At 38.0% G+C, this 72089-nt stretch overlaps 3 protein-coding genes across 4 annotated transcripts; 1 reads left to right on the top strand and 2 right to left on the bottom strand.

Annotated features, from left to right (window-relative positions):
- Positions 1–16053: 16053 nt before the first annotated feature.
- Positions 16054–46431, bottom strand: LOC128051455 (hyaluronan mediated motility receptor-like). The gene is made up of 18 exons (XM_052644045.1): positions 46386–46431; positions 43270–43368; positions 42703–42785; positions 40281–40328; positions 34824–35012; positions 33697–33783; positions 33512–33612; positions 31202–31276; positions 30893–31071; positions 30110–30258; positions 28472–28686; positions 26147–26263; positions 20924–21070; positions 20510–20662; positions 20323–20422; positions 19326–19502; positions 17040–17202; positions 16054–16073 (listed from the first exon to the last, which is right to left on the bottom strand). Exons 1-18 carry the CDS (start codon positions 46429–46431, stop codon positions 16054–16056), a joined length of 2148 nt encoding a protein of 715 aa, XP_052500005.1.
- Positions 46432–47048: 617 nt separating this feature from the next.
- Positions 47049–53056, top strand: NUDCD2 (NudC domain containing 2). 2 transcript variants are annotated; one of them, XR_008199713.1, is made up of 5 exons: positions 47049–47242; positions 49144–49192; positions 49411–49562; positions 50544–50646; positions 52600–53056. XR_008199713.1 is itself a non-coding variant. In XM_052643984.1 (4 exons), exons 1-4 carry the CDS (start codon positions 47054–47056, stop codon positions 52681–52683), a joined length of 474 nt encoding a protein of 157 aa, XP_052499944.1. In that variant the 5' UTR covers positions 47049–47053; the 3' UTR covers positions 52684–53056. The 2 variants fall into 2 exon arrangements, 1 of the variants encoding a protein (XP_052499944.1); XM_052643984.1 differs by lacking the exon at positions 50544–50646.
- Positions 53057–62598: 9542 nt separating this feature from the next.
- Positions 62599–69843, bottom strand: CCNG1 (cyclin G1). Its single transcript, XM_052642872.1, has 7 exons — positions 69645–69843; positions 68187–68450; positions 66034–66287; positions 65399–65474; positions 65220–65318; positions 64807–65001; positions 62599–63833 (listed from the first exon to the last, which is right to left on the bottom strand). The coding sequence occupies exons 2-6, from the start codon at positions 68448–68450 to the stop codon at positions 64810–64812; spliced, it is 885 nt and encodes a 294-aa protein (XP_052498832.1). The 5' UTR covers positions 69645–69843; the 3' UTR covers positions 62599–63833; positions 64807–64809.
- Between the last annotated feature and the right edge of the window lie 2246 nt (positions 69844–72089).

Raw genomic sequence — 72089 nt, 5'->3', positions numbered from 1 at the left:
AAGTTCGTGTGGTGGCTAAGTCTATAAATTTAAATAGAGCAATCTAGAGATAAAAGTTAGGTTAGCAGGTTCATTTCTTGCCAAGACAAAGCCTGGAGCACCCAACTATAGATAAAAGCGTTATTTCTATAGAACCTTCACATATATGAATGCATTTTAATTTGGTTAAGTGAAACTGCTGTTTTGGGTTATTTTTGTCGATCTAGACTTAGCTGAGCTCTCCATACAGGGTCAATAATTAAAGCTGTTTAATTATTCCAAGTCCCAAAGTTATAAGTCTTAAAGAAATGAATGACTTTTTTTTTTTAACACACCCTTTTCGGCTTTTACGTTCCCAGACGTTCACTGGGATTCTTGTACAGAAACTCTATACAACTCCAGACTGCTTTTCTTAAATAGCTCACTCTTACCTGTTCCATGTTCTCCGGCATTTCAGGCATGATTCCAAAATTATCTGAGGAAAAAGATTTGAGATGGGTTTCAGCTTCTGCCTTCTCGGACCGGGTCTTTGTTCTGCCTGCAGAGAGCGTAGGCACGCGAAAACGTGAGCCACAGCTTCACTCGACCTTTGAAATTAGCATTTTGAGTCGGATCCCAGAATCTCGTGCAGCATTCCACATTGCAGTAAACTGGCAGCTGATTCCCCGTGGCAGTCTTGAAAATACCCAATGAGAAGTTTCATGTTGTACTGCCAGCCAAATAAGGTCCATTATCAAAACCATTAGGAGAACCAACTTAGAAATATAGATACAACCGCAAAAAGCTTCCTGTGAAGACTTGCAATTTTCTCTTGCGAAAGAGAAGCAAGAGCCAGCAGTTGGAAAGCACGCAGGCCATGCAATTGATTCCTATTCTGAAATAGTTTATTGAGTTATGCCTGATTATAACAATTCGTTTGGTAAAGTTCTCCAGTGGTTTCTAATTAATTATTTCAAAGGACCGGTAAAAGGCACTTGTGGTAACAATACGCACATGTTAAAAACCAACAGGTTATTTCCATTAATATGTCCTGTACCCTTTGAGGAAATGGTGGGTGGAGTAGCTTTAAATTTGGCTTAGCTTTAAGGACTGCTATTTCTGTGATTTCCAGACCTACCAGCACCATACATCTATGAAACAAAATCAAGTGAAGCCTGGCAATCTTATTTTTAAAGTTTAAAGGGTATTGAATACACTCAGTTAAATTTTGAACCACTGTTCTGGATTAAGGCTTTTTAACAGTTTAACAACAACCAACAAAAAAATTGCCATTCAGGTACTTCCTGGGTGGTCCAGTGATTAAGACCTCAGATTTCCAATGGAGGGGTTAAGAGTTCTTAGCTACAGTTTAGCATGTAGCTAAGATCCTACACGCCTCACTGGTCAAAGGACCAAAACATAAAAACCAGAAGCAATATTGTAACAAATTCAATAAATGCTTTTTAAAAAATTGCCATTCATGTAGAGCTTTAGAAAAAGACAACTTTTTATATTCTGCTCCTATGAAGCACCTGGTAAACTGTCTGAGGCATGTAGAGGGTCTGTAAGTGAGGAAGAATATACAATTTTTAAACACTGATGAATTAAAGTTCATCCAATACTTCGGCCACCTGATGCAAAGAGCTGACTCATTTGAAAAGATCCTGATGCTGGAAAAGATTGAGGGCAGGAGGAGAAGGGGACCACAGAGGATGAGATGGTTGGCTGTCATCACCTACTCAATGGACATGAGTTTGGGCAGGCTCCGGGAGTTGGTGATGGACAAGGAGGCCTGGTGTGCTGCAGTTCATGGGGTTGCAAAGAGTCGGACACGACTGAGCGACTGAACTGAACTGAAAGTTCATCAAAATTTAAAACTTCTGTTAATCAGAAGACAATATTTAGAAAATAAGTACAACACAGACTGGGGAAAATGGTCTTGATACATTTATCTAAAAGTACTTACATTCAGAATACTTAAACTCCAACTGAAAGTTTTTAAAAAATCATTTTTTAAATGGACATAAGTTTTGAACAGATGGTTTACAAAGTAAAGATAACATTTGTTTTGCAGAAAGTTTTACTTTCCTTTTAGGTTCCAAGGATTCACTAATAAAAGAAACCACTCGTTACACACACAATAAATAATGTTAATATTTAATAGATTATCTGACTTAATTTCAATGAGAAGTGAAAGAAGTGTTCAGTCATATCTGACTCTTTGGACTGTAGCCCACCAAACTTCTCTGTCCATGGAATTTTCCAGGTAAGAATACTGCAATTAGTAGCCATTCCTTTCTCCCAGGGGATCATCCCAACCCAGAGATCGAACCTGGGTCTCCTTCATCGCAGGCAGAATCTTTACCTTCTGAACCACCAGGGAAGCACAGTATTCAGCTATAATACAGTCAGTATACAATCCAATATATATAATTTCAATAAATAGTTAATAAAAGAAGAGAAATAGAAACAATAGAAGTAACAGCTTACATATCACCAAATTGGGAAGACAACCTATATTCAGACTTGAACAGCACCAGGAAGTCCCCAAATAACAGCAATCCGGAGTCCCAGTTGGAAAAAGGGTCCTGGGTGGTGTGTGCACCCTGTGGGTGAGACTTCAAATTGCAGCTTCTGGGAGCTCTTGCTTATAATCCCAGGCTGCAAACTATCATCAGTTTATATGTAAAAATGCAGCTCTGTGTGTTTTTTAACTTTTACAATGGTATTTGTTTCACCTTGTGAGTCATAAGACTTCTTTGTGGGGGGGCGGGGGGAAGGGGGAGGGCCATTTCGCCAAGCCCTCAGGGGCGTAAGAAATTTAAATATCTACTCCCTTTCTTATCTAAAGTGCCCCTAGACTAGCTGGTAACAATTGATGTGCTGGAATCCAGACAGAGTCCAGGCAAGGTCAGAAATTGGTCAGAGGCCTGCTCCCTGACTTCTGAAGCCTGAACAAAACTAATTCCATTTTAATTTCCCTAACATTATACTGTAACAAGCATTTTGAGCAATTAGAACGTTCATTCATTCCTGGTGGGATACAGCATTACACAAACACTTCAGAAAACAGGCAGTTTACTATAAACTAAAATAAACACCTACCGCATGACCCCAAATTCCACATCTAGGTGCTTACCCAAGAGAAATGAAAGCACCATATTCATAAAGAACATTCATAGCAAGAACTTCCCTCGTGATCCGACAGTTAAGACTCCATTCTTCAAGACTTCCCTGGTGGTCCAGCAGTTGGCACTTCACACCTGCATTTCAGGGGGCATGGGTTCCATCCCTAGTCAGGGAACTAAAATCCCCCATCCCTTGCTACACAGCCGAAAAAAAAGAATATTCATAGCAGCTTAATTCAAAATAACCCAAAACTGGAAACAACCGAAAAAGCCATCAGTGATGACTGGTTAAACAAATTATGGTATATCCATACTGTGGAATATTACTCAATTATTCAAAGAAATGAACTATATGAATGCAATGAAATAAAATTTTATATTTTAAGGCAAAACAAGAAAAATTAAACATAAAATTCTGTGTCCACTTGGCCTCCTCCCCCCACCTTAATGTGCAGTGCGTGTCTGTCTGTATTACATAGTAACAAGAGCTTGTCAAAGATGGGAGTATCTGATCACTGTAAAGATCAATTTTTTTCCCCCTGTCCTCTGTCAGTAGCAATACAGTTCTTTCCCAGTTCTGTAAAGGGTCTAGTAACTTATTGTTTGCTTTCTATGCGCAAACCTGGACTAGATACCTTTGGTGAACTTTATGAAACCATCAGTATGTCATTTAGTTGTATGAGCCTTTTTCTCAATTCTGACTGGCAGAACAGAGTTCTCAAAGCTTTATGAGAATCTGTTTTCCAGGTTATAATCCTCAGTTTGGCTCAAATAAAATTCCCCTTTTTTCCTTAGCTTGTTAAATGAATTACTGAGAAATAAATCTCAACATCATTATACTAAGTGAAAGAAACTAGACACAATATAGTACAATTTCATTTATATGAAATTCTAAAATAGATGAAACTAATCTATGGTGAAAAAAATTATCTTGCCTTAGAGGCTTCTCAGGTGGCATTAGTGGTAAAGAATCTGCCTGCCTGTGCAGGAAACAAAAGAAACTGGTGACTTCTCTTGTTGCGGACCACGGGCTCTAGGGAACACGGGCTTCAGTAGTTGTTGCCCATGGGCCCTGTTGCCCCATGGCATGTGGAATCTTCCCAGACCAACGTGTGGAACCCATGTCCCTGCACTGGCAGGCAGATTCTTAATCTCTGGACTGCTAGAGAAGTACAACAATCCTCTCTTGTCAGTAGTGCGGGACACAGACAGCTTACACACTATTCAAGGTTCAGTTCAGTCGCTCAGTCGTCTCCGACTCTTTGCAACCCCATGAATCACAGCATGTCAGGTTTCCCTGTCCATCACCAACTCCCGGAGTTCACTCAAACTCATGTCCATCCAGTTGGTGATGCCATCCACTCATCTCATCCTCTGTGTTCCCCTTGTCCTCCTGGCCCCAATCCCTCCCACCGTCAGGGTCTTTTCCAATGAGTCAACTCTTTGCAGGAGGTGGCCAAAGTATTGGGTTTCAGCTTCAGCATCAGTCCTTCCAAGGAACACCCAAGACTGATCTTTAGGATGGACTCGTTGAATCTCCCTGCAGTCCAAGGGACTCTCAAGAGTCTTCTCCAACACCACAGTTCAAAAGCATCAATTCTCCAGCGCTCAGCTTTCTTCACAGTCCAATTCTCCCATCCATACATAACCACTGGAAAAACCATAGCCTTGACTAGACAGACCTTTGTTGGAAAAGTAATATCTTTGCTTTTCAATATGCTATCTAGGTTGGTCATAACTTTCCTTCCAAGGAGTAAGCGTCTTTTACTTTCACGGCTGCAATCACCATCTGCAATGATTTTGGAGCCCCCCAAAATGAAGTCTGACACTGTTTCCACTGTTTCCCCATCTATCTGACATGAAGTGATGGGACCAGATGCCATGATCTTCGTTTTCTGAATGTTGAGCTTTAAGCCAACTTTTTAACTCTCCTCTTCCACTTCCATCAAGAGGCTTTTTAGTTCCTCTTCACTTTCTGCCATAAGGCTGGTGTCATCTGCATATCTGAGGTTATTGATATTTCTCCCCGGCAATCTTGATTCCAGCTTGTGCTTCTTCCAGACCAGCGTTTCTCATAATGTACTCTGCATAGAAGTTAATAAGCAGGGTGACAATATATAGCCTTGACGTACCCCTTTTCCTATTTGGAACCGTGTCCAGTTCTAACTGTTGCTGCCTGATCTGCATATAGCTTTCTCAAGAGGCAGGTCAGGTGGTCTGGTATTCCCAGCTCTTTCAGAATTTTCTACGGTTTATTGTGATTCACACAGTCCAAGGCTTTGGCATAGTCAATAAAGCAGAAATAGATGTTTTTCTGGAACGCTCTTGCTTTTTCGATGATCCAGCGGATGTTGGCAAGTTGATCTCTGATTCCTCTGTGTTTTCTAAAACCAGCTTGAACATCTGAAAGTTCATGGTTCCTGTACTGCTGAAGCCTGGCTTGGAGAATTTTGAGCATTACTTTACTAGCATGTGAGATGAGTACAACTGTGCAGTAGTTTGAGCATTTATTGGCATTGCCTTTCTTTGGGATTGGAATGAAACCTGACCTTTTCCAGTCCTGTGGCCACTGCTGAGTTTTCCAAATTTGCTGGCATATGGAGTGCAGCACTTTCACAGCATCATCTTTCAGGATTTGAAATAGCTCGACTGGAATTCCATCACCTCCACTAGCTTTGTTCGTAGTGATGCTTTCTAAGGCCCACTTGACTTCACATTCCAGGATGTCTGGCTCTAGGTGAGTGATCACACCATCATGATTATCTGGGTCGTGAAGCTCTTTTTTGTACAGTTCTTCTGTGTATTCTCGCCACCTCTTCTTAATGTCTTCTGCTTAGTCCATACCATTTCTGTCCTTTACCGAGCCCATCTTTGCATGAAATGTTCCCTTGGTATCTCTAATTTTCTTGAAGAGATCTCTAGTCTTTCCCATTCTGTTGTTTGCCTCTATTTCTTTGCATTGATCGCTAAGGAAGGCTTTCTTATGTCTTCTTGCTATTCTTTGGAACTCTGCATTCAGATGCTTATATCTTTCCTTTTCTCCTTTGCTTTTCGCTTTTCTTTTCACAGCTATTTGTAAGGCCTACTCAGACAGCCATTTTGCTTTTTTGCATTTCTTTTCCATGCTGATGGTCTTGATGTCTGTCTCCTGCAAAACTCTATTAGCCTTTGCCCTGCTTCATTCTGTATACCAAGGCCAAATTTCCCTGTTACTCCAGGTGTTTCTTCCTACTTTTGCATTTCAGTCCCCTATAATGATAAGGAAATCTTTTTGGGGTGTTGGTTCTAAAAGGTCTTGTAGATCTTCATAGAACTGTTCGACTTCAGCTTCTTCAGTGTTACTGGTTGGGGCATAGGCTTGGATTACCATGATATTGAATGGTAAATTGCCTTGGAAATGAACAGAAATCATTCTGTCGTTTTTGAGATTGCATCCAAGTACCGCATTTCGGACTCTTTTATTGATCATGATGACTACTCTATTTCTTCTAAGGGATTCCTGCCCGCAGTAGTAGATATAATGGTCCTCTGAGTTAAATTCACCCCTTCCAGTCCATTTTAGTTCGCTGATTCCTAGAATGTTGACATTCACTCTTGCCATCTCCTGTTTGACCACTTCCAATTTGCCTCGATTCACGGACCTGACATTCCAGGTTCCTATGCAATATTCTGCTTTACAGCATTGGACCTTGCTTCTATCACCAGTCACATCCACAGCTGTGTATTGTTTTTGCTTTGGCTCCATCCCTTCATTCTTTCTGGAGTTATTTCTCCACTCATCTCCAGTAGCATATTGGGCACCTACTGACCTGGGGAGTACCTCTTTCAGTATCCTCTCATTTTGCCTTTTCATACTGTTCATGGGGTTCTCAAGGCAAGAACACTGAAGTGGTTTGCCATTCCCTTCTCCAGTGGACCACATTCTGTCAGACCTCTCCACCATGACCCTCCCGTCTTGGGTGGCCCCACATGGCATGGCTTAGTTTCATTGAGTTAGACAAGGCTGTGGTCTGTGTGATCAGATTGGCTAGTTTTCTGTGATTATGGTGGGCTATTAAAGGAAAAGTGAAGTCGCTCAGTCGTGTCTGACTCTGTGACCCCATGGACTGCAGCCTTCCAGGCTCCTCCGTCCATGGGATTTTACAGGTAAGAGTACTAGAGTGGGTTACCATTTCCTTCTCCAGGGGATCTTCCCGACTCAGGGATCGAACCCAAGTCTCCCACATTGCAGGCAGAAGCTTTATCCTCTAAGCCACCAGGGAAGCCCTAAGGGCTATTATGGAGATAAAAGGCCTGAGTGGAGGAGATAAGGCCCAAGCTTCTCAGCACTTGGATTTTTACCTGTAGTCCTCAGCACTCACAGACTCAGTCCTATAAGTTCCAGAGGCTAAAGCTTGGTAAAACCTTGGTTAAAACCTTGAGGCAAAAACTTAGAGGCTTAAGGAATAGGCCAAAGTATAGTCCATTCTAAAGGAGATCAGTCCTGGGTGTTCACTGGAAGTAGTGATGCTAAAGCTGAAACTCCAATACTTTGGCCACCTCACGCGAAGAGTTGACTCATTGGAAAAGACTCTGATGCTGGGGGGGATTGGGGGCAGGAGGAGAAGGGGACAACAGAGGGTGAGATGGCTGGATGGCATCACTGACTCGATGGACATGAGTTTGGGTGAACTCCAGGAGTTGGTGATGGACAGGGAGGCCTGGCGTGCTGCAATTCATGGGGTCACAAAGCGTCAGACACAACTGAGCGACTGAACTGAAGTGATAGGCCATTCCTTCTAAAGAGACCTTATGCACACCTCCAATACACCCTAGCCTGGTACTCCCTGGATATGCAAACCAATCATACCACAGCTGAATTCTAAAAGGTCTAAAAATTTCCCCGTAGACAGTCTTTCCTTTGCAGAAAGCCAGGACTACTACTACAGCTGCTGCTGCTAAGTCGCTTCAGTCGTGTCCAACTCTGTACGACCCCATAGATGGCAGCCCACTAGGCTCCTCTGTCCCTGGGATTCTCCAGGCAAGAACACTGGAGTGGGTTGCCATTTCCTTTTCCAATGCATGAAAGTGAAAAGTGAAAGTGAAGTTGCTCAGTCATGCCCGACTCTTCGCGACCCCATGGACTGCAGCCGACCAGGCTCCTCCGCCCATGGGATTTTCCAGGCAAGAGTACTGGAGTGGGTTCTCCACTGCTACGGCTACTACTGTTATTATTATTGTTATTATTATTAGTGACTCTATGAAACACTAACCTCAATGGCCACTCACCCATGTAGTTGGTGTAAACCCCTGCTGGTCTTTATACTATATTCTGTACCTGTTTATCCTTATACTATTTAAACAGTGTTCCTTTTTCTTCAGAGTAGTTAAATCAGTTTGTAATTTTACATTTATGATTGATTGTCTTTCTTGCTATACTGTAACTTTGAAGTTAGGCGTTGTCTTGGTTCTTTCTACAGCCTCTAGCAGATTTAAAAAACCTTGATAGGACTTCCCTGGTGGTCCAGTGGTTAAGAATTAGCCTGGAAATGTGGGGACACAGGTTTGATGCCTGGTCCGGGAAGATTCCACATGCCTCGGGGCAGCTGGGCCCAGGCACCTCAACTACTGAGCCTGTGTGCCACAACTACTGAAGCTCTCTCGCCTGAGAGACCATGTTTCACAAGAGAAGCCACAGCAATCAGAAGCCTGTACACCACAACTGGAGAAAATCCCACTGAGCAACAAAGATCCAGCACAGCCAAAAGAAAAAAGAAAAAAGTTACCTCTTAGAAATTACAGGCACTCTGGAGTGGTGTTAGCAATACCCTGGGAATATACTTTGAAGCTCTTCTAAGTATCTATTAAAACTGCTAATAAATGGAATTTGATATTTTATACAGTGAGATAAAGGTGATGTTAATTATTCCATCCTTGAAGGATTTTATAATGCTGGAGTTGGAGGGGGTTAGGTGTTGGGACTTGATATTCTCAGTCTAAAACCATCATACAAGTGGTAGCATAGATTCCTCCTAATAACTGTCCCATTGTCTTCATATTTTTGAAAGGGAAGAAATCATTAGCATTTACAAAATGTTTAATGGACGTATTTTTTTCCCTTAAGGGATTTTCTTCCATTAATGATTAAAAAACAAACACATTCTGAACCCCCCAACCTTCCCCCCCAATAAAGTTCCAGATCTTCAAAGGTTGAAAACTAGTTTTTTTTTGAACAAATCTAAACTAAAAATAATGCATGTAAAAATAAATAGGTCTTATACCAATAAAACTAAAAAAAATCCCCAAAGACCCTCCAAAAAAGGTCTCCAGGTAAATAAATAAAGCCACTTAAAATCAATAGCCCAATTTGAAAAAGGAAAAAACAAACAAACCAGTAACCCAATATTGAGAAAATAATCTCAATATAAAAACTTTAGTTTCAAAATGAATTACTTCTTTCAAAAACTAATTTTATTTATTGACTTTTGGCTGTGCTGGGTCTTTGTTACTGCAAGAGCAACAAAGATATATACAATATATACCGATAAAATCATCACCATAATCAAGAGGGTGAATGTATCCATCAGCCACAAAAGTAATATTGTCACCTCTCTTACTCCTGATATTGGTGGTTTCAGTTCAGTTCAGTTCAGTTCAGTCAGTCGTGTCCGACTCTTTGCAACCCCATGAATCGCAGCACGCCAGGCCTCCCTGTCCATCACCATCTCCCCGAGTTCACTCAGACTCACGTCCATCGAGTCTGTGATGCCATCCAGCCATCTCATCCTCTGTCGTCCCCTTCTCCTCCTGCTCCCAATCTCTCCCAGCATCAGAGTCTTTTCCAATGAATCAACTCTTCGCATGAGGTGGCCAAAGTACTGGAGCTTCAGCTTTAGCATCATTCCTTCCAAAGAAATCCCAGGGTTGATCTCCTTCAGAATGGACTGGTTGGATCTCCTTGCAGTCCAAGGGACTCTCAAGAGTCTTCTCCAACACCACAGTTCAAACGCGTCAATTCTTCGGCGCTCAGCCTTCTTCCCAGTCCAACTCTCACATCCATACATGACTACAGGAAAAACCATAGCCTTGACTAGACGGACCTTAGTCGGCAAAGTAATGTCTCTGCTTTTGAGTATACTATCTAGGTTGGTCATAACTTTTCTTCCAAGGAATAAGTGTCTTTTAATTTCATGGCTGCAGTCACCATCTGCAGTGATTTTGGAGCCCCAAAAAATAGTCTGACAGTGTTTCTACAATGTGTTTTTATATTCTTGATTAGCAAGAGGTTTATCAGTTTTATTGGTTTTCTCAATGAAATATTTTTCATTGAGCTTTATTTTTGTTTTGTAGCTTACTGATTTCTGCTCTGACTTTTATTATTCTTTTCCCCCTACTTACTTTGGTTTTAAATTGCTCTTTTACTTATTTCTACAGTAAGAGTTCATTGATTTGAAACCTTTCTTTTTTGGAAATAAAGGCCACCAGTGAGGTAATTTTGCTCTAAATCTGCTTTAGAGCATTCTACAAGCTTTGATATATTGTGTCTTCATTTTCAATCTATTCAAAATAGTTTTTATTTTCCTTTCAGATTTATTCTTTGACCAGTATCTCATTTAGTAGTGTGATAATTGATTTCCAACTATTTATAGATTTTCCAGAGACTTATGTTATTGACTTCTAATTCAATTCCATTGTCAATGGACCACACCCTTGGTATGACTGGAATCCATTTAAATTTATAGAGACTGTTTTCATGATCCAGTGTATAAATAGTCAATCTTGGCAAATTCTTGTGCTCACTTAAAAAATATTCTGCTCGTGTTAGGGGATATCTGTAAACATCAATTTGATCAAGTTGGTTCAGAATAGTTTTTAAATCTTCTATATTCTTTCCAGTTTTCTATTTGTTCTACAATTTATTGAGGGAGGGTATTGATATAGCTATGTAATTAGATTTTTCTATTTCTCCTTGTAAATCTATCAATTTTTTTATTCATATATTTTGAGACTATCGTTGGCTACATAAATGTTTATTTTGGCCTCCTGATGAACTGACTCATTTATCATTATCATATGAAACGTATTCTTGGTAATATTCTTTGCTCGGAAATCTATTATGTCTGATATTAATACAGCCACTCTAGTTTCTGTTTTCAATCTGTTAGCATAATCTTGGCACATCGTCTTGTGTGTGTGTGTGTGTGTGTGTGTGTGTGGTAAGAACATTTAACAGGAGATTTACCCTCTAGCAAATTTTAAAGTGTAAAATACAGTATTTTAACTATAGGTATGATGTTGTAGAGCAGGTCTCTAGAACTTACCTTACACAACTGAGACTTTATGCCTGTTAACTAGCAACTCATTTCCTCATTCCCATGATGGATGCTTGGATGGCATCATTGACTCAATGGACACGAGTCTGAGCAAGCTCGGGGAGATGGTGAAGGACAGGGAAGCCTGGCATGCTGCAGTCCTTTGGGTTGCAAAGAGTCGGACATGACTGAGTGACCGAACAGCAACATTTCCTCTGCCACCCAGTCCCTGGCAACCACCACTGTACTCTTTGCTTCAGTGATTCTGAATATTTTAGATACCTCATGTTAAGTGGAATCATGCAGTTTCTGTCCTCTGGTGTTTGGTTAAGTTTATTTGGCATAATGTTCTCAAGGTTCATCCATTGTTTGCATGTGGCAGGATTTCCTTCTTGCTAAAGGCTTAGTAATATTCCACTGCAGGTATATTGCCACATTTTGTTTCATCCATTCCCACATCTTAAGGTGAGGTAAGGTAAGGTGAAGTCGCTCAGTTTTGTCCGACTCTTTGCGACCCCGTGGACTGTAACCTACTAGGCTTCTCTGTCCATGGGATTCTCCAGGCAAGAATACTGGAGTGGATTGCCATTTCCTTCTCCAGGGGATCTTCCCAACCCAGGGATCAAACCCGGGTCTCCCGCATTGGAGGCAGACGCTTTAACGTCTGAGCCACCAGGGAAGCCTGCTATTGTGAATAACAATGCAATAAACATGGAGGTGTAGGTATCTCTTTGAGATTCCAATTTCAATTATTTGGGATAAATACATACAAGTGAGATTGCTGGACAATGGCTTCCCTGGTGGCTCAGTCGGAAAAGTCTGCCTATAATGCAGGAGACCTGGGTTTGAGCCCTCGGTCGGGAAGATACAACCCACTCCAGTATCCAGCTCCAGAGGAGCCTGGTGGGCTACAGTCCATTGGGTCATAAAGAGTTGGACACAACTGAGTGACTTTCATGGTAGTTCCATTTTCAATTTTTTTTTGAGAAAGTTCCATCATACTTTCTACAGTGTTGCACCATTTAAAATTTCCACCAACAGTGTGTAAGGGTTCTAATTTTTCCACATCCTTGCCAACACTTGTTTGTTAGGCAGAAACGTTTTTAGTTGGATGCAGTCCTATTTGTCCATTTTTGTTTTTCTTGACTGACCTTTGGTATTATAACCAAGAAATCATGGCTAAGGCCAATGTCATAGAAGTTTTTTCCATGGTTTGTTACAGTAGTTTTAGTTTACGGTTTTACATTTAAGCCTTTAATCCTTTTTGAGTTGATTTTTGTGTATAGTGTAAGGTAAGGTTCCAATTTCATTCTTTTGCATTTGGATATACAATTTTCCCAACGCTATTTGTTGGAGAGACTATTGTTTCCCCATTTCCAAAGGGAATCTGTCTCTGTATTGTTGTTAAATTAGTGTGTTTGTCAGGGGAAGGAGGGACTAGGTCTTCCTATCCCTTTAGCTTGGTGTATCTTTTAACATCCTTGTATTTTTCACCCTGTCATTATACATGAAGTGTATTTTTGTAGGCAGCATATGTAATCTTGCTTTGTAATCTAATTTGATCATTTCTGCATTTTAATTGAAGTAAACAGACCATTTACATTAATATGATTGTCAATGATTAAATTTAATAATACTATTAATTTCTTTTTGACTCATCTGTTGTTTTCCTTTTCCTCTTTTTCTGCCTTTTGAATTGACTATTTCTTTATAATTTCATCTTTGTTGACTTATTGACAAGTGTTTTATTTTAGTGATTGTATTAGGGTTTATAGTATGTATTATTAAGTTACCACAGTCTGTCTTCAAGTAAAATTATTCCACTTTACATATAGTATAAAGAACTTGCAATCATATTCTTCCATTTTTCCCCTTCTAGGCTTTGAGCTGTTGCTGTCATTATGTAATTTTAAAGATGTTTAAACTACAGATCATGCTCTTGCTGTTCTTTTTAACAGTTAATTATATTTTAAAGAGACTAGTAAGTTTTTTTTACGTCTGAAAATAATTTTTCATCCTTGCTTCTGAAAACCATTTTTGTTGAGATAGTTTTAGGTTGACAGTTTTTATCACTGCTTTTCAGCAATTGTGATGTTTCATATTTATTGTTCCTAGGGTTCTAGTTTTCCTATTTGGAAACATTTCCATCATTACTTCTTCAAGTGATTTTTCTGTCCCCTCCTTCCATCCTCTGGGAACTCTGATTACATATATTTTAGGCTGCTTGAAGTTGTCCCAGAGTACACTGGTGTTCTGCTCGTTTTTTGAACCTCATTTCTGTTTCATTTTGGATAGTTCCTATTGCTATGTTTTCAAGTTCACTAGTCTTTCCTTTTGCAATGTCTTCTCTCTGTACTCCCATTGAGTTTTTTTTTTTTTTCTTACATACTGTAATTCTCATCTCTACAAGTTCAACTTGGATTTTTTTAAAATGTTAAACATCTTCACTAAGTTTTGGTATACGTGGCATATACAAAATAGCCATTGTGATGTTCTCTGATAATTCTAACCTCTATGTCAATTCTGGATTGACTGAATATTCTCTTCAGGAGATGATGTTCCTGCCTCTCTGCATGTTTAGTGATCTTTTGATTGGATGGTAAAACTTACATTCTTGGGTGCTTGACATTTTTATAAACCTATGCAGTTTCTTGAGCTTTGTTCCAAAATTGTAATAATTTTCCTAGAAAGGATCGATCCTCTTGGGTTTTCCTTTTTTAAGATTTGTTAGGTGAGACCAGAGTGCTCACTTTAGGACTAATTATTCCCCAGTACTGAACCCTTCTGCAAATCCTAGTCAGTCTCCTATAAATCATGAGGTTTTCAAGTTAGGCTGGTGGGAACAGGCAGTGTTTCTAGCCTGTGTGAGCTTTGAGCACTGTTACTTTTAATTTCAGGGGATGGTTCTTCCCCAGGCTTCAGGCAGTTTCCTCATATGCATAACTAATCAGTATGGAGGTGATTCCTTGAGGGACCCTTTGTATATCTCCACAATTCTCTCCTGCAATTTTGTCCTTTCAGTACTCTGTCCTGCAGTCTCCAGTACCTTTGGTCTCCCCAGATCTCACTTCAGGCTTTTCAACTCGGTTAGTTGGATGGGCTTTGCCTGGGTTCCCCTTGCATGTATGTTTGCAAACTCTCTCAAGGCTGTAAACATGGATGAATTGTACGATTCACCTTGATTTTCCCCAAAAAAAGTCTTAGGGATTTTTTTTTTTACGTTTAACATCATGAAAATCATTCTTTTGTACATTTTGTCATTCTTGGATAGTTTTAGGGTGCATGTGCGTGCGTGCGTGCGTGCGTGTGTGTGCACGTGTGCGTGTGTGTGTGTGTGTGTGTGTGTGTGTAGGGTAGGAGGAGAAGCAATAAATCTGATTCATGTTACTTCATCTTGTTTAAAATCAGAAATCTTGAATGATTCCATTTTATTGGGCAGTTTTTCTAATTTCTACATTTCCTTTGAACTTAACTATGTATTAAGATCTAATAAAATAATTTATTAAGAAAAGTTATCCTGATTAAAATAGTCTCTGTTGGTCCATCAATGGGGAAACATGACAAAAAGGTGGCTTATAATATACCAACTGTGTAGATCAGGTATTTTAGGTGGAGAATGACCACTTTCTAAGTAGTATACTATTAATACCATTAGTGATTCTGGAGACAATATGGGGAGAGGAGGGCAGAGACAATAAATGCACCTTAAATAGAAGAATTAATATGATTTCATAAAATACAAGCTGTATAATTAGGTCAGTGATTTAATGTGTAATTTTATTTCATGATATATAAATATTAATCAAACACCCAGGAATCAGGCAGATGTCAAGCAGCTAGACAAATTCTCTAAGGAGGTTATGAGCAGGGACTTCCCCAGCAGTCCTGTGGCTATGACCCCATGCTTCCAATGCAGGCAGCATGGGTGTGATTCTCAATCAGGAACTAAGATTCCACACTTGGTGCGTGGTGTGGCAAAAAAGAGGTTACAAGCAGAGTTTCTAAGAAAATATAAACTGCTGTTTATGAGGAAACAAAAAAAGGCAGATTTCCAGACCAAACCGCAGTATAATTTAAGAGGACTGGGATGGGATCTAGAAACCTGCAAATTATTAACCAACTTAGTGGCTTTGGTAAGGGATAACTATGGAAAAAAGCTTGCCTCTATTTCTTATTTGAATTGGATAAACGGATGATGGGTGGGACAGAATGAACATTATTAGGAGAATTAAAGTAGTAGCAAGAACAAGCCAAGATATTTTAGCCTAGCATAAGAGGTTCAGACTAGAAAAGGTATTCCACATCAAACTAAAAAAAACCTAAGGTTTCAGAATAGGGAAATGATAGTATGAGAATGATTTTTAAGACTACTGATTTGATGGGATGAGCGAGCAAAGCTGGAAAGCATCAGAACATTTAGAATGAGGTAATAAGGGTGAGCATCAAGGAGGAAGTACTGACAATTGTAACTAGAATGTCAGAGAACACTGGTAAAAACGGTCTAACTTCCTCTCACATATGTAAGGACAGGAAGTTAGTATTAAATAAGAGATTTTAAAAATATTATAAACACAATAGCAAGCAAAATAATAATAATAAAAATAGTAAGAACAAAATAATCTTCAACAGGTTTTTCAGATGTTTACTTGCATGATTCTTGAAACTCCACTAAGAGCTCAGGAGCAGTTTGTATTGCCTGGAAGGAGTATTAAAACAGCAGTGTTAGTTTTCTAAATTAAAACTAATGCATCGGTCATTATGAACAAAAAGCAGTTTACCTTCTCTAAGAAAGATGAAGCAATACTTGCATTTTATTTATATTTCTTCATTTGCTGTTTCAGCCAATTTCAGTTTATTGTCAAAGATACAGAGATTGTAGTCAAGAAAGTGAGAAAAATGGACTTCTCCAGTAGTATAGTGGATAGGTATCCACTTGCCAGTGCAGGGGACATGGGTTCAATCCCTGGTCTAGGAAGATTCCATATGCCAAGGAGCAACTAAGCCTGTGTGCCACAACTACTGAGCCTGTGCCCTAGAGCCTGTGTTCCGCAACAAAAGAAGCCACCACAATGAGAAACCCTCACACCGCAGTGAAGAGTAGCCTCCACTCGCCACAACTAGGGAAAGTCCAAGAGCGGCAACAAAGACCCAGTGCAGCCAAAAATAAAGTGAATAAGTAAAATAAAAGAAAAAAGGAAAAATCTACTTCTCCAAAATTACAAATTGGATGTTTAGGTTACAAAATGTCAAGGGTGTAATAGAGGGATTAATTCTGGTAGGGAGTGGGTATGAGCAAAAAAGGCAGACAAGGGGACTTCCCTAGTGGTCTAGTGGCTAAGACTCCACACTCCCTATGCAGGGGCCCTGGGTTCAATCCCTGGTCAGGGAACTAGATTCTACATGCTGCAACTTAAGAGTTTGCATGCCACAACTAAAGATCCTGCGTGTTGCGACTAAGACTCCACATGGCCAAACAAACAAATAAGTAAATAAATATAAAAAAATAAAGAGAGAAAGAAGTACGATAAGTTTTCAAGAAAGATATAAGATATCAGAAACTGTTAACAGATTTTCACAGTTCATAAAGATAGATAACTTGCTCAGTGCTGTGAAAGCAAATCCAAAGGAAAATAACACTTCTGTATATTTATTCATTTCTTACCTTCTTTTAATGGAGTTTTGGGAACAAAATTTTCTTTACTTTCATGAAGAAAAGCCTTTGAAGGATCAAAGTGTTTGATACCCAGAACTTTATTCAATTCCTCCTGAAGTTTTGCTTCACTTTGTTTTCTTTTAGTAAGCTGAGCACGGAGTTTTAACACCTCCTATTGTAAGAAAAAATACAATCAGTAAATAATTACTGAAGATCATGTCAGTGAAATGTGCTACGAATATTACTGACAATTCCACAGTTGCTCTTTTTTCAAACCTTAATGGCAAAAGCCTACTGCATACAGGCTTTCAGACTATAAATTACAAAATGAACAGCTATGACAAAGAAGATAACAAGTCATTTAAATCTTCCTGTCCCTCTATAGGTACAAAGTCGTATTTCTGATAAAAGTAAATGGCCTTAAGGTAAAATAGCAAGTGAAGAAACAATTATTCAAGCAGATCCATAAAAGCGCTTTTTGTTTTTTAAAAAAGGCAATGTCCTGTTGTGTTTGAACTAATCCTGTTCCCTCTCACCCTAGTACTTGCTTAGCAAAGCAGAGACTCCACACCAGACCTCTGCAGACTGGAGCAGAGGGTTCCCCACAACCCCCATCCCCCACCCCCCCACCCCCACCCCCCCACCCCACGCTCCCAGTCAGAGGCTTCTCCTGAGGAGCAGGATGTCAGCATCTCTCATCTTGCCCCCAGCTCTTCCTTGATCTGAACAACAGCAAATGTGGCTGAGAGGTATGTGTATGGGGGTCTTTTCTTTCAAGAAACCAAGGTGCAGAGTGCTGAAAATGCCCAGACCCTGATCACCCTTTACCTAGCTCATGAGACAATGGTTCCAAGCCAACAGACGCAAAGTGAGAGACCCTCAGATTGCTCATCTCCCTCTCCCCCAAGTCTACTAAACATCCAGCTACAGGGACAGAGGTGTTCATTCAGAGGAAAGCTTGCCATCATCCCCAAATCCAGATCTGAAGCCTTGTCTCAGAAATTCTGCCTAGGAGGAGAACACAGAGCTCCTAATTTATTCCCAGAGCAAGTGACTTCACTTACAACAGAGCTTAGAGAAGTTCAAGCTGATGCCCTTAAGAACAGTAGAGGCTGTGTGGTGCAAGGGAATGGGAAGTGATTAAAAACTGGGCTAAATTGTAAGCTGCCTAGTTTGTAGAAGAGAAGTGCTGAATAAGACAGGCGGGAGGAGCCCTCCTGGAGCCAGAACAAAGTCAATCACTGACCTAAAACACAGTTCCAACAAAGGAACCAGAATTAGATTGTAGTAGATTGTAGATTGATTGTACACATTAATCTGTTGAGGAATTTAAGACCTGGGGCAATGTTGAAAATAACAGAGGGATAATCCAGCAACTATGTGTGATCAGGGAGAGAGGGAGGCAGCCTTACCCAAACCAGTATCATCTCAGGGTGACTGTGTACACACCCCAAACTGAACCTCCCTCAGCAGCAACATCAGAGGCACAAACCAGTGGGGAGTGGGGAGGAGGAATAGACTGCACTAAACAAGGAAATAACAACATACCTGCAAAGGGATGGCAGTACCCAGAGGTGCTACAATATATTGCCTAAAACATCCATTTTCTAACAGAAAAATTACAAAGTACGCAAACAGGAAAGCATGATTTATATACTGGGGAAAAGCAGGCGACAACAACTGCCCAGAGAGTAACTCAATATCAGATTTATCCAAAAAAGGGTTTAAAGCCATTATAAACATTTGAAGAAGTAAAAGAACTTAAAAAAAAGGGAGTAGACTTAAATTCCTACAATCAGAAATGAAAGAGGGGCCATTGCTACTGATATTATCAAAATGAAAAGGAATGTAAGGGAATATGGCACACAGTTGTGAACCAACTTATCAGAAAACGAAATGGACATATTCCTAGAAAGACACAAACTACTGAAACTGTCTCAAGAAGAAATAGTCAATCTGAGGTACGACTGTATTGCTATAAACTTCCCTGTCAGAACTGCTTTTGCTGCATCCCATAGGTTTTGAGTTGAAATAGTCAATCTAAATAGACCTATTAGAACAAGTGAAGAGATTGAATTATTGATCAAACACCATCCACAGAGAAAAGTCTAGGTCCAGTGCCTTCACCACTAAATTCCACTACACATTCAGTAAAGAATACCAATAATTCATGAAATACTCCATAAATAGAAAGGGTGAAACACTTCCCAACTCATTTTATGAAGTCAGTATTACCATGATAAAATAAAAACCACCCACCCCAATATCAATAAAAGTAAACGTGACTTTACAAACCGATTTGAGATTGCTATTTTCATCTTTCAGTTTCACAACATGCTTGATTTTTTGCTTTAGATTCTGATGACCCAATAATTTAGCATATGAATCTCTTAGATTATTCAGTTGTTCCTGAGCTGCACCATGTTCATTCAACAAAGCCTGTTTCTCTGCTTCAAATGCATCCAGTTGTAGCTGAAAAAGATTTTTTTGTAAAGTTAAGACTTAAAACTACTAAATCCTACTTGACTCATATTAACTACAAGGAAAACTAAAGTGAAAGAAAGTAAAAAGGCAAGACAGGATTTCCCTGGCGGTCCAGTGGCTAAGACTGCAGGCTCGCAATGCAGGGGGGCCAGGTTTGATCCCTGGTTGGGGAACTAGATCCCACATGCTGCAATTAAGACCTGGTACAGCCAAATAATAAATATCTAAACAAGAATCTCAACAACCACCACAACAAAAAAGGCAAAAAACAAAAATAGATTTACTGACTCACGCTTAGGGCTCTCCATAAATTGTCTTTTTTTTAAAAATAAAAGTTGTTTTTCATTTCAAAGATCAATGAAACAGAAAGAAAGAAACAACGAAAGACCTGCTAGCGGGCCTAATCTGTATTACCACAACACATTATAGCCAATACTGTCTTCTGACTCTAAGTACCCAGATTTGCATTTATCCTTTAAGTGTTAGTTAGAGCAACATTGAGAAAGATCATAACAAAATAAGTGTCAAATATTTACGTAGATTATCGAAAGTTCATATCAGGAGAGCCTTCTAAGGTATTAACTTTTAAGAATCTAGGGGTAATTATTAAGCCTATAAAGCCTATATTAAAAACGTATGCATAATAATGTAGTAACATCTATAACAAACCTTCTGTAATAGGAAGTTAAACTGGCACTGTAAATGCACAGCAAAATGATCTTTCAGAAGAACCATGTCACTGCCGTGACTGTGACACGGAACAATACGAATTCTCAAACACAAGTAAGTTAAGTCCTAATTGACAGACCTGAAAAGGCTTTGTTTTATTATATAATTCTTCATAGAGGAGACGCCACTTATTCATTTCCTCAGTTAATGCTGCTATTGAGTTTTCTTTTCCAGCTTTTCTGTAAGGGAAAATTACATTAAAAATCACAGTATACTAGAAAAAATAACTTGAGACGCGTGGCATTTTAGTTTTCAGCCTAGATTACCTTGCTTCTTCCTCTTCCAGTTGTTTCTTAAAGTCTTCGCTTCGTTGCTTGAGTTGGTTCTGTAAATCAGATATTCTTTTAAGAGAAGAAACTGTAATTTCTTTCATTTCTGCTTCTTTAAGTGCTGATTTGGTCTGCAGATCTAGGAGCATCCTTGGGTTTGAGAGAGAACAGTCCATTAAGAAAGTTATAGCCATTTAAATTACCTTTTTTAAAAAAAAAGAATCTCAAAGAACTGTTGAGAATTTTACTTTTTAAACTGTGTAAATACGTAATTTACCATCGAAGATCACCCAAAGCAAGCCATGGGACTATAGTTTTCTGCATCACTTAGTAGCTGGCTTGCAGCAACATCCAATTGTCCTAATGGTTCTAAGACCACAGGTGTGGGCAGGTTTTATTTCTCTGACATACCTTGCATATTCTTGATTAGAGTTCTCAGTTGCCAATATTTGATCTCGGACATCCTCTGCACTTTGCTCAGCCTTGGCCAGTTTTTCCTTAAGTGATTTGTTCTGCACCTTAAGATCTTCTAGCTCACTTGCTGTTGATGCTTTATAGCTTATTTTTTAAAAACAAGGTTAAAGGATTTTTCTAACATATGCACAACAAATCTATTGCTGATTGGTTTATATTTTATACACTTTTAGGTAAAACAAACAAAACCTTATCTATTTTCACATTTGCACAAGTAAGAATTCAATGTTTTAAAGTCAAGTTAATACTTAACATGAACTTATATGACATATGCAGTTCCTTTAAAGAAAAGAGTCAAATGCCTAGTATGGGCGGAATCTATGAACAAAGATGAAAAGAAATCAACTGCCAAACATGGAAATTACCTCAAAACAAAAACCCACACAATCCCTCTACCTACTGTCATACTTTATTATCTTGTGGGTGAGAGAAAAAAATGCCTCTTCAGGTTGTTGTAAAATAAAAGGAAAAATAACAACATAATTAACTTTGTTCTAAGTGTTTTAAACGCAAACTACAGAACATGTCAGCTGATAAAACTGGAGAACCTACATTTTGCTTCATGATTCAGAAAAGGCTTTTCTGAGGAATTTACAGTTAAGTTGAGATGTGATGGATAAGGAAGATTTAGAGAGCCAATTGGGGAAAGTATTTCAGAGGGAAAAGATGTGTATGTGCTCGGAGGCAGGTAGAACATAATCCATTAAGAGCTGGGACTGCGGCTTGCCTGGTGGCTCAGTGGTAAAGAATCCGCCGGTCAATGCAGGAGACATGAGTTCAATCCCTGGTCTGAGGAAGACCCCACATGCTGTGGAGCAACTAAGTCTGTGTGCCACAACTACTGAGCCTGTTCTGTTAACTACTGAACAATCAAGTGCCCTAGAGGCCATGCTCCTCAACAAGAAAAGCTACCTCGTTGATAAGCCCGCGCACCATAGTTAAGAGAGCAGCCCCCACTCACTGCAACTAGAGAAAAGCCCGCACAGCAACAAAAACCCAGCATAGCCAAAAATAAATAAATAAAATATTAAGCATTAGAACAGAAAAAAAAAGCTGTGACAGGAGTCTAATGAACAAGAGAGGGGAAAAAAAAGAACAAGAGATGCAGGAGCAGAAGCAAGAGGCATGAATCCTTGCTGGTGGGGCACAGTGGGCTTACCTGAAAGATAAAAGACATACTTCAAAGGTCTCTTAAGGAAGTGTGTAAATTATTCCAGAGATATTCAGAGAACTGACTGAGGAGGGACAGGAATGCTGAACTGGAGGATTAACCAGAGGACAATTATTTTTCAGCCCAGGTGAGGGGTAAAGCAGGCTTGGACCAAGGAGTTGGCAAAAGAAAGATGTGAGATCTCTTTTGGAGGCAGAATGGAAAAACTCAAGAAACAGATTGAATGTTGGGAGAAAGGGAGAGACGATGATTACGATGACTCCAGACTTATGGAAGGAGAAACTTAGGGAAGGAGAAACTCAGAAGATGGAGATGTCACTGACTGTGATCAACAAGAATGAGAGACGAGAGGGACACAGGGAGACAAAGATGATCTAGAGCTGTTCTGGTGGGGTTAATACCAGACAGCGGTGAGAGATCTACTTGAAGTTAAGCAGGCAGCTGAATATATGAGTAGGGGATGAAAGGAGGGGTCTGGTTTGAAGAAATAAATTTTAATGCTACTCGCATACTAATGGTGACTGACATCACAGAATGACTAAAGGCACTAGTTTTCAAAGTGGCAAGAAGGAAAATTTCTTTCCAGAGTTGTGAACAGCACTAAAAGTTATATATGTATACGTATATATATAGTTAGTTGTTCAGTTGCTCAGTAATGTCCAACTGTTTGTGACCCCATGGACGGTAGCACACCAGGCTTCCCTGTCCTGCACCATTTCCTGGAGCTTGCTCAAACTCATGTCAGTGATGCCATCCAATTATCTTGTCCTCTGTTGTTCCCTTCTCCTACCCTCAATCGTTCCCACATCACAGTCTCTTCTAATGAGTCGGCTCTTTGTATTAGGTGGCAAAGTATTGGAGCTTCAACTTTAGCGGCAGTTCTTCCAAAGAATATTCAAGGTTGGTTTCCTTCAGGATTGACTGGTTTGATCTCCTTGCAGTCCAAGAGACTCTCAAGAGTCTTTTCCAACACCAAAGTTCAAAAGCATCAATTCTTCAGTGCTCAGTCTCATGGTCCAACTCACATATTCATACATGACTATTGGAAAAACCACAGATTTGACTACACGGATCTTTGTTGGCAAAGTAATGTCTCTGCTTTTTAATATGCTGTCTAGGTTTGTCATATGTATATTAATTATATGTATGCTGATATATAAAAATTAAAATATATAGGGACTTCCCCAGTAGGCCACTGGTTAAGACTCTGTGCTTCCACTGTAGGGGGAATGAGTTTGATCCCTGGTTGGGGAACTAAAATTCCACATGTCGCACAGCATGGCCAAAAATTCAAAACAGAACACAAAACAAAACATACACACACACACACACACACACACACACACACACACACCCCCATACATGTACATATATATACACACACAAACATACACACACATACATATATATACGATATGTATGTCAAAATAGATCAGATCAGATGCAGGAACACATCACTGAGATTAGAAGGTACTAGTTAATGAATGGGTATTAGGCAATTGATTATCCATATGGAAAAAGAAATATGAATTTTATCCCTTTATCACTACACATACAGAAATCAGTTCTAGGTGGAAAAATGAAAAGTGCAATTTTGAAACTTAGGAAAAAAAAATAGGTGAATATCTTTATTTAAGTTCTCGGGATAGAAAGAAGTTTTTGTAGGCAAAAGTGTTCAGATAAAACTCTATAAGTTTAACAACACTAAAATCAAGAATTGCCATTCATCACAGGAAACCATAAAGAAAATGAAAATATAAGCCACACTCTGTAAGATATCTGCCACCCATATTGCTGATAAAAACCCTACAAATCAACCAAGAAAAGATAATCCTCTAGAGAAATGAATAAAAGTCATATATAAGCTTTTTACCGAAAAGGAAAAATGAATTATCCACAAGAAGAGGTCCTTTTACATTTAGTATACTGGCAAAATATATGAAGTCTAACAAGCTTCAGAGGGGAGGTAGATCAATGGGAACTCATACATAACTAGTGGGAGTGTAGATTTTCACCTCCCCTTTGTAAAATGATTTGGAATTAAATTTTAAAGTTGAACATTCACTTAAATGTGACTTTAGAGTAATTCTTACAGGTATGTAAGAAGAGACCACAAGAATATTCACAGTACTGTTAATAAAATGAAAGAAATGGGAAACAACCCAAAAGCCCAAAGTGAGAATGGATAAATAGTGGTAGCCTGATAAGATCAAATATTCTTTAACAGAGGATGAGATGGTTGGATGGCATCATCGACTCAATGGACATGAGTTTGAGCAAACTCCCAGAGAGAGTGAAGGACAGGGAAGGCTGGCGTGCTGCAGTCCATGAGGTCGCAAAGAGCTGGACATGACTAAGTGACTGAAGAACAATTCTATAACAGTGACCATGAACAAACTATAGACCCAGGCAATACTGAGATTCAACCCTAAAAACACACACAGTGCAGAGTGAAAAGGCAAGTCCCAGGATATGGCATATACTACTAGGATACTTTTGGTGAAGTTCTGGAAAGGGAAAAATTAGGTATTAGTCATATGGACATACATTATAAAATTATACACAGGAAAAAAGCTAGGAAGTAACTGATGTAGATTTTGAGATGGTGTTACCTGTTGCAGGGAGGAATGAAGATGGGACAGTGGAGGATTCATATAGGTAGCAAGCTGTTGAAACTCTTTGGTTTATAGGTTGTCTTCTATGAGCTCATGCATGTTAAATTTACCTTTATGATTTAGGATTTCGGTACACATTGGATCTTTTTATTGACTATACTAAAATAGATAAAAGAAGAGCCCTCCACCCAAAATTATATAAAGTAAACACAGTAAGTAAAAATGCTAACATTAATACACTCCGTGTGAGACTGTGATGTACTAGTGTTTGTGGTATTATCCTTTGTAATTTGTAACGCCCTCCAAAATAAACTTTTTTTAAAAAAGGGAAAATAAGTAGACTGGATAGGAAGTAGATATATTATAATATCTATCAAGAAGATGGACTATGAGATGATATTATAAACTACAAATATAAACTACTATATACGTGAAGTCACTCAGTCATGTCTGACTCTTTGCGACCCTGCGGACTACAGCCCACCAGGCTCCTCCATCCATGGGATTCTCTAGGCAAGAATACTGGAGTGGGTTGCCGTTTCCTTCTCCAGGGGATCTTCCTGACCCAGGGATCGAACCCAGGTCTCCCACGTCGCAGGCAGACGCTTTACCCTCTGAGCCACCAGGGAAGCCATATATACAGGATGAATAAACAACAAAGTCCTACTGTATAGTGCAGGCAACTGTATTCAATATCTTGACATAAACCGTGGTGGAAAAGAATATGTAAAGGAATGTATTTATATGTACAGTAGAAATTAACACACTGTAAATCAATTATACTTCAATAAAATAAAGAAAAAAAGATGGGCTATAAACATGAGGAGGACTGGGGGTGAGAACGGTATTGGGAAGGAAAGGTGCAGAAAGAAGTGGGGGGTGAAGGGAGATGTAAAAAGACGTGTTTTAAAGACAAAGGCACATTAACATGTTCTAATACTGACCGGAAAAATTCTAGAAGAAAGACTGAAAATTAAGAGATAAGGGATGAATGATGTAAAGAGGTCACTAAAGGTTAAGGAATGAGATACCTCATCTGTAACAGGTGGGAAGAAGGTAGGGTGAGCATAGATGCAGGTACATTTATAGCTTCTATAAAGAGGAAATAAAAGCGTTTGGATGCTTCATGAGGAAAATGATGACATCAGCAGAGTCAGACAGATGTGTATGAAATCTGAAGTGGGTACTGGGCGAGGGAAATCACTATATATTCTAAGACTACAGGTAACACGAAATGCTCATTTCCATGGGCATTGTGGAATTTAAAGTAATAACAATTGTTTTATCCATGTAGTTTTGCTGACAGATGTCTCTAGGTGAACATTCTTTGCCTGCTCATGTACGTTTGAGAAAGCATCTTCCCCATAAAAATACCTTTCAAATTGAGCAGTAACATCTTCCAGGTTCTGCACTGTACTGTTATGTTTTTCTTGCAAAAGCAAGGTGGCCTGAGTATGAGCAGCATTACTTTCATCCAGTTCGGCTTCTTTCCTAAGAACAGGGAATGGTTAAAAGATAAGATGCTAACTGCATCTTAATTACCATTTAATATACCATTAGCTTAAGAAAGAGACTAGGATGTACCTTTGACACTGTGAATCATATATTCCACATTGGACAGCTTAGACCTACATTCATGATCTATATCTGCTAGCATGTTTATTTACATGCAGCTTCATTTTACCTTTCCTATTCTTATTTTACTTTTGTTTTCATCCTAATTTACTTACTTTTATTTTCATACCATATGTATTTATATAGGTAGTTTAAACACTTTTGGGGAAGAAAGATTAAAAAGACTCTAAGACAGAATTGTGGCAGCATCCAAGACTGAAGAATGTGAAGGATTATAAGTTAAGAAGCTCTTGGGTTGAATAAAATTTAATTCTTTGAATTCAGATATTTAGGGAACACTAGGTACAGTTAAGGTAACTTCGTTTTAAGAGGTCTTTTGAAAAAATAATTACAAGACTATGTAGATTTATTGTGACTATACCAATAACCCACAAAATAAATTACTAATTATTTAAAGATTCAACAACTTATTTAGGAGGCTATTTTGCCTAGACAGAATGGCTTTTAAGTCATCTTTATAACTATAGACTACAAATCTATACAGATTTTAAATATATGAATATTACATATTTCTACAATGGTGATAAACTTTATTTGACAGGCATATGAGCTAATAAGAGGTATTTTAAAGAACACATAGAACTAAAACTAAGAAGCATTATTTGCTTAAAGGCTAAGTTGGACACTGAAACAAGATACACAATTGTTCAAATTCGTTCTGGAATGAGCAAAGGATTTTAAAAATACACACCACAGCTAAAAGCAATTAACTACTACTAAAGGATTTAAAATAAAACTACTTTTTCCTGCTCCCTAGAGGAATCCTGTCGACTTCTAAGTTTTTCTCTTAATCCTGAAATTTCCACACTGGTAAGGACCTTACAAATAATCTCATAAAACTCCTTTATTTTGTATCCAATGAAACAGAAAACAAAAGAAATTAAGACAGTCTTGCTCAGAATCACACATTTAACTAACAGATCTAGTAATAAAACATTTATCTCCTGACCTTTGAACTGAGTTCTTTGAGTGAGAATAAATGATTATCTCATTTTTCTTTCTGAAATTGACATTATCCACTCAAGTTTCTTAATGTACCTGTTCCCTGAGGCTGGCTGCAGGATGAAAACAATCCCCCTAATTACACTTTGGTACTGTTCCCCAAAATGCAGGCATATATAAAAAATTTGATGTTCTTTAAAATCACTAACCACTAAAAGAAAATAGAAGAGGGATTAATAAAAAAGCACCTAATAAGAGACAGATACATAGTTGTGATATAAGTGATGGTTCTATAAGGTTATGTCTAGTTCCTTGCTAGAAAATGTTTACTGCTGAGATCCCAAGAATTCAAGTATTTGTTTACAATTTGAACTCAAGAATCAACTTGGATACTGTAAATAAATATGATGAAGGGCATATAATGTGAAAACAATATGAAATTAAACAAAGAAAAAAAAAGGCACTGGATCTCAGGCTTTCTACTTTCAATGATACATTTTTTAATTTCTGGATTTTCCCCAGTTCTGGTTGTTTCTTCCCCATTTTGGTTTTTGATTGTTATTTCTGAAGTGTTTGTGGCTCCCTCTTTGAACTTTAAATAAGAAAAGGGCATGGCTTCTCACTTGGGCTGTCATACCTGTCTATTTGTACTTCCCGCGCATGTACTTTACCTCTCTGTGTCTCTTTCATTTTATTTGTGGACTTCCCTGGTGGTCCAGTGGTTAAGAATCTGCCTGCTAATGTAGGAGACCATGGGTTCAGTCCCTGGTCTGGGAAGATTTCACATGCCGCAGGGCAAGTAAGCCTGTGCGCCACAAGAACTGAGCCTACACTCTGGAGTCTGCATGGCAGCTACTGAGCCCATGTGTTATAACTACTGAAGCCTGGGTGCCCTAGAGCCCATGAAAGTAGCCCCTGCTCACCACAACTAGAGAAAGCCTGCATGCAGCAATGAAGACCCAGCACAGACAAAAGTAAATAAAATTAAAAAAAAAAAAAAGAAAATTCCTTGTTTGTAAAATAATTCCAACCTCACCACTCACATGATTGGTGTGGGAATCCCAAGAGAATGTACTAGAAAATAACTTTTGATTATAAACATGAAGTCCTATTAATACGAACCCTTTCAGCTTTTCTTCGAGGTGTTTTAGTTCTGCAGCTCTAGATTCTGCTTCCTCTTCCAGTTGCTTAAGCAGGTTTTCAGCTTGTTCCTCCTTTTGCTGTAATTTATCCAGCTCATCCAAGGCCTGCTTTAATTCTCCCTCAAAGAGAGTTCTCTCTTTAATCATTTCTTCTTGAAAAGAACAGAGCTTCTGCTGAAGACCAGAAGATAATTCCTGCATATTGAGAGAAAGCCAGCAAAATCATATGAAAGGTTTTGACAATTCAATAAATAATTAAATTGAATAATCTGTGAGATTTTACTAAGGACAAAAGAGAAGTACAACTAATGAAGTATGGACACTAAACTCGAGAGCCTCTGAGAAACTTGAGCGATTCATATTCATTCTGTCATGGATTATATCCTACCCTTTGTTAAGATTGGGGTAAATGTTATTTCAGTCTTTTTCCTATGCAACACACACTTCTTAGACAACAAAAATTACATTCTACAACTGGCTTTTATCATATATTTTTCTCATATGATACTATATAAAGAGTATTATGATTTCAATGTTATATAGAAATATATAAAGTTATATAAGTAAATAAGAATAAATAAATACAAGTAAATCACCATTGCAAAAAAAATTCTAACATTATGAATAAAGGAAAAATTGCCTTTGACTACTCCCCATTCCAATCAAAATAACCACTAAATTTTGCATTATAAGCCTTATGGTCTTTTTCTATATATTTACATTCTTTTAAAACATAAATTAAATATGCTGTACATAAAAAGGTCATTTAAAATATCATAAAAATAGTTGCTGAGGTCTTTTCAAGTCAGTATATACAGATCTACCTAATTCCTTTGTCACTGCAGATTGCCAACAATATAATATTTCACATTAGTTCACATGAGTACTTGCTTGCTTGACTAATTCTCACCAATATATCATATTACCAAAGGTTTTAACTTGTGCCAATCTTGGAAGTGGAAAAAAGACACCAAAACATTTCTTTGATTATTATGACAAGTACAGCATCTTCTCATTTTACAAGCCATTTGAATTTCTACTGCTAAGAATTATCTATTTCCATCCTATGCCCATTAAAAAAACTTTTTTGTTTAATTAAAAAAATTTTTTTGGCAGCACTGAGAGCCATGCAAGATCCCCATCCCCCGACCAGGCATCAAACCTGCGGCCCCTGCAGGGGAAGCTTGGAGTATTAACCACTGGGTCACCAGGATTGTTATGATTTTTTAATGAACTTCCTGTGTTTCTCATTGATATGTAAAATGTTCTTTATGTAATCTGGATTTCAAAAAGTCACATTTTGTTTTTTGTCTAATTAGACACTCTTTTACCACAGAACTGTAAATGCCTATGTAGTAATCTAACACAAGAATGTGCTGAAAAAAAAATTAAAACAATTTCCCTATATTATTTCAACCGTTGCTTAAATTTTTCAAATCATGAATAACTGTGGTGACATCAGTTAAATATGTAGCAAAGACATGATTACTTCCTCGGGATAAGAATCTAAAAGAAGAACTGTTGGATCAAAGGATATATACAATTTAAAGTTTTTCTGAAACACAGGGAAATTTATGACATAAAAGAAGCACTAGGCTTTTTTAATATTGTAAAATACCTTCTCTTGTTGCAGAAGTGAATCCATTTGCAATACTTTTTGTTGTAGCTCTTCATGTTCTTGTTTTTCAAGAATAGACCTCTCTTTTAAGGTTCGTATCTCAGAATTTAGATTTTCGTCCAGTTCTCTGTTCCTATTGATAAGGTCTTCTAGAAAAGGAAAAATACCAACAATGTTGTAGTTAGATACTAATATTACTTTTGAAAAACCCAGATTTCCATGGTGGTTCAGAGCATAAAGAATCTGCCCACAATGCAGGAGACCCAGGTTCAATCCCTGGGTTGGGAAGATCCCCTGGAGAAGGGAATGGTGATCTACTCCAATATTCTTGCTTGGAGAATTCCATGGACAGAGGAGCCTGGGGAGCTATAGTCCATGGGGTCACAAAGAGTCAGACATGACTGAGTGACTAACACACACACAAACACACAGAGGGCAAGTATTTCCAAAGAGGGAAAAAAAATTCTGAAGTTCCTGTCATTACTACATATAAAACAGTACATATGTTATAAAATAAAATCTTCAAACCTAGCTCTATGTGTCTACCAATTTTAAATGGCCACCCAATGAGGAGGTCAACTGCATATGTTTCAATCAAGACAAGCAATATATTCAAATAAACAGATAACAAATAGCATAAAAGATAAAAATCCCCATGCATAAAACAAAATTTTCATTGTTGTTTACGTAATTATTTAAAGTTGCTATAACATATCAGTACTTTTAAAAACTATCATAGGTAGTATTTATCTAAAGAAAATAGTACTGTAAACAGTAGAATACCTTTTTCTTCTTCAAGCACCTGGCATTTAGACTTCATGTCTTCTATTTCTTTAGACAATATAGCAATATTTTCCTCAAGAGACTGCTTAAGGCTTAAAACTTCATGATTCTTCTCTTTCAGATTTTCTTCTAACTGGGCAATATCTAGCTTGTATTTTTCCACTTGATCTGATGCACAACTGCATTAAAACAAATTATGTTGAAGAGCACATCTATTTAAGCAGAGGAAACATTAAATGAAAAGAGATGAAAATGATGCATTCACCACACTTCAATAAAACAAAGTCCAAAAACTACTCTTCATATTACCTTATTTCTTCAATGTATTCTAAGAGCTTTTCTGTTTCAGATTTTTCATCAATCTTTTCCTTCTCTATTGAAACACTAAAAAAAAAAAGCATACATTAATATACACAATAATCATACTTACTCTGTACCAGAGTAAGCATCTCTGGTACAGGGTAAGCATTATTCTGGTGCAGAGTAAGCTTACTCTACAGAGATGCTTACTCTATGGCAGATACTGTTCTCTCAGGAAGGCTGACTCTAGGTTCTAAACTCCTAACCATTAATTTGTGTGACCGCTCATGTTGACAATTTATGCAAGTAGGAGGCTCAAGTTTGTTGTTGTTTTTAAGTGAGAAAGCTTTCCAAATATATTCTGACAAAAGGCTTATGATGATGAGAGTCTGTATACAGTTACAGATCTATAACACTCTGAGTGTATCAGAAATCACCTTTCCTGTAGCTTTCTTAAAACCCCCACCCATCACACATACAAAATAGAATTTTGTGTGCTTCAAAGCCTTTCTTCCAGGCTGCCTTTTATTCAGTTACTTATTGAGAAAGGGGCAAGGGACTTTAGTAGATATCTTACGAAAGGATATATATAAATGGTCAATAAGCACATAAAAAAGATGTTTGACATTAACAGCAACAAATTGAAACCATAGATGATATACTACTTTACATCCACTAGAAAGGCTGAAATCAGACAGGCTGACAATATCAAGTATCAATGCGTACATGACTGTTAAGTTGATTCAGTCATGTCTGACTCTTTGCAACCCTATGGACTATAGCCCACCAGGCTCTGTCCACGGGATTCTCTAGGCAAGAATACTGGAGTAGGTTGCCATGCCTGCCTCCAGGACAAATATTGGTTAGGATATGGAATGAATGGAACAATCATGTATTGTAAAGTAGGAGTGTAAAACTGTATAAACACTTTGAGCTTTTAAAAAAGCATTACATGGGGACTTCCCTGGTGATCCAGTGGCTAAGACTCCATGCTCCCAATAAAGAAGGCCCAGGTTCAATCCCTGGCCCAGGATAGATCCCACAGGTCACAACTAAAGATCCTGCATGCTGCAACTAAGACATGGCACAGCCAAATAAATAAATAGACAACGAAACAAACTACATAGGAAACATTATATGTACACAACACTATGACCTTGAAATTCCATTCCTAGATATTTACTCAGAGAAACAAAAACCTATGTCTACAAAAAGGTAAATATAGTAGTCTTGTTGACAATAGTCAAAAATTGGAAACCCAAGTACTGATCAATAGGAGAGTAATGAACAAATGGAGGTGTATTCGTATAGTGGAATACTACTAAGAAATGAAAGAAGCATGTAATACATACAACAATATGGATGAATCTTGACTCTGCACTTTCAACGCAAAGCACATGGGTTTGAGACCTGGTCAGGGAACTAAAAGCCTACAAGATGTGCAGCATGTCTTGGAAAACAAAAAAAAGGGCCACATATACACATATATGCATGCATGTGATGCTGCTGCTGCTGCTGCTAAGCCGCTTCAGTCATGTCCGAGTCTGTGCGACCCCATAAACGGCAGCCCACCAGACTCCCCCATCCCTGGGATTCTCCAGGCAAGAACACTGGAGTGGGTTACCATTTCCTTCTCCAATGCATGAAAGTGAAAAGTCAAAGTGAAGTCACTGAGTCGTGTCCAACTCTCAGCGACCCCATGGACTGCAGCCTACCAGTCTCCTCCATCCATGGGATTTTCCAGGCAAGAGTACTGGAGTGGGGTGCCATTGCCTTCTCCAGCATGTGATGATAAATGTCCCCAAAAAGGTCAAATTAACTTATGATGATGGAAGTCAGAAAGGGGTTGCAGGGGTTGGGGGTAACTGCGGGGAGGAACAGGGAGCAGAACGGGGGGACTTTGTGAGGGAATGACAGTGTTCTCTATCTTGTTTGGATGGTGGTTACACAGGAGTACACAATTGTCAAGTCATTAAAATGAATACTTAACGATCGTACAGTTTAGTAATTAAAAGAAGTCTAGGATTGTAAACTAATCATAGCTTCCTGTATCAGTGCTTCTCAGTTTCGGTCTCGTTACAACCTCCATAACATTATGTGCCTTTCCTCAACACTGATACAGAAGATGTACAAACATAATACATTCATATTTCTTTTCAGCATAAAATGTTGGACAACGATTAGGGTTCAGCTGTTACTTAGGAAGAGAAATAGGGCAAGTGGAGGCAGGCAATGAGATGAGTATGGAGTGATAACTAGCCAAGAAAGCCAAATACAAAACTGGTTACACAACATAACCTTTTTTCTTTTGTCACTCACAGTTTCCCCTCAAGTTGCACTATTTTCTCCTGAGACTCCACGAGGTTCTTCTGGGTGAGCTGCAGCTTCACCTCCATGCCTTCCTGTTTAGCCATCATGCTCTACACAACAGAAATATCTGTTTTAGGAAATGAGAACTTGTTCAGATCCCCAGTTCCAGAAAACTTACCTAAGGTATTACTCACCCTCATCTTGGTTTCCCTTTTGTTTCTCAGTTTCATCAACTCAAGGCTTAGAATTCTCAAATTCTTCTGGTTATTATCTTCAGAAAACTGAGTATAGCAAACACATAAAAAATTTAGAAATTTTTTTTACTAAAGTTGTGTAAAAATCACTTAAGTACTGAGTATTCTATTATAGGGACTACTATTTGATTACAACATACTTTGGTAGAGAAAAGTATCCTTAACCCACACTGGGATTACTGGCTTTATACTATTTCTATTCTTGTCCCTCCTTTTCCTTCATGTGACTTTCTGGTCTACTTTTGAAATCAGCTTCAGTGATTGTTTATCTGTATATGCTGGGAAGTTTACTGTGTGGCTCTAAAACAAGATTTTTGCAGAGTTTTGTCTGTAAAAATTGGTTAATTCAAGTGTGTTTGCTTAACAAACTGCATTTGCATTGTCTTGTCTACTTTGAAATATGCAGACTATAGGGTCCATCACAGGCCTAATAAATGATAATCTCCCTAAGTGAGGCTCAGGAATCTGCTGTCTTGCCCGTGCTTAATTCTTATGCATCCTTACTCCCTTTGTAAGCAAAGAGCCCAGCATGTTACAGGCCCTGAATAATAGATTCTTCTTAAGCTGAACGGTGATTTACAGCTTCCTCCCACTTCTATAAAAAGCAGGATGACCATATTAAGTCCTTTAAGATCTACTAGTTTATTAATGTTGATAAACACAATTTATCTCCTGAGCATTATTTAGTCCACACATTTATTCATTTTCTACTGCACTCCCAAAGAGATTTAAGACAGAGGCCTGCTATCATGCTGTTATTTATTGCAGAGAAAGATCTTTAATGATACTTCTAGATGTAAATTCTAAAACGTTACCAGTGGTCTTACTAACTGGGAGTGACTTTGAAGGAGGGTGAGAAAATGTCAGATGTTAAAACAAAAAGTATACGATTGTTTATAGTCTCTTATGTGCCATGCACCATAATTCCTATTGGGAGTGGCTTAATATTTAAAGTACATTTATTGAAGTTAAATGACTAAACTAGGCCTCAAATTCCCAAACAGCTCTATGAGGAAAAAAACATAATTGTTTTTTATTCAATTGTAAAGATTATGAGGTTCAAATACCTTAGATTTTAGGAGCTCATTAGTCTTGGTTAATTCAATAAGCTGTTTTTCCAGTGTAGCATTACTTGCAGAGAGAGATGTTTTTTCCCTGACGGCAGCGTTTAGCTTTGCTTCCACCTTCTCCAACTCAGCTTCCAGATCCTGGATCCGCCTGTCCTGAGCTCCACGCTCCTGCACAAGAATGCGGATCTGGACAGGAACAAGGAGGTGAAATGAACAACTCATGTATTACTGCCAATACAGTTACGAGATGCTGTCCGGTGCTGCGCTTAGTCACTCAGCTGTGTGCAACTCCTTGTGACCAAATGGACAGTAGCCCGCCAGGCTCCTCTGTCCATGGGGATTCTCCAAGCAGGAATACTGGAGGGAGTTTCCATGTTCTCCTCCAGTACTAGGTGCTAATGATAATCGAAACATTAAAGTTCTAGAAAAACCTCTGATTGTGATATGATGTTCTTCAACAGTCTTAGCTGTTTGAGCAATCGTATTTACTTTATGACACATCTTGAAAATCTGTAAGCATTTTAAGAACTGAGAATTCAAACTGCCATAAACTTCTAGGTATAATTATACTGTTTATTTACTTTTAAGGCATTGCTACCTATAAAAGTTCTTCTTTTGTCTAGTTCTAATTATAGGAATTCAAATTACAGCTTAAAATGCTAAATACCTTTATTTCTGGGAAAACAGAACAGGGCTCCTGGGTAGGGTGTGGTAGGCATTAGCAAGCCATAATACCTGATGCAACTAACGGGTAAAAACCAAAACAAAAAAACCAAATATTTGTCAACAGGAAATGTGGAAGCCAGAAGATAATGAAATGTTTAAAATGTATGGGAAAATCTGCCAATCTAAAATTCTATTCCCAATGAAAATAGCCTTTAAATATGAAGGTGATATACAGACATTTTTCAGAAGGAAAAAAACAAAAAAGAGCCGAGAATATTTGTCAACAGTAAAACTGCACAACAAGAAATATTAAAGAAAATTCTTCAGGCTGAAGGAAATGATTTTAGATGTTTATAAAATATGCACTTAAATATAAGGACTGATCGACTGACAATAAAGGTAATAGAAAAGGTTTACCATGTAAACATTAGATAAATGAAAGCTGGCATGGCTATGTTAATAGTATACAAAGCACACTTAAGGCAAACATTATTACTAGTAACAAAGACATTTTATAGTCAAAGGTTGTTTCAAGAGAAGACATAATCTTAAATTTTTCATGTACAACAAAGTACTATTGTAACAAATATACGAAGTCAAAACTGACGGAATTAAAAAGAGATTAATCCACAGAGCTGGAAGTCTAAAAATTTCTCAGAACTAACAAACACACAAAAATATCAGCACAAATAATAGATCTGAAGAAAACTATTAAATGACTTGAACTAAGTGATGTATATAGACCACTATAACCAACAAGTGCATTTACATTCTTTTCTAGTGCACATGAAACATTTACCACAGTAGGCTTTATGGCTTCCCTGATAGCTCAGCTGGGAAAAAATCCGCCTGCAACTGCAGGAGACCCCAGTTTGATTCCTGGGTCAGGAAGATCCGATGGAGAAGGGATAGTCTACCCACTCCAGTATTCCTGGGTTTCCCTTGTGGCTCAGCTGGTAAAGAATCCGCCCACAATGCGGGAGACCTGGGTTTGATCCCTGGGTTGGGAAGATCCCCTGGAGACGGGAAAAGCTATCCACTCCAGTATTCTGGCCTAGAAAATTCCATGGGCTGAAAAGTCCATGGGGTGGCAAAGAGTCAGACACTTTCACTTCACTTCAAACTAGACTTTTTGCTTGGTACAGAAGTATCAAGAAAGAACAGCTATATTGCTGCTGCTAAGTCACTTCAGTCGTGTCCAACTCTGTGCAACCCCATAGACGGCAGCCCACCAGGCTCCCCCGTCCCTGGGATTTTCCAGGCAAGAACACTGGAGTGGGTTGCCATTCCCTTCTCCAATGCATGGAAGTGAAAAGTGAAAAGTGAAGTCGCTCAGTCATGTCCGACTCTTAGCGACCCCGTGGACTGCAGCATACCAGGCTCCTCCACCCATGGGATTTTCCAGGGAAGAGTACTAAAGTGGGGACAGCTATATTAAGTCACATAAAAAGCATTCTCTATTCTTACTGGCTTTGTATTCAAACTTATCTCAGTATTCTAAGCCAATAATAATTAACTAAAAATATATCAAGCACCACTTACATATATGGCTGTGAACTAGATGCTAGGAACTGAACGAGATTTAAGATTCCCAACTGTAAGATCCTTTATTCTTACATTATTGGTTTACAATCAATGTTCACAGCATAGTACTATAAAGCAGAAAAAAGAACATTTAAGACTACCTACATCACACTTTTTCAGTTAAAGAAGTATAAAGAAGGGTTTGTGAACTCAAATGCCTACATGACCAAGTAGACAATATAAAAAGAGCCAGGTGAGGACTGACAGCAAATGCGACGTCTAAAGAAGGCAACCCAGGTAGATGCAATCTATTACTTTTAGAATGGATAAGCAACAATGTCCTATTGCATGGCACAGGGAACTGTATGATCTCCTGGGATAAACCACAATGGAAAAGAATATTGTTCTAAAAAGTGAAAAAAAAAAAGAACATTTATATGTGTAAAACTGAGTCACTTTGCTGTACTGCAGAGATCTGTACAACATTAAGTCAATTATATGTCAATTAAAAAATATAATTTTTTAATAAAAGAAGGCAACCCTGCACAAGCCTAGTAGATTGTTGCCCTGGAGGGGAATGCAGAAATTGTCCTGTCAGAACTTTTTATTCTGCAACAGTAGTCAGAAGTCTGAGTTTGTTTTCCATGAAATTTTACTTTTAAATTAAATATTGATATGTAATTCAAATTAGCCAAACAAACAACAAATACTTGGGGGGGTTAAATAATATACAGCAGTATTTCTAAAAAATTTTTATTCTAAAAGATTAAGTAACTGATACAAATGACTAGTTCTAACTTTGGAACTGCCACTCCCTCATTAGCTATCTCCAGAGACACTTAGTTATTAAATCTCTAAGTATTTACTCCTATATCACAGGCATGTGTCCTCAATAAAATGATAGCTAATGTTATTTAATTAGATACAAAAAAGGATCAGAGAAACAAGGGCAGAGATTTTCAAAGTTATCTTGACATATTCCTGGCCTAAGCCAACATTTCTTTGGGATTGGAATGAAAAGTAATGCTCAAAATTCTGCAAGCCAGGCTTCAGCAATACGTGAACCAGGAACTTCCAGATGTTCAAGCTGGTTTTAGAAAAGGCAGAGGAACCAGAGATCAAATTGCCAACATCTGCTGGATTACGGAAAAAGCAAGAGAGTTCCAGAAAAACATCTACTTCTGCTTTATTGACTATGCCAAAGCCTTTGACTCTGTGGATCACAATAAACTGTGGAAAATTCTGAAAGAGATGGGAATACCAGACCACCTGACCTGCCTTTTGAGAAACCTATATGCAGGTCAGGAACCTACAGTTAGAACTGGACATGGAACAACAGACTGGTTCCAAATAGGAAAAGGAGCATGTCAAGGTTGTATATTGTCACCCTGCTTCTTTAACTTCTATGCAGAGTACATTATGAGAAACGCTGGGCTGGAAGAAGCACAAGCTGGAATCAAGATTGCCAGGAAAAATATCAATAACCTCAGATATGCAGATGACACCACCCTTATGGCAGAAAGTGAAAAGGAACTAAAAAGCCTCTTAATGAAAGTGAAAGACGAGAGTGGAAAAGTTGGCTTCAAGCTCACATTCAGAAAACGAACATCATGGCATCTGGTCCCATCACTTCATGGCAAATAGATGGGGAAACAGTGGAAACAGTGTCAGACTTTTATTTTGGGGGGCTCCAAAATCACTGCAGATGGTGACTGCAGCCATGAAATTAAAAGACGCTTACTCCTTGGAAGGAAAGTGATGACCAACCTAGATAGCATATTGAAAAGCAGAGACATTATTTTGGCAACAAAGGTCCATCTAGTCAAGGTTATGGTTTTTCCTGTGGTCATGTATGGATGTGAGAGTTGGACTGTGAAGAAAGCTGAGCGCTGAAGAATTGATGCTTTTGAACTGTGGTGTTGGAGAAGACTCTTGAGAGCTCCTTGGACTCCAAGGAGATCCAACGAGTCCATTCTGAAGGAGATCAGCCCTGGGTATTCTTTGGAAGGAATGATGCTAAAGCTGAAACTCCAGTACTTTGGCCACCTCATGCGAAGAGTTGACTCCTTGGAAAAGACTCTGATGCTGGGGGGGATTGGGGGCAGGAGGAAAAGGGGACGACAGAGGATGAGATGGCTGGATGGCATCACTGACTCTTTGGACGTGAGCCTGAGTGAACTCTGGGAGATGGTGACGGACAGGGAGGCCTGGCGTGCTGCGATTCATGGGGTTGCAAAGAGTTGGACACGACTGAGCAGCTGAAGTGAACTGAACTGAAAGCCAACATTAAATTGTAATCAATGGAAAGTTTAATATGTTTACCAGAAAGAGTTGGTCAGTAGTGGAAACGTAGAAAAAAGACTGCCAGAAAAGCAAAGCTGGCAGTGACCTGCCTTGCCCTGTTTACAAAAGTAAACAGGTTTTTTATAAATAGCTAATGTGAAGCTGCTGTATAGCAGAGAGTTCAGCTCAGTGCTCTGTGATGACCTAGAGAGGTAGGATGGGAGGGAACCTCAAGAGGGAGGGGACATGTGTATATATAACTGATTCACTCTGTTGTATGGAAGAAGCTAACACAACATTGTAAAGCAATTATACTCATCCATATACATACACACACATATATGTACACATTTAAAAAAAAAAAGTAAGCAGGTTTTTTAGGTTAGTTTTGCTCAAAAAAGATTTATTCTACGGTGGAAATGCACCGTTCAGTGTGGTAGCCACTCTCTACAAGTGCCTATTGAGCAGGTGAAGTGCTACTAGTGGAACTGAATTCTTATTTCAATAGTCACGTGTGGTGAATGGCTACCGTATCGGACAGTACACACGCAGTTGGTCATTTTATCCTTGAGAAAGGATATACTTTAGTGCAGAGATGCATTAAGTTAGCACAACTCCATTGCAATTCAACTAACCTGCTAGGATTTCATGCTTACCAAGCAATTCTCTAGGTAGTTACTGTCTTAACACAGAGATTAGCATAGTGTATGCTATGAGGAAAGGTAAATATTTGACCCACATACAAACTAAAATACTGAGTTTTACTTATCAATTTTTCATGACATAGATGATCTTATATCTCTCCCTTAGTATGCTACATTGACAATCAAGGTCTACAATATGGTATCCAAGCCAACGACTGGTTACCCTGTAGGTACCAGTCTGGATGGTACGTATGTTTCATTATCTGACTCCTCAAACAGCAACAGAATCCTTGTCTCTTGACTCTATGTTTTTCAGTAACTTAAATGTATTGCTCACCTCTTTTTCCAACATCTTCAAATCTTTATCATTCTTCTGAGATTCCTTCTATTTAAAAATCAAAGAACAGTGACAATCAGCTTTAAGTACCAAAAATATAGCCAATTTTGATTTTTAGTTATCAGGAAAGATAAAGGGTTCCAAAAGATTAATTTCTATTTTAAACATTTCATTAAGTCTAGTAAGTATTTTGTAGGTGAATTATCTAGCCAATGAAAGAAAAGTTTCTTCAAATCTTAAAATATTTCAGGTTTGAATGTTTTTAGCCCAATAGATTAGACTTTTGCTAACAAGTTCAGTGAAAATAACAGGTCTTCTTTTCTAATGTTAAATAATACATTTTGAGTATTTAATTATACTGTCTCAGAAGAAAAAAAAGTCTTAAAAAGAGATATCAACTTAAACCTAGATCCCCAAAACAAAAAATAGTACAAATGCAAAGACATGAAGAAAAACTGAAATAGTACAAACTGATTCTAATCTACTCATTGCCTTTATTCTCAGTAAGATGTGTTTTTTACATATATTTTTATATTCATCAGTCTTTGTAAGATAATGGCCAAAAACAGAATATCTATCTTTTCCATCTACAGATGGAAGAAAAGTCATAAACATCTTGAACAAAATCTATTTTATATATTTCTAACATGGCGGATAGCCTGTCACATGTTTAATTTTCCACCCGATGGCATTTTCTAGCAAGGTCAAGAAAACAAAATAGGCCTGAAGGCCTATTATGTAGGAGTTTTACACAAACTTGTATGTAATTTAGTTTTGGTTTGTGAATTCTATAATTAATTTAAAATTTCAGAACTGTTTTTCCAAGAAATTCAAGTCAAGAAATTTACATCAATTTCCAAGAAAAGGATGCTTATATCAGTGCGGCCCATAAAGATATAATGCAAGCCATGCACATATTTTCAAATTTTCTGATAGCCATATATAAAAGTAAAAATTTTAATAACATATTTCACTTTACCCAAAATATCAAAAGTTTATTTCACCATGCCATTAATATAAAATTATTAGCAAGATATTTTATGGTACTAAGATATTTTTGGTACTAAGTCTTCAAAATTTGCTGTATATTTTATACTTATATTGTTGTTTAGGGGCTAATAGTGTCCTTAAGTAGTCTTTTGCGATTCCATGAACTGTAGTCTGCCAGGCTCCTCTGTCCGTGGGATTTCCCAGGAAAGAATACTGGAGTGGGTTGCATTTCCTTCTCCAGGGGATCCTACTGATCCAGGAATTGAACCTGTGTCTTTACCACGAAGCTAATAGGAAAGCCCACTTTATACGTATAGTACATCTCAATTCAACTGCTAAATTTTCAATAGAAATATCTAACTATATTTATTTATTTAAAAAATATTTACTTTATTTGGCTGTGCCAAGTCTTAGTTGTGGCACTCAGGGTCTTTAGTGGTGGCTAATTTTATTATTATTTAATTTTAATTAATTGTGTAGTTAGAAACCGATACTTGATTCTGTTGATATTTCTAATAACTATATTTAGACTTCACAAAACATAGAGATGAAAAGTAGATCCACATATCCAAGTCATTCCAAAAACACGTAAGAAGTACAACATTTGAACTGAGTATCAGTTTTTAATGACACATTAATTAAAATTAAATAATGCTAAAAATCTTAATTTTTCATTTTCAAGTGCTGAGTAGCTACATGGGGTTTACCACTTTCATACTGGACAACCACAGTTTCGTTTTTGTTTTTTTATAGAATAAGAGATTTAGGTAATTGCCAAATGAATGAACAAGAATAAGCTTAACTTACAGCTTTGGTTTTCTAACCAAAGAGCTTGGAAACTCTTTCCCAACTCTGAATCTTTTTCACATTAAAATACCAAGTTGTACAACTCCTTAAGAAAGTACAGCTTGCTTTTTGAACTAACAGAAACAGTAACAGTACACCCCTGCACAAGTCCTAACAGAAAGATATTAAGGATTTAATCTCCCACTCCGTGGCAGTTTCTGAGTGGCAAATCCCTTGTAGACATTAGAATGGTTTTTTCTTTTCCTTCATCAGTGTTTACCCTCCCCTTACTTTGTAAAGTCAAATGATGACAACTCAAAAAATCAAAGCATTACATAATTTTTAAGGGCTCACTAGGTATTATAAAGCTTATCCATCTATAGAAATGACTGAGAAGTGGAGACCACTTTGTAATTCTGAACTAAGGGTACATTTAAACACAATATATTTATTAATGACATAGGCTGATAAGTAAAACTTACTAGAGTTCCAATGATAATGTTTTACTCATTTATGGATTTATTGATTACCTTAATTTATAAACTGAACTCATTCTAGTCAAATATAATACCTTTCAGAAATGTTTTTATGATACAGTTGATGAGACAGCTAGAAATGAACCAGCTAGAATATAAGGGCATCTCACCTTTAATCCTGAAGTCTTGACTTTTCTTGCTGAAACAGGCAAGGTAGTATCTTTGTCAACGTTAAGATTTTGTTGTGATTCTGCTATAAAATGAATTGTACAGATCATGTTTGGTGCTTACATGTTTGAAGCACAGACAAAATACCAATTCCCAAATTCCTTATAGAAACTATTAGTGAAGCAATATAAAATTATTCTTTTCTTGATTGTACATTTTCAAGTAATTAGTTGCACAAATGACACATTTCTTTACACATTTTAACATTTTCTTGATTTTCCTAATATTCCCTCTAATATTCTCTGAGAAGATTAATGTAACTACCAAAAGGAAAACTGCATGTCTATGTGAGTGTCTTGCTTAATTTTTCTGGTTATATGACAGTGTAGTGATGAAAGTGTTATTCAGAAGTTGACCCTTTCATAAATCTATCAATTAATACAATTTAAATATAGTTGTAGCGTCACATTTTTAGAAATGTTATAGCATCTTTAAATTTAAATAATGTTATCCTTAACTTCAAAATTTACAAGATCATATAACCATTATTCTATTTTGGGATCCATTACCTTTTTGCTTTTTAAACCTTTGTGACTTCTGAAAGGATACTGGTCCTTTCAATACTTCTGAAGTTTTAACATCATAAGCACCTGGGGATGGTGCACATCCTAGAAGAAAAATAATACATTAAAATCTTATCTAATGTGACTTACATGTTAACATGTTTTATATATATCATATAAAATCATTTATATGTGGAATCTAAAAATTAATACAGAATGAATCCATATGCAAAGCAGAAACAGATTCACAGACACAAAAACAAACTTACGGTTACAAAAGGGCAGGAGGGAGAGGAATAAATTATAAGCATGGGATTAATACATACAAACTACTAGACGTAAAACAGATAAACAGCAAGAATTTACTGTACAGTACAGGGAATTATATTCACTAACTTATAATAACCTATAATAAAAAATAATCCAGAAAAATATAATTGAGTCACTTTTCTGTACACGTAAAACACAATATTGTAAATCAACTATACTTCAATTAAAAAAGTAATAGTAAAGTAAGTAACATAAATGTAAAAATATCATTAATAAATTTCTTTTCTAATTAAAAAAATGACATAAAGTAACTTACTCACAAAACAAAAACAAATTTCAAAAACAAACATGTACCAAAGGGGAAATGTGGAGAGGAGGGATAAATTAGAAGCTTGGGATTAACATACACATACTGCTATATATAAAACAGATCTCCAACAAAGACCTATTATATAGCACAGGAAACTCTACTCAATATTCTGTAATAATCTATATAGGAAAAGAATCTGAAAGCCTACGAATATATGTTTAATTGAATCACTATGCTGTACACCTGAAACTAACACAACATTGTAAATCAATTATTCTCTAAAACATTTTTTTAAATGCTTCATTTTCAAATGTAAAATTAGCACATTTGATATTATAAAGTAGGCCTCTCTATGAAGAACAGTATCATTATCTTCCCAATGATCTTTATTTCAGTTGGGTCAAAGGAACACAGACAACTTAGCAAAACAACAAAGACAGTCTTGGGATGGACATGTCCAGTCTTGAGATGAACATGTCAGAACAAGCAACACAGCTGTTAGTAAGAATTGAATTAAGAAATAGAATATTTGGAATCAAATCTACTCAAAGAGAGTCACTGAGATTTTAGAAATGATGCTACTAAAAATGTCTAGCCCTGAAGATTTAGCTTGGAATAAAAATTTAGTGATGATCCATCTGTGTCTAATATCAGTACATTAGGAAATCTATAAAGCCATGTTATACAAAGCACAAACTACACAGACTGTACTTCTATGTTCCAGCAATGTATAACCTCATGTAACTAGAGTCTCAAATCAAAGGTATTTCCATGTACTTATGAAAGATGATTTGAGATCTGGCTCTTAATTACTTTAGATCTCAGTCTGGATGTCACCTCTTCCATTTTCTCCAAATGCCTACATCAAGCTAGAATCTCCATTCCACAGCAGCTTGCGTGTACTGTTCCTATTGCAGAACTTCCTGCAGTTTTGTAGTGGCCTATACTAATGTACTTACCCAACTCCCACCTTAGACAAAACTGCTTGAAGTTAGGGACAGTCTCAGTCACGTCCCTACCCTCAGCTATTTAGCTCAGGGTAGAGTTTGGTAGTGTGGCAGAGAAAACAGAAAGTCACTGGGGATGTAGGATTGGGAACAGAGTTTTGTATAGTAATCAGTTAGATTAGGGTTCAAATCTAGATTTGTCTGTCAATCAATAGATAATAGTATGGGCCAGGTACTTTGTAGCCATAGGGAGATGATGATGGATAAGAACATTATACTCTCTCCTTTTCCAATCTAACTTTAAGACCCTTAGAAAGTTATTTCTATTTGAGACTGTTCTTCATTCATGAAATAGGGCTAAAAAAATAGTATCTACCTCATACTTTGGTTGTTTGGATTACCGGAGTAACATAAAAATCACTGCAGTGCCTCATACACACACTAAGCATCAAATAAATGGTCACTTACTATTAATAAAGCTGTGAGCCTGAAGTTTTATGTAATTGTCAAAACCAGTTCAATATATTATAAAGCAAACAAATTTCCTAAAAGGACACAATGACAGAACTCAGAGTAGTTCTTTGAATGTCTGAGAAATTATATGGTCCTTAAGTCTTTAGTTAAAAAATAAGCTTGTGTTGATCCAATTCTTCACTGGCCTTCCTTTGTGAGCAGGGTGATGCTCATTTCCGTTTGTATGTTATTTGACAGAAATTAAGATGTAATGAGAGACTTAAAAAGTGTACATTATAATGGATAAATCATGAGCTGTGATGTTACGTTCTGTCACTTGCAGGCTGCTCAGTAGTTACAACCCCCCTTAGTTTTCTCATCTGTAAAATGAGAACAATTGTACGTGCCTCCCCTGGCTGTTGGAAAGAATAAACCAGACCTAGTAGGGAAGACCTTAGCACAGTCCCTGAATACAGTTAGCATCCACTAACTGTGCTCAGGAACACAGGATGGATTCATGCAGGCCTGGTTTCAGGCCCCTGTTCTGCCAGTTCGATTGTATAACAGTGAGCAAATATAAGTCTCCATTCTTTTATGGATAAAATAATCAATATTACAGATTTGGGGGAATTTCTCCCTTTACTTCATCTATAGTGTTTTCAGTAAGTGCTACTGCCATAATTTTATACCTATAAACTGCCTTTACCAATCTTTCTTCTTTTACGCCTGAATGGGACATTCAAAAGAAATTCCAAGTCCACACCAAAAGCAATAGTAAAATACATGTATGTGTATATACACACACATGTACAAGTGAGGACTTCGGACTTGATCAACAGCTACCAATGCTTCCTAATTCCTATTCCCTTCCCTTGGCTTTAGCTTCTCCACAGCACTAATTGTATATTGGCTGGATTCTCCAACTGAATTAAACTCCACGGAACAAAGACTGCTTCGCTCACTGTTATATCCTTAACGTCAGTAGTAAAAGCTTAGCATGTGTTTCAGGAAAATGGATCAATTTAACGAGCCCCATTCCAGCCGTAAAAATAGCCTCCTATTTGCCTCTGATGAAGGGAACCCAAGAAGGACAAGGGGCGTGAGAGCATATCCTGTCCCCCAGCACCTTTCCCCGTACGCACCAGAAGGGTCATTGAATCGTTTCAGGGGCGCCTTAGGGAAGGACATGCTGACGACCAGCTCCGCAAAACCGAAGGTCTCTACTGGTCTGCGGCTACTATCCTGCGGGTTGTTTAGGCCTGTTGGCTTCAAATTCAAATCGCCCCGCTTAACCCCCGCCCACCGACGTCAGCCAATCGGAACGCGAAAGATCAAAGAGCTTGCATCCTCGGCTCTCGCTGCGTTCAATTACCTGACCTGTTTAGGCCACCATCCAATAGGAGGCTACTACTGTCTCCTCTCGCTCACTGGCCCAATCAGTCCTGGCGTTACTCAATTGTAACTACGCATTAGCCGCGTTTGCGCAAGCGCAGTTTACACCAGCGAGTTTCCCGTCGCTTTTGGCGTCATATTGGTGGCAGTGTAATGAATTCTAACTTCTCTGGGTCCACCCCTCTTCCATCGTTCCTTGGATGCGAACTTTTCTGGATTTGAGTTCCTTAAACCTGGGTCCTGCCAGCCTCGTCAATGGCCAACTGAAAGGGAAACGCACACAAGCGGAGACCGCAGGTTACATTTCTGCGCATGTTCAGTGACCCGAGCAGAGACAGCCGGGGTGTGGCCCAAGGCGGGGATTCCGGGCGTGACCTCTGCTTGCTCGCTGCCACCGCTTCTGGGAGGCGACTGGAGTATGTCAGCCCCGTTTGAGGAGCGCAGTGGGGTGGTTCCGTGCGGAACGCCGTGGGGCCAGTGGTACCAGACCTTGGAGGAGGTGTTCATTGAAGTTCAGGTGCCACCAGGCACTCGCGCCCAGGATATCCAGTGCGGCCTGCAGAGCCGGCATGTGGCGCTGGCCGTGGGTGGCCGCGAGATCCTCAAGGTAGCGGCTAGGTCGGGGCTTGTGCTCAGTTTCTTCCCGGCCTCCCCAAATTCCCGAGTCCTCAAGTTCATGGTTTCCGTGGAAAGATTGCTGGAAGGCCGTTCGGCCTCTCTGGCTGGCCGAAGGATGAATAAGATTGCCCTGATTTGGGCCTGGTCAGAGCCCCTGACCTCAGGGCCGTTCGGTGTTTGAGATTGGAATGAGTAGCCCATTTACCTTGCTTTGTTTGTAAGCCAAATGAAACTTCTCTGCGGGTCTTCACTGAGAACTGCCTAACTAGATCGTGGAAGGAAAACAAATATTTTTGACATCTGTACCTCCAGGCACTGATCTTGGTGCTGGGAGGACCGTGGTGAACGAGCCAGATACTGTTTCCTTACGCAGGGAGGCATAATTAAATTAATAAATATATAGGAGGTTATAGGAAATGAAAAACAAAAATAAAGATGTTGGGTTGAGGATTCGGAGGTGATGTCCGTTGATTTATTTTCTCATCTAAAATTGGAAAAATTCTGTAAGTTTGTGGAGTGTTTAAGCAGGTGGTCAAGAAGTTGTGAAGAAAGTAATGGATATCCCTTTTATTCTTATCAGTACCCTTTGGGTCTGGGACCCATTTCTTTCTTGTTAAAATGTATAGTTAATTCAGTTAACTTGAAGTTAGATTTCTTCTTCAGATTAGAAGCCCAAGATATTTGATGGCAATGTTGTGTAATGGTGAAGGGAGACTGCTTGAGAGTATAAGTGGCTTGGCCGTTTTCCTAGTTGTAACCTTGGGCAAGAGATTATTCATTGTCTAAGCCTTCATCCCCAAAGTGGGATAATTATAGTACCTTTCTCATAGGATTGTTTTAAACGTAGCGTGGTATCTATGAATGAAGAGCTTGGAGTAGGTAATAACTAATATGTAATAAGCTTGCACTACATGTTTTTATTATTATCTTAATATGAAAGTGTTTTGAGTGTCTCAGAAAAGGAAGGTTTATGTGAAAGACACTGATTGATGTCAGCTTGGCTCTTGATGACCTTTCTGAATAGTTGTGCTATTCATAATTTACTGAATGGTGATTTCAAATTACATTTCAAATTTACTTTAGTAATTGCAGTAACCTAGGGATTTGGCAATAACTCCGTCTCTAGGATTTTAGGTACATTTATATTCAGTACATTTATATTAAGTAGTATTCACACACCCTCCCACCCCCTGTATTGACATATGAAAAGACTGTTTTCTTTTTTCAACGTGACATGTTACATTCCCTAAAGCTAAAATTTGGTAAGTAGCAACAAACCAAATTGGCTTTGAGCAGGTGCAGTCTCTTTTAAACTTATGTTTTAGTTAGTTCTTTCTTAAAACAAGAGTTTCTGAAAAGTCAGTCACAACTCATCTGACATCATACGTATATACGGATGTGTGTGCTTTAATTTTTTTTTTCTTTTAGTGCTAAACTGCCTTACAAAGAGATTGAACCAGTTTTTTTTTAAGTTTATATTAAGATATCGTTTTTCCTTAATACCTGTAGGAGAGCTCTTTTTGTAGTTTATTATAATTGGTAAAGTTACCACACTTCAGATGTTAACATCACATTTGACCAATCAGTAGTATTTTTTCATCTTCTAAAAATTAAGGAGCCCTGATCTTTTTGTAGAGCGCTCTGTGTTCTTTATTGTAGTATATACTCCCATTGTGTAAACTAGGTTCTGTTTGACTCGCGAGGCAGGAACTTAGTGTTGGCCACCTATCAATATGTTGAAATTGTAGAAAATTTGTTCTCCCTACTCTAAACAAATTAAGTAGTTATATGTAGATTAGGTAGGAAATAAGGGAAGTCTTAAATCATGAAAACTTTATGAAAATTAATGAAATTTCTTTATTTTTAGTACCTCATATGTTTATTTTTCAGGGCAAACTCTTTGACTCTACAATAGCTGATGAGGGAACATGGACTCTGGGTAAGGTTAATCTATTACATTTCTTAGAATCTCTTTAAAAGTTAATTTCGTCTTGGAAATTAGTATGTTTCCTCCTGCTGTAGATTTGCAACTTTGTAAGCTATAGTAAAAGGAATGTATTGAAAACAATTGTATGTCAATATTTCCTAATTAGGTTTCTGAAAGTATAAATTAATGATGAACTTTGATTTCTTTGTGATTTTTGTTTGTTTGTTTAGAGGATAGAAAAATGGTCCGTATTGTTCTTACAAAGACGAAGAGAGATGCAGCAAATTGTTGGACTTCTCTTCTAGAATCTGATTATGCAGCTGATCCTTGGGTGCAAGACCAAATGCAGAGAAAACTTACATTAGAGAGATTCCAGAAAGAGGTAAGTCAGATCAATTGATGAATATGTGTAGTTAAACATCTTAAACTCATAGAATAATTATTCCTTGAAATCAAAACTCAAACGTCATTTTAAAAAATTACTAACATTCTTCAGAGAAATTTTTTCAGTTTAATGGTTAGAAAACTGACTGGCCTTTCAATATAGGGATTTAACCCTCACCACCCCACCCCTGCTGCCCCAGAGGAATTTATCTGTACCACTGTGATATCTTAAGTTTAAATTTATTCAGTTTGCATCAGTGTAGTTCATGAATAAACTGATAAAAATTCTCTCAGTATATACGTCGTGTAAAAAAGTGAAAGGCCCTTTAGTATCTCCCATTCTGTATCTCTGACTCATTCTCATCTCAATACATTGAACGTATTGTTTTGTTTTTTTAATATAAGTGGAGGATCACACAGTATGTATCATCATGTTGCTTTTTCATTTAATAATATGTCTTAGGTCTCTTTCCCTACTAGTACATGTGGATAAAATTCATTCCTTTTAATTGCTTTAGAGTGTTTCCTAGTTTGAGTGTATTGTTTTTACTTAGCTGTTCCTCTTTGATGAGATTTAGATTTCTCTGTTTGTGTCTATTTCAAACAAAGTTTGTGCTTTCATCTCTGAAAATATTCAAATTTTCTTTTAAGATAGCTATCTAGGAGAATTATTGGATCGAGGCACTGTTAAAGTTTTGATAGATAATTTCTATATAAATGATGATGATTCCCAAATGTATGTCTCTTGCCTAGACTTTTTACCAAATGTTGAAACTGCGTATCCAGCTGTTTACTTAACATCTTGGCTGTTTAACAGACATATCCAACTCAACATATCCAAGTGAACTTCCTAATTTCCCTCACACATTTGTTGTATCTCTGGCCTTCTCGTCTCACCTGATACAAGCTGGTTGTTCAGATGGAAAAACACTGGGGAATCATCTCCACTCTTCTCTTTGTCCCACACCCTGCTTGTCAGGAACCTTACTGCCATGGCCTTCTAGGTATGTTTAGAATTTGACTGCACGTCACCACCATTCTGCCACCACTCTCACCTGGACCACCTCTAAAGTCTTGCTTAGGTTAGTCTAATGACCTTCCCCCCACCCCGTTTTTTTTAGCTTGAGCTGGGTCTTCCTTGCTGCACAGCCGCGTTCTTTAGTTTCAGAAAGCAGGGGCTATTCTCTGGTTGCAGTGCACTGGCTTCTCATTGCGGTGGCTGCTCTTGTTGCAGAGCACAGGCTCTAGATGCGCACGGTTCAGTTGTTGCAGCACAGGAGCTCATTAGTGGTGACTTGCAGGCCATAGTGTGTGTGGGCTTCAGTAGCTGTGGCCCATGGGCTTAGTAGTTGCGGCTTCCTGGCTCTAGAGCATGGGCTCAACTGCTCCTTGGCATGTGGAATCTTCTCGGACCAGGGATTGAACTCGTGAACCCTGCATTGGCAGGCAGATTTTTATCCACAGTGCCACCAGGAAAGTGCTTCTTAATGACCTTTTAATTGTTCTCGTTACTTCTGCCCTTGCCAAGCCGCAGTCTTGTGAAAATAGCAGCTAGAGCAGTCCTTTTAAAATGTCAATCAGACAATATTACTTCTCAGAACTCTTTCATTCAAATAAAAGACAAAAGTCTTTTACAAGGCCCAGACTGATCTGGTCCTCCCTGACGTCTCTGATCTCCTGTCCTGCTGCTGCCCCCTCATTCATTCTGCTCTAGCCATGCTGGCATTTTTGCCTTTTATTAGACATGCCTGATCATTCGTTCTCTGTCCTTTTGACTGCAATGCTCTTCTCCCAAAGTTGACCTGATTTCTTCACTGTTTTCCAGCAATTTCTCAATGAAGCATATTTTGACGATCCTATTTAAATATTCTAATTTCCTCATTTTCCTTACTTTACCCTACATCTTTTTTCTTTTCTATAACACTTACTGACTTTTAATACACTGTATCTTGGGGCTGACAAACTATAGCCAGGAGTCAAATCCAGCCCCCTGCCTGCTTTTGAAGGAAATGTTTTACTGGAATACAGCTATGCTCATTTGTTTGTGTATTGTCTTTATATAGCAGCAGCAGAATTAAGTCTCAGCCATGCCCAAGACTACATGGCCTTCAATGCCTGAAGTATTGATATTTACTACTTGGCTCTTTACAAAAAAGTGTGCTGGCCCCTGCACCAGGTAGCTTAGGGTTTATTATTTGCCCTTCTGTTAGAATATCCACCAGAACAGGGATCTTTGTCTATTTCGTTCACTCTTAAATTCTGTATGCCTTTCATGGTGTCTTCTAAACTGTTTGTTGAATAAATGAAATGCCTCTAAAATGACTGAAGCCAGAGGTAGTACTTACTCTATAAGACTGTTATGATAATTGAATATTTTAGTGTATATATACCTCTTAGACGGAGAAGGCAATGGCACCCCACTCCAGTACTCTTGCCTGGAAAATCCCATGGATGGAGGAGCCTGGTAGGCTGTAGTCCATGGGGTCGCTGAGGGTCGGACACGACTGAGTGCCTGCACTTTCACTTTTCACTTTCATGCATTAGGAGAAGGAAATGGCAACCCACTCCAGTGTTCTTGACTGGAGAATCCCAGGGACAGGGGAGCCTGGTGAACTGCCGTCTATGGGGTTGCACAGAGTCGGACACGACTGAAGCGACTTAGCAGCAGCAGCAGCAGCATACCTCTTAGAACCCTGCCTGGCCTATAATAAAGCTCTCAAAAAATGCTAATTATTAAAATCTGTTTACACACTGAGGGTAAAGAGTATGTTTGCCCATACACTTGTGAACATTATAATATGCATGCTAATCTTCTAAATATTTGTAAATATGAAAATTGAAAAAAAATCTCATAGTTGTAGGTTCTATTTTGGCAATTACAGTGAAATTGGATATCTTTTCATGTTTATTGGCCATTTATTAATATATTTCCTTTTTTGTCAGTTGCCAGTTTATGTCTTTTTACCATTTTCTTTTTGGCTTATTTATATTTTTCCTTTTAATTTTATCTGAATTTTTTTTTCCATGTCTTTTAGAATCCTGGTTTTGACTTCAGCGGAGCAGAAATCTCAGGAAACTACACTAAGGGTGGACCAGATTTCTCGAATCTTGAGAAATAACTGTGACCTTCTTGCTGCATTTTGTGGATCCTAGCAGATGCTGCCAACTTAATCAGAGGAACAGATTATGTGGTAGAAGAAAAATGTGGAGACCTAGTTAACAAATTGCAAAATACATTTAAATATGGTTCTAAAAATTGCATTCAAATATGATTTACATAGGAAACATCTTAAATACTGTGGGAACTATTCTATTGATACATGGTAACCTTTCTTTTGGACTTGTTTTTGCTCAGCATGATGTTTTATATGCTGCACTTTACTAATTTCATATTTAGCCTGTATTTTTAATACAAAAAGTTTTAGGGTATAGATCATGTAAAATGACAGGGTGCCTTCAGGGAAAATTAAGTTTTTCTTTCAATAACTGTGATGTAGGAATAACGTTCAATAAATTTTTCTAAATAGGAATTGTGTACCCCTTTGTCTAAGTGTACCAGTTCACACGAGGAAATTGTATTACTGAAGAAAATTTTCAGAAAGGAAAAAATAATTCATGAATATATTCTGAGTAAGTTAATTTTAAGAGTTACTGACAGTTTTTGAATTAGTATATTATTCTTTGAGAGATGCCTTTATGTCAAGAAATTGAAAAGTAGCTAAAAATGTATCAACAAGAATAGACTAATGCAAAAGAGAAGCACTGAAGCAAATTTGGTTATTGGTGAATCCTTTGTTAGGGACAAGAAACACAGTCAATGAGTATAACTCAGTGATATCTTTTTGAACTTCATTGATCCAGGCATATAGGTAAGAATTGTCTTGAAATTTTCTTTGATCCTTTTTATGTCCTTTCTAGCTTTAAATATTTTGAATAGTCTTGAATGTATAGAGAAGTTACAAGTAAAGCACACAGAATTGTTTTCTTCCTGATTCTTCAGGTTTCTGTGTAAGTTGATAACATGATGCCCCGTCACCTCTGAGTACTTTAGTGTGTATTTCCTTCAAAGGACATGCTCCTACATAGCTTCAAATACAACCATTAAAATCAGGAAATTAGCACTGACACAGTTCATTTCAGTTCAGTTCAGTTCAGTCGCTCAGTCGTGTCAGACTCTTTGCGACCCCATGAATCGCAGCACGCCAGGCCTCCCTGTCCATCACCATCTCCCAGAGTTCACTCAGACTCAAGTCCATCGAGTCCGTGATGCCACCTAGCCATCTCATCCTTGGTCATCCCCTTCTCCTACTGCTCCCAATCCCTCGCAGCATCAGAGTCTTTTCCAAGGAGTCAATCTTCACATGAGGTGGCCAGAGTACTGGAGTTTCAGCTTCAGCATCATTCCTTCCAAAGAAATTCCAGGGTTGATCTCCTTCAGAATGGACTGGTTGGATCTCCTTGGAGTCCAAGGGACTCTTAAGAGTCTTCTCCAACACCACAGTTCAAAAGCATCAATTCTTTGGTGCTCAGCCTTCTTCACAGCCCAACTCTCACATCCATACATGACCACTGGAAAAACCATAGCCTTGACTAGACGGACCTTAGTCGGCAAAGTAATGTCCCTGCTTTTGAATATGCTGTCTAGGTTGGTCATAACTTTTGTTCCAAGGAGTAAGCGTCTTTTAATTTCATGGCTGCAGTCACCATCTGCGGTGATTTTGGAGCCCCAAAAAATAAAGTCTGACACTGTTTCCACTGTTTCCCCGTCTGTTTCCCATGAAGTGATGGGACTGGATGCCATGATCTTCGTTTTCTGAATGTTGAGCTTGAAGCCAACTTTTTCACTCTCCTCTTTCACTTTCATCAAGAGGCTTTTTAGCTCCTCTTCACTTTCTGCTATAAGGGTGGTGTCATCTGCATATCTGAGGTTATTGATATTTCTCTGAGCAATCTTGATTTGAGCTTGTGCTTCTTCCAACCCAGCATTTCTCATGATGTACTCTGCATAGAAGTTAAATAAGCAGGGTGACAATATGCAGCCTTGACGTACACCTTTTCCTATTTGGAACCAGTCTGTTGTTCCATGTCCAGTTCTAACTGTTGCTTCCTGACCTGCATACAGATTTCTCAAGAGGCAGGTCAGGTGGTCTGGTATTCCCATCTCAGAATTTTCTACAGTTTATTGTGATCCACACTGTCAAAGGCTTTGGCATAGTCAATAAAGCAGAAATAGATGTTTTTCTGGAACTCTCTTGCTTTTTCCATGATCCAGCGGATGTTGGCAATTTGATCTCTGGTGGTTCTGCCTTTTCTAAAACCAGCTTGAACAGCTGGAAGTTCACGGTTCACGTATTGCTGAAGCCTGGCTTGGAGAATTTGAGCATTACTTTACTAGCATGTGAGATGAGTGCAATTGTGCGGTAGTTTGAGCATTCTTTGGCGTTGCCTTTCTTTGGGATTGGAATGAAAACTGACCTTTTCCAGTCCTATGGCCACTGCTGAGTTTTCCAAATTTGTTGGCATATTGAGTGCAGCACTTTCACAGCATCATCTTTCAGGATTTGAAATAGCTCAACTGGAATTCCATTACCTCCACTAGCTTTGTTTGTAGTGACGCTTTCTAAGGCCCACTTGACTTCACATTCCAGGATGTCTGGCTCTAGATGAGTGATCACATCATCATTATCTGGGTCGTGAAGATCTTTTTTGTACAGTTCTTCTGTGTATTCTTGCCACCTCTTCTTAATATCTTCTGCTTCTGTTAGGTCCATACCATTTCTGTCCTTTACCGAGCCCATCTTTGCATGAAATGTTCCCTTGGTATCTCTTAATTTTCTTGAAGAGATCTCTAGTCTTTCCCATTCTGTTGTTTTCCTCGATTTCTTTGCATTGATCGCTGAAGAAGGCTTTCTTATCTCTTCTTGCTATTCTTTGGAACTCTGCAATCAGATGCTTTTATCTTTCCTTTTCTCCTTTGCTTTTTGCCTCTCTCCTTTTCACAGCTATTTGCAAAATGACCACCTAATTCTGGATGTTTATTCCATTCAAGTTTGTTTATTCCATTCAAGTTTGCTTATTGTCCCAGTAATGTTCTTTATAGCTAAAGGATCCAGTCAGAATCATGCCTTCTTTTATTTTTGTGGTTGTGCTGCACCACTTGTGGGATCTTAGTTCCCTGACTAGGGATTGAACCCAGGCTCCCAGCAGTGAAAGTAATGAATCCTAACCACTGGACGGCCATGGAATTCCCCATTTCTCACCTTTGGATAACAGGGGTCTTTAGTATGCTTCAGACTGGAAAAAGTCTTCATATTAACCTTGACTTTTATAGCCGTGACACTTTAGAAGATCACAGGTTAGTTTTGTACAACATCTATTACCGTGTGTTTTGTCAGATATTTCTACACGATGAGAATCAGGTTATGAATCTTTGACAGACCGTTGCAGAAGAGAAGTGATACTGTGTTCTTACTGCATCCTATCACAAGTTACTGGTTACAGTTCACCCTTTTTCTGGTAGTGTTTACTGTTGGCCTGCCATATTGGTGGTTTTCAAACTCTCAACCAACCAAGGATAGAAAATAGTAAAAAAAAAAAGTGCAGAAGCTTCCAAATAGCAAAACTTGGATTTGCCTTGCAACAGAAAACTAGTTTCATAGCATTTATGTTGTGTTTATAACTATTTACATAGTATTTACATTGTATTTTATTAGGTTTTATAACTCTAGAGGTGAATTACAGTATCAGGGAGGATGTGGGTAGATTATATGCAAACATTATGTCATATTATTGAGCATCTGTGGATTTTGATGTCTGAGGGGATTGCTGGCTCCAATGCCCTGCGGAAGCTGAGGGACAGCTATACTTAGATCATTGATGAAGTGGTGTCTGTCCATCTTCTCCACTACAAAGCCATTCTTTCATGCTTATGACTAAGTATATTTTGTGTGATGTAGTTTCAAAATACTACCTTGTTTCTCATCAAGCTTTAAATTTATATGTCATATAATACACACTCAGTATTTCCACTTTATTCATTGGGTAAAAATCTATTATTCCTATTACTTTGATCCTCAAATTTTTTCTAGATTTGGCCAGTGGAAATTTCTTGTAGATGGCTTTTATGTTCTTTTGACATGTTCCCATTATTATTTGAGCAATTTCTTATTCTCTGGCATAAGATATTCCAGGCTTATTATGCTTTCCCTACCCTTGGCCAAGAATCAGCCATTTTTCTGGAGTCCTGGTTCTCTAGTGAAGAATGGAGTTTAGAAACCAGGATCTGTTAGCAGTTGCTGTTTGTGTGTTTATTATGCATATGTTTACATCTCTACATTTATGTCTACGTATATATTGAAAACCATGATTTCACACTTAAACATTGATTTCTGATGCCATGGTGGTCATTTTGCTCTCTCCCATTGTACAAAACTTCCAACAGTAAGATACCTGATTCTTGTTATCCTTAATATATTTGGTTCCCCATTCTAGGTCATCTTCCCATGTGAATGCCTTTCTCAATCTGCTCAGCCTCCGACACCCTATGCTAAGCAGAGGTACCTGTCTCACTTGCTTGGTTTCTGATGCCCCACTTGTCCACTGCAGCCCAGGCATACCCTTTGGCAAGATACCTGTGTTGTTCATTTTGCCCAATAACGTAAAGGATGAATGGGGAAGAGATTTTTTTTTAAATTGGTTTATCTTTTTGACATTAAAACTTTTAATATATTTTGAATAAACATAAGTAAAATAAACTTGTTTGTAGTTTTGTGAATTTTAACTTAGATAGATATATGTGTGAAAGTGAAGTCGCTCAGTCATGTCCGACTCTTCGCGACCCCGTGGACTGTAGCCTACGAGGCTCCTCCGTCCATGGGATTTTCCAGGCAAGAGTACTGGAGTGGTCTGCCATTTCCTTCTCCAGGAGATCTTCCCAACCCAGGGATTAAACCCAGGTCTCCCGCACTGTAGGCAGATGTTTTACTGTCTGAGCCACCAGGGAAGTCTAGATATATGTGTGAACACCTCCAAAATCAGGAAACTGAACAGTTCAATCACCACAAAATCTTCATGTTCTCTTTATAGTCACACCCTACTCCTAGCCTCAAACCCTGGAATCCACTGATTTTAGTCTCCGCCTCTGTATTTTGTTTTTTTCAAGAATTTCATTGAATAGAATTATATGTAATCCTTTTTAAAAGATAGCTTTGAGAGATAATTCACATCCCATATACTTTATTCATATAAAGTATGTAATTTCTCAGTGGTTTTTAGTATAGTCACGTATTCAGCTATCACCATAGTCAACTTTGATTTTCATCACCTCAAAAAAACCAAACCCATACTTTTTTCTCTTATATTTTGGCTGTGCTGTCTTCATTGTGGTTGCCCTGTGGCATGTGATTTCATAGTTCCCTGCCTGGGATTGAAGCCAGGCCCCCTGCACTGGAAGGCAGATTCTTAACCACTGGACCACCAGGGAAATCTCTGAAACCTGTATTTTCTTAACTATCACCCTCCACACATATACCCAACCCCCTCAAGCAATCACTAGTTATTTTTCACCTCAGATTTCTGTTATGGATATTTCATATACATGGAGTCATAATGTGGTTTTTAGTTTCTGGTTTCTCTAACTTATATAAGGTTTTAGAAGTTCATCCATGTTCTAGAATGTCAGAGCTTCATTCTTTTTGTCTGGGTGGATGATATTCCATTGTATGATTACCACGTATTTACCCATTTGTCAGTTGATGGATATCTGGGAGGTTTCCACCGTTTGGCTACTGTGAATATGCTATAAACATTCAACTACAAATTTTTATGTACATCTATATTTCCTTACAGAGGAGTGTAATCTCGTTTTTAAAAAAACTTTACATTTAATCATTTGAGGAGGATTGTTTGTTTTCCAATCATGTTTGATTGTTTTCCAAAGCGGCTACACCATTTTACATTCCCACCAGCAGTATGAGTTTCAGTTTCTCCACATCTTTGCTAATACTTGTTATGTGATTTTTTGATCTTGGCCATCCTAGTGAATGTGAAGTGGTATCACACTGTGGTTTTCATTTGCATTTCTCTGATGGCTAATTATGTTGAACATCTTATCTAGTACTTATTGACCATTTGTGTATCTTTCTTGAAAAAAAAGTCTATTCAGATCCTTTGCCCATTTTTAATGCGTTATCTGCCTCTTTAATATTGAAGTGTAAGAGTTCTTAATATATATTCTGGAGACAAGTCCTTTATCATATGATTTGCATATATTTTCTTTTTGTATGATTTTTACTTTCTCAGCAGTGCCTTTTGAAGCCTGAATGCTGTTTTGATGTAGTCTAATTCATCATGCTTCTGGTGTCATGTCTAAGAATTTTGAAATCCCAGGTTACGAGGATTTTCTTTCCAATGTTTTCTTCTAAAAATTTTATATTTTTATCTTTTATATTTAGATCTGTGACTTTTTTTTTTTTTGGAGAAGCAGTGAAATATAGGTGGAGTTTCATTTTTTAGCATACAGAAGTCCAGTTGTTTCAAAATCATTTGTAGAAAAGGGTATTCATTCTCCATTAAATTGTTTTTTTGCATTTTTCACAAAAATCAATTGTTATTTATATGGGTCTGTTTTTGGTCTCTGTTCTATTCCATGGATCTGTGTGTCTTTCCCTTCACCAATACAACACTGCCTTGACAATGGTAGCTTTAAATTAAGTCTTAAAATTGGGTAGCATGATTCCTTCAGCTTTTTCAGAATTGGTTTGGCTGTGTTAATTTTCTTTGCTTTTACATGTAAAATCAGCTAGTCTATCTACAACAAAAAGTCCTGAAATTTCCACTGGAGTAGCAGGTCTTCTGATCCATGAACATGGGGCATCTCTTCATTTAGCCCCTCTGATTTAGACCATCAACATTTTATGGTTTTCCGCTTCTAGAACCTTTACATCTTTTATTTATTCCTAAGTGTTCATTTTCTGGAGATGTTATAAGTTATTTCCTTTTGAAACTTTTTGATCCTGTGACTTTGACAGTTGTCTCCTTGGAAATTTTTGCATAAACCACAAACAGGAAAGTTTTTGCCTGCTCTAGTTTGTAGGTCTTTTGTTTCCTTTTCTTGTTTCATTGCACTTGCTAGAAAAAAAGAGGTGGTGGAAATGGCCATTCCTGTCTTATTCTAGATGTTAGTTTTGAAAGCATTCTATTATGTTAACTGTATGCTTTCATTGATGACCTTTATCAGATTGAGGAAATTCTCTTCTATTGTTAGGTGATTTTTCTCATGAGTTGACTGGAATTCTCTCAAATGCTTTTTTCTGTATCAGTTGATCCTCTTTTTTTTTCTTTAGACTCTTAGTATGATGGATTATATTGATTTTCTAATTTTGAACCAGCTTCTCTCTTCCATCAAATCTGGTCATGTTGTATTGTTCAGTTTTATATATGTGGACTCATTTGTTAAGGTTTTTTTGGGAGGGGATGTTGTTGAGGTATTCATTTGGGATATTGGTCAGTAGCTTTTACAAAATTAAAAAAGTATTATCTTCATCTTGGTTTACTATCAAGTTATTGCTGGTCTTATAAAATGAATTGGGAAGTGATTCTTCTCCTTCTGGGAGAGATTTATAGAATTTGCATTATGTATTCCTTAAATGATTTGGGATTTGCTAGTAATATTTTAAACAATGGACTCAGTTTCTTAAAATAATAGAACTTACTCAGGTTATGTAACAATTTAGTTTTCATAGTTCATGCCTTTCAAGGAGTTGATTCATCTACTCTGTGCCTAGAGATGTTTGTGGTATTAAAAAATGTAGTTTCCTTTTCCTTTTCTTTCCTAAAATTTGTCAGTCTTGCTAGAAATTTACCTGTTGCTCTTTTCAAACCCCAATTTTTTAATTAGCCCTATTGTTTCAGTTTCATACACTTTTTTACACATCCTTCTTCAGACTTTCTTCCTTCTGCTTGCTTTGTGTTTATTTTGCTCTTTTTCTAGTTTCTTAAAATAGAAATTTACTGGTTTTGAGACCTTTTTTAACAAAAGTGATTGATACTATGATTACTAACCACCGCTTTAGCTGCATTCCATGTATTTTGATATTTTCATTCAGTAAGTTCAAAATACATTCTTTTTAGACTTTCCCTTACAGGCATGGATTATTCATAGATGTTTCTTATTTAACTTCCAAGTGTTTGGAGATTGTCCTGTTAACTGCTTTCTAGTTTTATGGTCAGGGAACACATTTTGTATGATTTTAGTTCATTTCTTAGTTTGTTTATGACCCAGGATATTCTCTCTTGGTGACTAAGCCACGTTCACTTGAAAAGAATGCTTACTCTATTTGGGGATGAATTTTAAATAAAGTAGATCCATATGGTTATTGGTATTTTTCAGTCCTTCTACATCCTTGTTGTTTTCTAGTACTATACATTACTGAGTGGAATCTTTCAAGTCTGCAACTGAAGCTTTGTCCATATGACCTTTCACTGCTGTTAGTTTTTATTACTTCTTGTATTTTTAAGCTCTGATGTTAGGTGCATACATATTTAAGACTCATATCTTGGTGAATTGATTCGTCATTTTTTAATATCCTTTATTATTAACTTTGATACAATTTCACAGAAGTCCATTTCATCTATTTTTGGAAGTAATGCGCAGAGTGTTTAGGAACATAGCCTGAGTCACAATTGCCCGGATTTGGAATCTCACATCCAAGTATAGGTATGTGACCTTGGGCTTATCTCTTACCTGCTCTGTTCTGGTTTATTTGTAAGTGGGATAATCTCATTCAGTTTGGAGAAAAACATGAAATGATTCATCTAAAATATCTGACAATAGTACCTGACAGTAAAAACTATCACTGCTAACCACAAATGTTAGATCAGAAATATCTAGTTTTTAAAAATTATGCCACATAATTTAAAATGCATAGAAGGTTAAAGTGCCTATTTTAAAAAACAGCACTTATGAAAACAGGGATTATTCAATATATCTAACCTGAGTTAAATACAAAAGGAACCTTCTAAGTTTTTCTTTATTCAGTAATTCCTTACAGTATCTACTTTTTAGCTTGTTAGTTACATGAACAATTCAAAATCTTATATTAATAATTAACAAGCAGTCTAACCAGGCTAATACAATACTTGGCAGTTGCCTGTCATTACCAACCACCTGCTGGAATCCTGTTTAATTAGGTAAGAGGGTCACCCAGAACTACAGATGGGCTGAATCTGAGGGTGATTTAGTGTTAAGAACAGTCTTAACAGTGATGGGGTAGTCCATGTGGTGATGGTGCTACAGAAACCACCTGCCAGTGCAGGAGACATAAGATTATGACATGGATTCGATCCCTGGGTCGGGAAGATGCCCTGGAGGAAGGCATGGAAACCCACCCCCATGTTCTTGCCTGAGGAATTTCATGGACAGAGGAGCCTGGCAGGCTACAGTCCATAGGGTCACAGAGTCAGACATGACTGAAGTGACTTAGCACGCCCATACAATGGAACCTAAATAATAAAAGTGACCAACAATGCATAAGCAAGTTTTTAATGCATAAGCAAGTTTTTAATGCATATTAAGCATATTTAATCGTCATCATCTTGTGTTTATCTTTAAAAAACCACTAGAAAGCAAAGTGTCAGTTAGGTAATAGCTATACTATCATAATTTTTTTTTCCTTACCATGCATCTTGTTGTTCTTCAGCCTCTAAGTTATGTCTCACTCTTTGTGATCTCATGGACTGTAGTCCACCAGGCTCCTTTGTCCATGGGATTTCCCAGGCAAGAATACAATTTCCCAAGTTGCCATTTCCTTCTCTAGGGCATATTCCCAGACCAGGGATCAAACCTATGTCTCCTGCATTGGCAGAAGGATTCTTCACCAGTTAGCCACCAGGGAAGCCCACCATGCATCTTACTTTAGTGTTAAATTTAAATAAAGTGAGTGGAGACAGCTTTTTATTGTGGTGCTATTATCACATTGCCAAAATAGTGAATTACATTAGAAGAGAAACAAATGGAAAACCACCTGGCAAAGGAATGCGTTTCAGTAACTTTATTGAAAGGTATATCCCTTAATACCAAAACATAATGGGAGTTGGTTAGGTTACCTCTGTCAACTCAAAATCAACACTGATGTATTCAAAATATTGAAATTTATCAGTATTTTGGGAAAACTGTAAAGTTATCCATAAAACATGGTTTACCAAAGTATAAGATACACTGTGGTTCTTTGGTTCATTTTCTAATGCCTCTATAACCATAAAATGATGTCAGTTGGGTACAGCCATCCTGGATGGGTTCAGGCTACACACTGCACTGAGTAACTCTCTGCAACACTTTAACCTCATAGATCTCCGAACACTACACCTCAGCAACCTTGTAATTATGAAGATGCCTACTTACCTTTCTTAATATTTCTTTTTGGCACACAATAGGGGCAATTAATGTAAGTATAGTCTCTTCCTTTTAAGCAAAATTCTAAGTTAGAACCAAGTTTTATAAAAACAGTCCTCAGTAAAAAGTGATGGAGTGTTAAAAAGTGTTTAGAGTGACGCTAATTTGTTTTGAGTTACTAGTACAGTAAAAACTAATTTTCTTGATGGAACTAGACTGAGGCAGTAAATTTTGTATAAAACTTTTAAAATCATGGATACAAACATCACTTGTTTTCTAGAAAATATTAAAGATAACACGCCAAAATTAACAAGTTGGTAGTTTTGCTTTACATAAATGCCCTCAAATTTAAATGTGATTTCTATGTAGCAGTAAGGTCCACATCTCTGGGTTAATAATTACTTGCATCATAGGTGCCAAGAAACTAACTATTCTCACTGTCTAGAATAGTGACCCTTATTGTGCATTAAAAAGTGCATTTGTGAAATGGTGGTTTTGATGTAAACCTCATAATTTAAAGTTTAAATTTAAGTAGGTTACCCTTTTTAAACACCACCTAAATACAATATATTGACCCAATATAGAAACTTGGATCAATGTTAGCAATGAAGATTCACAGTTTGCCTTTCCAGGCTTGTCATTTGCATTTCACATTTATACTGTTACTTTGATTTGTATGTTTCATAGGTGATTTCAAATTTGAGTAATTCCACTATAGGGTAATGTTAATTAGGCAGTTTTCCCAAACCTGAGAACACCAATGCTAATCTAGTTGTGATGTTTTGAGGCTTCACAGCTTAAATCCGTTATAATATTATGGAATCCACAGCTCAGGATTGTGGAGAAAGGCTTCAGAAGTTTTTTGTTGCTGTAATCATCCTATTTGACAAACAAAAAAAATCAAGTTATCAGAAGTCTGCCAAACACAAATTTTACTACCTGTTAAAATATCTAAGATTCATAATCATGTCTTATGTAGATGTGTTCTATGTTCACATTTACTTTTGAGTAGGAAGAAAGTTAAATCACCACCATGAGTTAAACTTAGATGGTAAGAAAGTCTATCATATATTCCTGAGGAGGTTTACATTTTTTTTTTGCATGTAAATACTTTCCACTGTTCAGCTCTTAGAGCAATGACACACAACTACAGTGCTGAGACACCCTGGCAGTTTCCAAAGACCCAGTGTAGAAACCACCTGTCCTAACTTATTTTTCTTTAAGTATAACACCCGAGTTCATACTGATTTTACTAATAAGCTAATAGTCTCAAGTTAGTTCGATGTATGGTTCAAAATTTTGGTCCTGTTCCTTTACTCAGGCTTGTATAACTTTAAATGAACTGAACCTAGAGTCTACATATGGCAAAATGATGTGCAATTAGAAAAAAACAAAACACTGTTTTAGTACTACTTTTAAAGTTTACATTATTAAGGAGGACGTGGCTTTGTAAGCTGATAATTTAATGAAATGGCTAATGTATATATCAAAGTTTAGATAATTCCTTATTCTTGGGATGTTGTATTAATACCTTGAATGTAGTGTGCTCAGTCACTAATTTGGGTCAAACTCTTTGTGACCCCATGGACTGTAGCCCACCAGGCTCCTATGTCCATGGGATTTTCCTGGCAAGAAGACTGGGGTGGATTGCCATTTCCTTCTCCACAAATGCAGTAAATGCCCTCAAATATTAGCTGACTAGATCAGTGAAGTCATTTTCCCCTTTGCTATTCCAACTCCATTTTGTTTATTTTGAAAATAATTCAGATTTATATTCTTGAATTGCATAAGAAAATTATATAGCATTAGAAAATTTTCTCTAACATGGAGGATAACTACGATCCAAATTTACCAATTAAGGGACCATTTCGGGAATTGTTGGAAGGTGGGTTATCCTGTAGTAACTATGCCTTAGTTGCCGTGCAGTACGCCCAGAAACAATCCATTTCAACTTCTGAACATTTGGTTTGGCACACTTGTTCGATGAATATTCAGCTAAACACTTGGATACAAGCTCTTGCCAGAAAGTCAAATCTCTGCCACTGATCTGTACATAAATTAAAAAAAAATGTTATCAGTCCTATAGTTTTCATTATAGTAATGATTACAATCTTATTAACATGTCTTTCCTTGTCAAAAAAATTTAAGGGTAAGTTACTTAAGTTTCAAGCAAACACATGACATCTTACTTTACTTTAGGAACAAGTGGTTTAGTTTTGTTTTTTTACAGCTGTGAATAGGATTTAGGCTATGACCTTGACATACCTTGGAATGTTTCTGAAGACGTTCTACTCCTTCTGTTAACTCTATATACTTCTGTGCTTGGATCTCCAATGCGATGATAGACAATGCCAACACAGATGGCTAGAAGAGATAAATTTTAAAGTAAATGATGAATATGAAAATAGGTATGTAAACAGATTTAATCTTTATAAAATATTTACCTTTGCTTTAGAAAATATGATCCTGCAGTAGCATGCCTTAAGTTGGGCTTCTAGTCTTTCAAAATTAAGGCTACTCCTTTAAAGAGAAAATGAAATTTTATGTAGATAATTTTACATTGAGTCAAAAGAAATTTTTAGAAAAATAAGTCAATTTTAAAGTGAAGTTTATGCACACTTCTCCTAGAAAACTGAACTATCTGAAGAATTTTCCTTCCTTCAGAGACATTAACTTCTTAAGGATATCATAGATGAATTTTAAATAATTTGGGCCAAAAAAGAAAAATTCATTCTACAACTACCAAGGTTTCTTTTCATTTTAATAAATCTGTTTTTGAATTGAAAGTTTCTTTTCCCATAAATTCGTGTTAGATGCTTGCCTATTAGGTTCTGTAAGTTAACTAGCCTATAAATGGAAAATGTAATGTTAAAAAATTTACCATCTTAAGAATTCAATGACTCCAAGACGCTACTTTTGACTGAATGTCTCCTCAATTTTGCTGGAGAGTAAAGTGAAACTCAAGGGGCTTAGCTGTCATTTTACTTGATTGAAATTCTCCCAGCATACTGATTTTATGTAACATCCAGACAATATTCTGGTTTCTACATCTCCTTTGTTGAAAACAAAGCTCACATACCTTTCATGTGGCACGTTCTCTTGAAGGAGTGAATAATAGAGCTGTAGAAACTGAAAGGCAGTAGTAGCTTTGACTTTCCAACACACCTTCTCCAATACAATCTTCTCCATTCTCATCAAGTCTGAAACCGTGAACCTGTACTGGCTTATTCGGATCAAGTCAGTTGCCAGTGGGACATTCCTTTCCTCTTCTGTTGATTTTACAGCCAAATAGAAGCAGCTTAGTCCAACACACCCAAGGTGCTTGGGCTGTACCTAAAAAGACAATAAGTCCATCTCTACTTTATTTCAATTAAAAAAAAAACAAAGTATAATCTAGAACTCAGACCCATCACTTTGAAAAATGTATTTGTGAGGTGAATTTCTCAGTGGCAAAGGACTTAGCAAGATTCACTGATGCCTCAACTGCAGGCTGTTAACCATATGCACCCACTTGGAACCAATTTCTGAGTAAACGGAGTAAGTTTCAGTGTACTGTTTGGCTTCAGCACGTAAAAATTCTTAGCTCTTTCGGTTTTTTAAAATCACGGAAGAACGATAAGCAGTAAGTTAGTTGGTCAAAAACTTATATGAGGATTGAAATATCTTACAGCTTATACACAAAGTTTCTTTTCAGAATGTTGTGTTTTTCCGGGCTGTTTTCTCTGTAGTAATACTTGTGAAATGTCTTTAAACTGTGACACATACTGTTTACTCTACCTGTAAAGCTCTATTCACTACCAAGTTTTTAAATTTATCCATCGTTTTCTGAATGTCCACAATCAAAATTCTATCCAGTTCATTTAGAAAACTTAATTTTGGCTGTGCTGGGCCTTCCTTGATGTGTGGGCTCTCTCTAGCTGTGGAGAATGGGGCCTGTTCTTCATTGTGGTGTGTGGGCCTCCCCTTGTGGTGGCTTCTCTTGTTGCGGTGCATGGGCTCCAGGGTGTGCGGCTTCTGGGGTCTAGACCACAGGCTCAGCAGCTCTGGCACATGAGCTTGGTTGTCTGGCCACGTGTGAGATCTTACCAGACCAGGTGTTGAACCCCAATCTCCTGCATTGGCAGGTGGATTTTTTACCACTGAGCCACCAGGGAAGCCCTCTATCCACTTTAAGTTGTAGCTCAACTGAAGCTTTTAAAAGCTTTCACCAATATTTGGGCTCTCCTCTTCTTAGAACCCCTTCAGCAATATATTTATATTTCTTTTGAAGTATAATGTAATTCTTTTCTTATTATTCCTTGTACTAATGATAGTTATAAAGTGCAAACATTACTCCTACTAAGATTATAATATACTTAAGTAACAGATGCATGTCATTCACCTGTGACACATTTAGAATTAAAGGTAGTGCCTACACATGGTGTCTAAAAGAGTTATTTAATTAGACTGTTGAACAAGTTTCTTGAACCATTCAACAAACATTGAGTTCTTTCCATGTATGCTGCATTCTGTTAGGTACTTTGAATAAAACATGAGTTTCATTTTAAGTGTCACATTATCTACCAACAGTCATGGACACAGAGAAGTCAGATATATTTTTAATAATTAAACTCTGAAAGCTACACAGATGTCCTGCTTAGCCAATACAGGGTAACAACTGTATATCTCCTCCTTCAGAAGATACTCTCTACTATATGCAAACTTAGGCTGGAAATGCCAAGCACAGGCATGACTTGGGTAAATGTAAGGCTAAACCAGTTGGAACTTTATTATACATGAACAAAGATCAAGAAATATACTCTATTGACCAGGTGGTAGACAGCATGAACAGAAAGGAAAAAAAAAAACACCCTCTAATTTTTAACCCACAATCTAGCATTCTGCCTTTAACACATTTCTTTAAAAACAACAGTAAACAAATGAAAATACCCAAACTATCAAACAAGACTTTTAAAAACAGCCAGCTCTTCTACTGGGAGGCTTTGCAATGATTTGATATTAGACTATTATTCAGTGTCAGAAGTTAAGTTTAATAGCTGATGCGTTACTCTTGATTAAAAGGAAGAATATTCATCATGCTATAGTACACAGAATTACCACGTTTTGGTTACTTGCTGAAAACAAACAAAAAATGGTCAAGTTATGAATACCAGCCCAAAGCTGGCAATACCATCTCCAAAACACATTGAGCAAAATCACGAAATACTCAGGATAATGCAGCTTTAAACATACCTTCATTTTAGACAGGAATCTGTCCAGTAAATTCACAGCTAGAGAAAATGTCTCCGTGTCAAAGCCAAAGAACTGAGTTAGACTAAGAAGATCTTTTACTTCAAAGTCCCTCAGTCTCGCAGTCATTCTAAGGCCATTATCATGTGCAGATTCAATTAGTCTCAAGCCGCAGACCTTTGGCTGACATCTCAACTCCTGTTCCAACAGGGCATTCAGCTGGTGTAGCAGTTTCTGAGAGTCAGTTGTTGTCAGTACCTCTATCATCTATATATAGAACAAAGCCCAGAAAGGAGTGAAAGAACAGCCCTTCCTGTCCTGCCAGGTGCCTTATAACACAAGCCTCCCCTCTCTCAATGCTTTTAGTGAATCTCAGTCATTGCCAAGGGCCATCTGTTATTCTCCCCCTCCCCAACCAGTTGGTTACATCCATCCTAAATTGTGACTTCCTACACGGCCTTTTCCAAAAAAAAAAAAAAGCTAATCTTCATGCCCAAACTTTGAAATTAGACGGTAGTATGTATTCTGTCGCTTAGTAACAATGTGGACTATTCAAGTTAGTCAATTTTTCTTAGTCCTCAATTCCTAATCTGTTAATAGGTTATTAGCCATTTCATAGACTTAAGTGAAATAAAGGTAAAGAATCTGCTTGCTATGCAAGATAAACGAGTTCGATCCCTGGGTTGGGAAGATCCTGTGGAGAAGGGTATGGCTACCCACACCAGTATTCTTGCCTGGCGAATTCCATAGGATCGCAAAGAATCGGACACAACTGAGTGACTAACACGTTCAGTTTCAGGTACACAGGTATCTAGCACATATAATAGGTGCCTAATAAACACCTGGACAATATTAATAAGCTTATTTATAGTCCGTAAAACGAGGCAATATCTGCTTCTTTAAATGGCTGTTAAGATTAAACGAGATGATTCAACTAACGAGTTTAGCATAGTGCTAGGCACTTGTTAACTTTTACTGATGTTACGAAAGGAAACTCAGGTGTTAAGAGCACACGCAGTGGGGACAGGAGGCTAATCCATCCTGCAAGGGGAACCTGGGAGTTTCATTAATTTAGGGCAATACTGAACGCCTACTATGCCCCAGGCACAGGATACATGGACAGTCCCAGCCCCCAACAACCGAAAGGCAGGAAGCAGAGCATCTTCAGGGTTGAGCGACGGAAGAGGTGGAGATGTGGAATCACAATCTCCATGGAACCAACTTTTTCGCCCCCGGGCTGGTGCCTGGGACCACGCCAACTTGACATTAAGACGCCTAGGGAGGTCTAATCTGGCCCCGCCCCTGCAGGCTCGGACTAGCCTGAACTTGTTGCTCGGTCTAGAGTTAACCAAGGAAAAGGGCGCGAGACGAACCCTCCACCCCGGCCCCTTACCCCCACCCCGCGCCCCCAACCCTGCTCCGTAGCTGCACCCTGCAGTCAACCCCGAAATCCCAGCTCACCTTGATCGCGACTGCAGCTCCTCAGCGGTAACCACCCTCCCCGGGCCTGCTCTCACCTCACCCCACGATATTAGATCCGAGAGGCCTACGAGGCGAGAGGACTCGCGGGCAAGAGGGGACAGGCCCGGGGAGGGGGAGCCGTCTTGGGTGGGGGTCTCTGCAGCGCCGCCGAGACGACACTGCCCTTCTCTGGGTCAGTTCGGAGCCGAAGGGGCCGCGCCTGGCCTTCCGAGTAATATATTGGAGGGCGGGGCATTCTCGCGGCGATGGGAGTGGGGGGAAGTGGGAAGTATTTCCCCGCTAATTGGTGTAAGTCTTTTGATGGATGGCTCCCGCTGTCCAAAGAGGGCCGGTCAGTAGAGGGAAGATGTCCAGCCAATCAGCACACGTTTTTCATTATTCCCCCGGAGTCAAATTCTCCGCCCCTTGAGACCACGCCCCTGCCTCTAAGCGTCTCTCATTGGAGGATTTTCCCAAGTGTTTTCGATGAAGAGGGGGAGTTAACCGCTGCGTTCACTAACCCAGGCCCGGGTAAGGCCTCCGCTGGCAAAAGAATTGGCCGGAATATCGTTCCAGAATGTACTGGGAGTTTTCATTCAGTTCCGTTTAGTAGAGTGGTTCTGCTGTCTTTCCAAAAACACAGTGGCTAGTTCTAACAAAGAAGTGAAACCCCCTATTTTTCATTACAGATGGAGAGGTGGTGGGTTTTCTGTGGTGGGGTTTATGAAGTTTCTAGAAGTTTCCCCATGTGCGCTTTGAAAATCACTTGTTTCTTGCCTTATTTTGCTTTTTGTAAAATTTAATCAAAGAGTGGAGTTGGGCTACATGGATTCTTGGTCTTCCTGAATTTCCTGAATTTGAATTGTGAACGAATTAGAAAAGTTGGTAGTTCTTTAGTGGCTTAAAACGAAAGGTATGTGGTTGACCCTTAAGAGGAATGAGCAGACCAAAATGATTGCAGTGATTAAAAATCTGAGTCCACAGATCCCGTGTGTGAAGCGATATTATTCTTTTTATTTGCTGACCATGAACTTAATCTCTGCTTGTGAGCCTCTGCCGGATAAGTGGGAAAATAATTAGTTTGAAGCGTTCTTGGACCCCTTCCGTCCTTTTTTCCCTATTCTCACAAATGCGAAGGATCTACATTAAAAAGGGGTTGAGGATTGGAGAAGGAGGAGTTGGTTATTTCTCACGGACTGTATGTATGATGTCTCTGTTCTCATGGCCTCTTCCTGGTTAGTGGCTACCTGGGTTTTGAAAAAATGAGAATCTGAAAGGACCTCTCTGTTTTTTGCCCTGCAAGGTGCTGCCCCGAGGCAAAAGACAGGCAAATGACGAAGAAACAAGCCTTGAAACGGGGCAGAGTTATGAGGAGAAAAGAGTAGGGAAAACCGGGGAGAAACAGTTAATGCCTCAAAAATATTATCGCTAAAGCATCACTGGGTCCGTTTGTCAAAGCTCCTTTTGTCAAAGGTCCGACCAAGGAAGGGTCCTTGGTCCTCCTTGAAAATGAACTCATGAAATTAGTATAAAAGGGCAATTTAAAGCATTTAAAAAATTCTTTTTACAGTAATGCGTGAGTTTACAAATGTACATATTTCTCCTTTAGTAACAAAGGAACCAGTTAGGAACCAAATTAGGAATATAAGTATATACATATGCACTCTTTCACTATTTATTGAAGACATATTGTATGCCAGTGGAGGATGGTGTATACTAGTTCCTGTCCTTGTGGGAAGTGTAGTTTTGTGGATAATATAAACCGATTTGTTTTGAAGTCACAGATTACTAACTAGGTTTTAGACTTTTAGCAGCTTTTTAATTACATTGAGTTTCCATCGTCGTTTCTTAAAAAAATAGGAACTAAATACACTTTATTCATAGTGTTATCGGAAGGATTAAATAATACAAAGTACATAAAGAGGTAGGCATTATGCCCAGAGCACAGTAAGTACTTGATAAATAGTATCCTTTATTGCTAACATTTTTTTTGTGCTTAAAGATGTATTTAATTCTGTTTTATCTATTTTAGACTTAGTCTTCTAGAATCAGAGTGTTAGAATTATTTGTTATTGTTGTTGTTTAGTCGCTAAGTCATGTCTGACTCTTGCAAATCCTGGACTGTAGCCCACCAGGCTCCTCTGTCCATGGGATTCTCTTGGCAAGAATACTGGAGTGGGTTGCCATTTCCTTCTCCAGTAGAATTGTTTACTTAACACTAATAAAAGTATCTCAAGTGCATGTATTAATTTCTGTGCCTTTTATACTTAAAATTTTCACATCAGCTTTAGGTAATATATCACTGTTTATGTAATAAAAATGTTTCTCTTACATTATGATCTTATTATTACTTTTTATTAAAACCTGAAATTCCCTGTATGAAAAAAACTGTTTCAGTAGTACTGAAGAAGCATTGATTAAATAGAAATCAAATCAAATGAACAT

Source organism: Budorcas taxicolor, chromosome 7 (assembly GCF_023091745.1).
Source record: "Budorcas taxicolor isolate Tak-1 chromosome 7, Takin1.1, whole genome shotgun sequence".
NCBI lineage: Eukaryota > Metazoa > Chordata > Mammalia > Artiodactyla > Bovidae > Budorcas > Budorcas taxicolor.
Note: the sequence above shows the minus strand (reverse complement) of the source record. Positions and strands in the feature narration are given on the sequence as shown.

Bases quoted from the DNA above. Each gene is read 5' to 3' on its own strand.
- CCNG1 (XM_052642872.1), bottom strand. From the start codon at position 68,450: ATGATAGAGGTACTGACAACAACTGACTCTCAGAAACTGCTACACCAG. The intron at 65,475-66,033 runs GTATGTGAGCTT...TTCTCTTTAAAG, and splicing joins GAGAACGTGCCACATGAAAG to GAGTAGCCTTAATTTTGAAA. The intron at 65,319-65,398 runs GTAAATATTTTA...TATCTCTTCTAG, and splicing joins TCATATTTTCTAAAGCAAAG to CCATCTGTGTTGGCATTGTC.
- NUDCD2 (XM_052643984.1), top strand. From the start codon at position 47,054: ATGTCAGCCCCGTTTGAGGAGCGCAGTGGGGTGGTTCCGTGCGGAACG. The intron at 47,243-49,143 runs GTAGCGGCTAGG...TTTATTTTTCAG, and splicing joins GTGGCCGCGAGATCCTCAAG to GGCAAACTCTTTGACTCTAC. The intron at 49,563-52,599 runs GTAAGTCAGATC...CATGTCTTTTAG, and splicing joins TAGAGAGATTCCAGAAAGAG to AATCCTGGTTTTGACTTCAG.
- LOC128051455 (XM_052644045.1), bottom strand. From the start codon at position 46,431: ATGTCCTTCCCTAAGGCGCCCCTGAAACGATTCAATGACCCTTCTG. The intron at 35,013-40,280 runs GTGAGCAATACA...GTTCCTGTCCAG, and splicing joins TGAAGATGTTGGAAAAAGAG to ATCCGCATTCTTGTGCAGGA. The intron at 16,074-17,039 runs GTAAGAAATGAA...TACTCCTTCCAG, and splicing joins CAAAACTCCATTAAAAGAAG to GCAATACAAACTGCTCCTGA.